The sequence below is a fragment of the Sinohyriopsis cumingii genome, chromosome 8 (assembly GCF_028554795.1).
Source record: "Sinohyriopsis cumingii isolate HCF-2022 chromosome 8, ASM2855479v2, whole genome shotgun sequence".
In the NCBI taxonomy this organism is placed as follows: domain Eukaryota; kingdom Metazoa; phylum Mollusca; class Bivalvia; order Unionida; family Unionidae; genus Sinohyriopsis; species Sinohyriopsis cumingii.
Window position 1 is genome coordinate 79226474 of NC_142968.1, and position 72089 is coordinate 79298562.

General features: G+C 38.9%; 1 protein-coding gene across 1 annotated transcript; it reads right to left on the bottom strand.

Annotated features, from left to right (window-relative positions):
* Positions 1–36836: 36836 nt before the first annotated feature.
* LOC149793945 (zinc finger protein 862-like) lies at positions 36837–38900 on the bottom strand. Its single transcript, XM_089967875.1, has 2 exons — positions 38290–38900; positions 36837–37984 (listed from the first exon to the last, which is right to left on the bottom strand). The coding sequence occupies exons 1-2, from the start codon at positions 38673–38675 to the stop codon at positions 36997–36999; spliced, it is 1374 nt and encodes a 457-aa protein (XP_089824001.1). The 5' UTR covers positions 38676–38900; the 3' UTR covers positions 36837–36996.
* Between the last annotated feature and the right edge of the window lie 33189 nt (positions 38901–72089).

Below are 72089 nucleotides of genomic sequence, written 5' to 3' on the forward strand. Positions count from 1 at the left end.
GTATTTTTGACACTTATAACACCGAAGGGGGTTGGGAATGTAAATCTCTACCTTTACTTGCAAAAAGCCAACTTTCACCACTTTGGGTACAGTTGGCCTGTTGAAGGTGAGTACAATGGTGTTGGTGTCCTGCAGATTGTTATTACGTTTAATACGTATTCGTCGGACTGCAGTGACACCTTCATCTTTCATTCCTTCGATGATGTCAGCGTCGGTGACTCCAGCCAAGTCACGGCAGCGAATCACGCCTTTGGACGTATTCAGTGTGGTGTGAGCGAATGAGGTTACTGGGATATCAAAGAACGTTTTCATTTTCCTGATATTGTCTGATTGACCTCGTCGCTCACACTCAATAAGAAGACAACCCGATTTCAACTTTTTAACACTTTTAGGTGTGCCAATCGATCCTGTGATAGTCTTTTCGATGACAAATGGAGATAGTGCGGCAAGCGGTTTCGTGGCATCTTTTGACTGTATGACCATGAAGCGTGGAAATGACTCCACACTACATGGTTCATCGTCAGACTCTGATAAGGGTTTCGATCTTTTATTTTGATTTTTTTTGGAATTATCCATGATGGCTAGATTAAAAATTCAGCACCCGTGCTCCCCACCCACCAAGGAGCCCAACAAGGGGACACTTTTCAAGTGTCAGGGATACACAGATGCCATACTCAGTTGATAAAATTACCTTTGAATGACCCTGAAGTCGCCAATTTCTAAGGTCGGTAAAATTACCCCCCGATTGACCCGTTAAGCCACCGCCTTCTAGGAAGCCTTCTAAGACTTGGAAAAGTGAAATATAAAGGAAAAGAATATAGGGGCAACGGTGGTATCAAGAGAGATACAAGGAGAGAGAGAAAGAAGGTGAGAAAGTTAATAAAGACCTCCTAGGGCTCGGCGTGACCAGCCGATTTGTCGGAACCGGGCCCATCCCGACCACCCGTCTAAGAGAAGTAGAGGCCAAAGTAGTGTATTGCAGGGAACTGCTCAACTACCAGAATCCTTTCCTCCCCCGACACGGGACGCAACCCACGGCAAACAGGTTGCCTCTACTTAGTCGCCTTTTACGACACGTAGCGAGGCACGTCGGGCCAATTCTACAACCCCGGACCCGCAGGGGGATATTTAGAATCAAAGTACATACTTATTGAATGTCCTTTAATTGATTGTATAATTTATAACACTGAATACTGTTGTTTCTAGGAAATTAATCACATACCAATTACAAATGACATGTATATATCAAATGCGTAGTAAAATACATCTTTCTCGACCTTAATTTGTTACAATAAAATTGGTGTGTGTGTGAGATCAAATCTTTAATTGTATTACATTTCCTCATTGGACAAGACTGTTCAAGGACATATATAATGCATTTTTGTCCTTGCAGCGAGATAACGTAAATTCTACTTTGTGGCGCTGCACTTCTAGAAGTCTCAACGTGAAGTGCAAAGTGACAGTACGCCAGCAAGGGAACTTGTTTGCTCAAAGCTATGCTCAACACACACACCCCGCTGTATCTGATCGTCAGCTAAAGGCACAGGTGTACGCCAAGGTCAATTTTTGTCGGTATAGCATGTTACATTGTCAGCTAATTGTACCTTTTTGAAAATAAACAACGCAAAATTAGAATTATAAGAACAAAAATTATATGTAACTATAATTATTTAAATATTCAATCCTAACACAGTGGTGATACTAAAGGCAATAATCGTGAAATGTTTTTTTAATATGCTTTTCATAATTTTAGTGGATTTCGTGGTAGAGGCAAGAAACTTTCATACATATTTAGTGTTTAATTATACGCTTGTGATTTCCTCCTTTGAAATAAGATATCCTCCTTATCAAAGGTGAGACGTGCTGCTAGAGAGCAACTATTCACATCAGCCTTGAAAATTGCAGAAGACGCTAATCTGGAGAGTTCTGGACCAGATACAGTCACTCTCCATAAAAAAGGCGCTTTTGAAAAGAGTTGCCGATAGAACCAGAGCGAAACTACGTCCAAAACAGCCAAGAACGTTGGACTTTGAAGTTTGTGGTTTATATAGAAATCAGACAAATCTACAGTTCGATATTAATTGACAATAACATTTAAACTAATTGATTTTTACTTTTTTATAATGTTTGCTCATTATTATTAATATCTGCTGTCTATTATATTTTGAAGATAAAATGTATTATATATAATTTGTAATTAAATTTTGATAGTTTAAAGTGTGAATATTTTATGACATGAATGATATTGACAACAATTATCTATTTGTTCTGATTTTTACAGCTGAATGAGGACTTCATCAACGCTCCTGACTTCTTGGTGGCAGACATTAGAATATCAGTTAGGACTTTTGCGAGAAGCGAAACGGTGGTATATGGATGGAACATTTAAGGTAAATCATTATGTTGTATTGATTATTTTATGCTGTACGAGTACCAGTTATTGCTGAGCTGCAGATATTGTCTGTTTTAAATTTATAATAGCACGCAATCATAGCCTTCATGTCCAATTGTTTAATAAATGTGATTATAACTTTCAGGTCCTTGGTGAGCCTTTCCGACAACAGGGCCAACTCATCTCCATCCATGCTTTCATCGAAAGAAATGGCGCACAGAAGCAGTTGCCGCTTGTGTTCTGTCTGATGAGCCGGAAGACGAAGTAAGACTATCTGGCTGTAGGCCATTATGTTAAAGCTTTCTTTCTCTCTACCTGTTACAAAATTCACTGACATTTCCATTATGTTTATTGGATAGATATAAGAAACAGTAACAAAATGAATACACCCTGTCAGGAGACTATGTCGTGATATCTCAAAAATGAAACATGTCTCTTGAATGTTCTACAGTATTTCCAGCATTTGTATTTCTTTCCAAGAATTAAATGGGGAGTCATTTTTGAATGTTAGGTAAATGACGTTACGTAATCGCTGCAGAATTGATTATGGTAACAGCACTACGAACACCGACCTCATTTCGATTATGTGGATTACAGGTGTTTCGTTCTCGCTTTGACCATAAAACCGGGGTAGTCTCTTGTCTGACCATCCATTGTCGACTCATCCTCCTACGAAGATGTGCCCAAGACTAGCTAAGCTAAACGAAGCCTACGTGAATTTGCATAGGGTCAGACAAAGTCTGATAGCGAAGCCTGAAGAGATAGAGAATGTTAGAATGTTGAAAGTCACTGAAGACCTGATAGAAGAGCTCTTCAGAGAAGAAATTAACGGGGAGAAAGAAGAATGGACGGAGAAGTACAGACTTCAGAAACAGCTGAGAGAACAGAGAGAGCAACAACAACAGCAGCCGCAGCAACCTGAACCTGACTGGATTTGTCGACTGTCGTATCGACACCAAACAGTTCTTCTCTTTTCGAAGAAGCAGACCTTATCCTGTGAGAAAGCCTGTCGTCAAAGGAGGTCGCAATCTTAGATCCTAAAAGATTGCCCGAGCTTCAAGTTCACACAAAAAACAGCCCTTTTCATGGCTACCCCATACTCTAGAAAAGTAATAACAATCCATTGCCTATGATAAGATAGAAAAAAATAGAAATGAGTGTATAAGCATATGAATTATTTATGTTGGTTAAAAAGTGAGTGTGTGTGTGTGTGTATGAATTTTCTTTAAGTGGTTTGTTAATATATTTTAGAATAGCGACGGGTAGTATAAAAAAAAGTGAGTGTTTCTTTTAGATCCGCGCGTTTTTGGGTCATGATCTAGGTAATACAAGTCTTGTGTAGAACTGCCGCTCCACCTTAGAAGACAAAAACTCACCCTCAGATATGCAGCCAGACTAACAACACACCCCGACACACACCCCACCCGGTTAGCTATAAATAAATGCAATATACCTTTTAGAACTAAATTAAAACAAAACATACCAGCAGGAAAATTAGTCAATCAATTAGTTGAACAACTTCCTATAGACAACCTCCAAGCAGAAATTGCAAATCACTATGACAAAGAACCATGGATAAATATCAACCCCTCAGTTAACACCCTCATTACGAAGTATGGCAATAAAAAACGAACAGGAACTCAAACTAAACACAATCTGTACATAAGAAATCAACTCAAAATATTGCATGTACAGAAGAAATCAACTCAAAATATTGCATGTACAGAAGAAATCAACTCAAAATATTGCAACTACATTAAGATTTACACTGATGGATCCAAAATAACAGAACCACCCAGAATAGCAGCAGCTTACGTAATCCCCGAACTTAACATTAAAGTAGGACGAAGACTACCTAACCTGCTCCATATACACAGCTGAATTCTGGGCCATACTTGAAGCACTCAAATGGATCAAAAAGAACAAAATATCCCAAGCGGTAATAATAAGTGACTCGCTAAGCGTCATAAACTCAATACTTAATAACAACACCAAATCAAGAGAAAACTATCTTAGGCAAACCAATTTATTGTTTAAAAAAACTGAACAATAATAACTTACAAGTAGAATTTATGTGGATACCATCCCATATTAACATACCAGGCAACGATATGGCAGATATAACAGCTAAACAAAAACTAAACGAAACCACTCACATCCACCTAGATTATAGCATATGCGAACTCAACAGCATATCTAAAACCCTCATTGACAATAAATGGCAGGAATTATGGAACACAAGCACTCAAGGCAGGAAACTAAAAACCATCATTAAAGAAGTCTGTAGAAATAGGAAACCGCCCAAAACAAATGGCAATGAACAAAGATTCATAAACAGAATACTCACGGGCAAAACCAAGCTGGCTTACAGCTTCGGACAGTAGATAGGACCACAACCACATAACCCTAACTGCTACCACTGCAGGGTCCCAGAAGACCTAGAGCGTATTTTTAACAACTGCCACACACTTGAAAAAGAAAGGGCTAAGTTTAAAGTTAAACAGCATACTATTGGATCCCCTGCAACATACCCAGAATTATTGATAAACACAAACCCCAATATTAATCTAACATTCGAAAATATCATAAGTTTTATACACGAATCCAATCTAATCAAAAAAATCTAAGAAAGTAAATCAAAGACCAGTCAAAAATATTACAAATAACTGTTTCGGAAGTATGACAGCCGGCTCGGTCTCGTGGGTTCACAGACTGACACAGCCGTTCATAGCCCGAATAATAAAAACCAGTTAAGGACGAATCTAATCAACAACAAAAAAAATTAAGGACGAATATTACAAAATCAATGTTTGGGAATTATGACGGCCTGCTAGGTCTCGTGGGTTCACAGACTAACACAGTCGTGCATAGCCCGAATAACAAAAACCAATTAAGGCCACAAAAAAATTAAATAGGAAAATAGATTAACGCCACAAAAAAATTAAATAGGAAAATAGAAATTAATTAAAACAGGACTACATAATAACATACAAACAACCATAAAACAAGTTTTCACTCCAAACCAATAAGATAAGGAATCAAAATAAATAAGGAATTCAAGACGTAAAAAATTTTTTAAAAAAATTAACAAACATTTGTAACAAAAATTTTAAAACATTTACACAAAAAAATTAATTATGTTTTAGATATTTTTCTATACTGCCTTCCTGCTCTACTCTTAACCGTCTCCTCGTCTCTTAAACAACATCTGGAATGAAAATTAACACCTCTACGAACTCACTCACACAAACCCATGGTGACAGCCATCAATAAATACCTAGAGTTACCTACAGGACCCAAAACCAGATTGTATAAGGTGGTCTTGAACCCAGACCATCAGGATCGTCCACACTAAAACAGATTAGGAGCAAAACGACCCCAAATTATCAATATACAAGGTGGTCTAAACTCCAAAGACTGTCAGATCCCGCAGCATAAGGCTGCAAAATAAAGAAGCTCTCTGCATAAGGAAGTATAACCCCAAATTAACACGTATAAGGTGGTTTAAAACTCAACGACTATTAGATCCAGCAGTACAAACCTGCAACGAAAACAGCACTAATTAGAATATCAAGACCCTAAGGTGGCAACATCAAAACCCATGGCTGTCAACCTGGCTATCTATCTTTAACCTACTCTAAAACAGCACAGTTATCCTCCAAACTATGTAGGACGACACTTTTAGAACTATACCCTGGCGCTTAGAAACGCCAAAACTGTGCCACGAACCGCCTCCCGATCCATAAGCTTGTTCCTCCTCTACCACGACCGGACATCAAATATCACGCGTGCAGTGCACGCCCCCATAGCCAAATACACGAGTGCGCGTTGGGTCCAATCCCACTCGTCTCAATCAGCAAAGCAACGCAACCTTAGCAATGAGTGCGTGCTGGGTCCAATCCCACTCACCTCGGCCATCCATCCAGATCGCTCTCCTTCCTTCCCCCAGGAGTAATTAAATAGCACGCTGTGCGTGCATTAAACAGTGATACATGCTCCATTGGAGCGAAAATCACTTTAATCCAACTAAGTTAAGTTTTGTGTCTTAAGGGAATGTTTTCCTTCACGTCCGCGCTTTTCGTATAAATTGAAAACCGCTCGGCAGTCTGACTACACTTGTTAATTGATCAGCACTACAAAATGAACAGCAGACTAGCTAAACTGTTAGAACTCCTGGAATACGCCAGACGCTTACTTAATGAACTGGCAGCGGAGGTCATCGTCGAATAAGGTAGGATAAAAGAGGAAGAGGAGCACAAAAGGAAAAAAGAGGAGGAGGAAAAGAAAATAGGAATCAGGTCTCACCCTATGATGAGACTTGTGTGTGGAGTGAAACCGTTGTCACCTGAAGAGCCAGTACTTCCAGTACCACAACGTAAGCAACAACAAGCACAAGCTGCAGTACCACAAAGATTACATCCACGGTTGTGGCACAGAAGACAAAGAACGGAGAGGGAACAAGAAGTGTTCACTATTCCACAAACGGAGGAGTGGGATACTGAAGCCACTCAACCCCCGTCTGCTCTTCCAATCATTCAAGTTAATTGGGCCTGGAACGTGCCACCATTAACCAGGTGTACTGGAGTTCTAAAAAAATCAGCCCTTTTCAGGGCTAACCAAAACTCTAGAAAAGAAAAAGTAATCAATTTGCCAATGTGTGAATGAGGAGTAGTGTGACTATAAACACTCACTCCTTTCCTGGTGTGATTGTACGTGTTTATGTGTGTGTGTGTGTGATTGCAAGCGCTCACGTACGTATGGGGGGATAGTAGATTATGGTTATGTTTTTGCTGCTTCAAGTGTGTGGATGGTAGATTATTGGATTTTGTAAGTGCTATCGTACGTTTGTGTAGATAGATTATGGTTATGTTTTTTGCTGCTTGTCGTGTGTGGATAGTATTTTTTGGTTTGATTTTGCTGCTTCAAGTGTGTGGATAGTATATAACGAGGTTAGATTATATGGCTCATTACCTTTGTGTGAATAGTATATAATATGGGATGACAAAAGTAGGATATGTTTTCCTTCACGTCCGCGCTTTTTATATTAGAATTTACAGCATTCATCGTTCGCACCATTCTACGGAATAAAGACAAGGAAGATGGTGGCTGCGACGGAGCTGTTAAATCATTTGATAGGTAACATCCACTATCCAATAATAGATGCCTATGTCATGGAAAAGACAGAGAAAGAATGGAAGATAAAAGAGTGCCTGGACTATGCTAATAGTCTAAAGGTAGCTAAAGAGATAGTACAAGGAATGATGGAAGAGGAAGAAAGCAGATTGAGAGGATTGATTGACCCACCTTATGTCAGAGTGGGAAGTCTGAAGGAAGCACTGGATCATGTCATCCAAGTCCGGTGCTTCCTAGAAAATATATTGTACTGGACGGAGTGGAGGAACGTAAAATGGGGGTTGGACAAGATGAAGAAAGTGGAAGATCTTATGAGAAAAGTGATGGAGAAAGAAGTCAAGAAGATCAAAACCAAGTGGAATAAAGAACGAAAGGATAAGGAAAACTTAAAAAAAGGAAGAGTTTGAGAGGTTAAATCAGAATTGGATGAAGATACATGCCAAGTTCAGAGCATTGGGCCATCCTGATTGGATGCCAAAGTAGGAGAAGAAAGGAATGATGGAAAAAGTGAGAACTTGGTGGAAGAAGTGGAGGAAATAGAAGAAGAAGAAGAAGGAACTCAAAGGCCCTTTTCAGGACCAATCCTATGTCTCGAAAAGAAATTCACTTTCATGCCTAAATTTTTTATTTTTTTTTAATGTCTGTTGTCTATTGTCTTTGTTCAATAACAGTATACAGTCCCACCATGTTAAATTTCCCTTGACCCTCAACAGTCCCATTCCCCCATGTTAAATTCCTTGACCCTACGGTACAAACTCTGTACTCCCATGTTAAATTTACATAGACCCTATAGTACAAAGACCCTATTTTAACACTATTGACCCATAGACCCACTATTATCCCCATTCACGACTCATCAAGCAGTGCAGATGCTGCAAATGAAGGCTGCAACCAATGCTACACGGACTCTTATCGGGTACCTCCGCAGGCAATAACCCAGTGTTTCCAGCTGAGGCCTGGTCTGTATACCGCCAGAAAGTACGAACAAACAACGACGTTGAAGGTAAGCACAGCAAAAATAAAGCATATCAGTATAAAGACATTAGTCTGTTAATATGCATGCCATAATTATCCGTAAAATATTAATATTTGTACTTATAGGTTACCGCATTTGTATGGGAAAATATGAGCGAGTTTTCGGATGGATACTGCACGAACTTGTGAGTGCAGTATATCCTTCCGACAAAACGAGTTCATATTTTCCCATACAAATGCAGTAACCTTTTTATTATATGCTCATTTTTTTATTCTAAGGTTTAATTATATAAACAAAATACACTACAAGAAACAACGTAAATGATTGAATGCCGTATTACAAACGAAATACACAAGCGCAGATCTGACATTACAAAATAACATCATTATTAATGCGCGCATAGCTCCGCCCAGATATATTTGAACTTAGTCGCGCGGTCGACATAACTTTCGAAAGAAAATGGCGTGTCTAGCTAAAATTGAAATTTGCAGTCATATTGTGAATGAATGCGCATTGCAACGACTTTTCCATTTGATCTGGAGTGAATATATTTTGGTATTTTGTTTCGATTCGATGAAAGTTTGTGATTTTGGACTGGAATACATCGGATTGAAGTGGCGCTGGATAAGTGTGTTTACGTCTGCAAATGTGTTTCTGTTTCTGTCACTGAATGTCTGAAATCATAACGTGGGAAAAATATAAAGTCTTTCAATTGCAATTTTCAAAAAGACGCTATGGAATTTAATGTGTATTTCATTTTGAGTGCAGTAAGGAGGATGCAGTTGCACTTGTCGAAATTACAGCACACTTTCGAAATGTGTAATCCAGATTGAAAACCTATGACATGGCTCATGTAATTCGGATTTGCAGAATTAAGAAAAAACATTTTGAGGAAATTCAGGATGTAAAAACTGTAAGTATATTTTATTTTGCCAGTCTTATCACCAGCTAAAGAAAACAGTTATATGCCTTGTTATTTGTAAGGACCTAATCCGTCATTTATATAAGGTAGCTAGCCTAAATCCGTAACACTGTATCAACGCAAAATGTCAAGACAGCTGGGTTTTTTGCAATCCACGAAACAAGTTTAGTTCATTCAGAAACAAATTTAAACAACCACAACGTAAATAGCCTCTTACGCGAGTGTACATAAGCTGTTTACAAATCAAAAGTGCAGGCGTCCGAGTCCATTGTTTATTTACAAAAGAAAGTAGTTCCTTTATTCACGTAAATGCTATATATGTATTGTCGCGCGCCTTCAGTATCGGGGAATAATGAACGATTCTGACAATGTAAAGTTAAAGGGGAAAAATATTAGCATATAATAAATGTTGATATAAATAAAAAAAGTATTACGTATACAGTTCAATTGTTCGTTATCTGTTATACATTTTCAGGCATGCACCATCATATAAATTCAAGGGCAGTACACATGGGACTTGGCTTCTACCAGTTAGTGCCACTGCTGCGGAGGGAGGCCGATCTCGTGCGCTTAGCTGTCCAGTGTAACGACCTAGGACGTGAGAGACGAAGCTACGGATTTTATTCTGCTGAAAAACATGACTAAACTACGTCGTTGATGAAATGTGACTTGTTACTCGCGATTTGCAATGCTAGTCGCATGAGTACAAAAATCTAACAACCCACACTTTCAAATGTTATTGAGAAAAAATTAAAAATAATATTAAATGCAAATGTCGTCATTTGAGATTTATGAAGTCATGTGACTATTAATACAAATGGCGAGTATTGGGTCATGTTTCATCTACGCAGTAGTTTCGTCTTGTCAGTCACCGGATTAACGACATAATGATTATAATACTTGCCATTTCTGAGGAAATAATTTTCCTATCGATTTCATGCTGATATGAGTCGATATAACAAAGTTTAAATTTCTAGGCCCGCTGGTAAGCGACTACCATACCATATATGTTCATGGTTAAACTCTTTTTGTTACAAGACAAGATTCATATTATTTGCGTTTGTTTCTTTTATACTGTAATAGGAAGTTAGAATTTTTATTTTGTACACTGAAATGACTTTATATGCCAATTAGGAATACAATCAAACTTGTTTCGTATGATACATTTTGTGGTTTTGTGCATGATCATCGTTTCTGACTTTGATGTTTTTGGAGAGACTAGCAAGAGAACATTTTTAGATTTAGAAAATGCATGTTTTATAATCTAAAATGTTCTTTAATTCTATTCAGTAATGGTCATATGTGAAAGTTGAAAAAGTACTTTCTTCCTGGAAAAACCCGGGAAATGACATGGAAATTTATCTTTAGAAGAGCTGAATCACCGTGAACAACATTACTATATCCCTCCGTTATTCTAGGACTGAATCCTATATCGTCATATTAACGTCGGCAGCCACTGTAGTGCAAATTTGTTAACTTTTTAAGTGTTTACTTATGCATGTTTTTATAGTTCGATGATTATTTGTTGCTGTTATTGTAGAATTAGTTAATATATGTTGCTGTTAAATTTATTTGACAGCCATTATGAGCAATATTGTAGTATTTGATATTAGATATTAATATTCATGTATTATCGATAATGACTGTTATTATTGACATATTAATAAATCTGAAATGGCATAGCGTTTGTCTTTTTTGTGCTTATACTAGTTAGACATGACATCCTTTCTTCTTTTTCTCTTTCTAACCTATCATACAAATTTATGTTGTTAATTTTTTTTTATATAAAAATAGCCTCTTAAATCTTTTCCAATTGTGACTCGACTTTCATTGCAACCACAACGCAATAACGGTGCCTACTAGGCACAGAATATAACAAATGTCTATTGAAAGTGTAAGTTATAATCAACGCAGATAAAATGCGCATACACGCATTAACGATATTGAATGTATATGAAACAAGAAGAGTCAATAGTCTTCGCAAATTAAAATATTCATCCATCGATCATAAATGAAATCGCCATTACTTAGTTAAGGCATTACCATGACAAAGTTGGCATGCACAAACCACACGTAGGTGACACTAAATCGTATTCATTCTTAATATGTTATAACAAAGATATTACTGATTCGCTTTACATAAAATGTTTTCTTACACAATTATTATTTGCCTTCTTTCTTCATATTACATAGAACATGTATTAGCGTGTCGCAATTATTCTCTTGATAACTTGACGTACGATTGTAACATACGGCACAATGATTCTCTACTGCACATTATTTATAGACATTTACCAGTAAAACAAGAATTTTATATTACATATTAGTTACTTGTATTAGACATGATACTAGTAATTGGTAATAAATACATAAATGGGCCTTTTTGGGTCGGGCCTTTTCGGACCGGGCCTTTTAAGCACTGGTCGTTTGGTCGTGGGCCTTTTTGGTACCGGTCCGTTTTGACCCGTAACCGAACCCCACATAAATACATCTCACTCCACCACCTTTCTAACCTACTTTCTGGCCTTTATACCTGCCACCTATAAAAATGGTCCAGAAAAGTTTCTCTAAAATATCATCCTAGATAAAATATCCCCACAGTTCAAGCCAACATTATCAGGTGGGAATTTTGCAAAATGTTTAAGACACAATTTCATTATAGTAATTTCCCATTTTTAAACACATACATATTATTACTGTTTAAATAAATAAACAACATAGCGAATAATCCAACTGAGACTTAAGACTTCGATAATTAGTACGGCGACTTGGAAAAATTACAAAGACATAAACATTATTTGCATAAGACTACCGAATATGTTTGTAAGAAATGATCACAGAAGTCTACTGTGTCAAAAAAGTGAATCCTCTCAAAAGGCAATAAAATAATTATATGTACTCAGAGGCAAAGACAATACACATCTTAACAAGCAAAATAAGATCCGATAACATTGTCACAGAGTGTAGCAGGTAACTGAAAGTTAGAAAGTATATCACGCGCGGAAATATTTAAAATTCGTGCTGTGAGCACTGTGCAACTCTATCTACATACAGCATAGAGACAGCAAACAATAAGCTACGTTTCTGGATTTACCATTTGGAAAATTAGATTTTTGCATTTGATATATCATTGCTTAGGCTCAAAATGAGCTATAGCTTCATATATTAAGAGAACACTCAAAATGTTTGGCAGGGTTCTCATTCAGCGTGAAAAGAAATGTGCATAATAATAATTTCCAAAGTCTATCAAAATATAATTTTAACTGACGCTACACAACATGAAAGTTTTGGAATGAAATTTTATTTAAAATGGAAAATGGAAAAAATAACAAGCCAAAAAATAATGCTGTCCATTCAACTTTTACACAAAAAAATAGTAAATTCGTTGAAGTGAAATTATATTTAAAGCAAAACAAAGATGGAAAAAGACAAGGACGCATTTAAAGCAAACGGGAAATTCCCCAAAACTAAAAATCAAGGTACATGAATGAGACTTAGTTGATTCATGATTTTACCCACTACACTGATTACCGCGTCGCGAGAAAAATCAGAATCAATTTAGCGTGCAAAGAAAATGAAAAGAAATTAAGTGTAGTGTATGCAAGCACCATACGTTGTGTGTAGAGCAAGAGAAACGACCAAATGGTTGTTCTTCTTGTAGTCTTTAACTCCATTTTCAGCACAAGATAGACTACTTCTGGCGGCCCGTATAAATGGAAGAGCTCGGGAAAACCCCGAAAAGAACTACCAATCCACGAGAAGCTACTGACAAGTTTTTTCACATACCCACTCGAGCCGAACCCGATATTATAATCCAGTGATCCTTAACGGTCAGCACTTTAGACCATTAGGGGCCCCCTACCATAGGTAGGCTATCCACTATTCAGTAGCCTTGCGTGCAAAGATTAGATAGCCTGTAAACTTGTTTCAAATGTTTGTCTTGTTTTAAATGTTTGATGGCACACACACACACACACACACACACACACATATATATATATATATATATATATATATATATATATATATATATATATATATATATATATATATATATATATATATATATATATATATATATATATATATATATATAATATTTTAGAATCTCATATCAACCAGATATCAAAACCAAATAGTTTAAATTAATAAAAAAGGATGGTAACGGTGAAGAAGGAAAAAGCTTCCCGGTCAACGGGGGATGTAAATGGTGCATGTTAATGAAGAATGGTGAAAATGTATTTAAAAAGGGACGGTATATATACTGCACAAAACTGCACAAGGTGATAGCATAAAAGTTCGAGTTTAGAGTAAACATTCACTGCTTTCAGGAACTCCATAATACAAGTGATGTTTATTGTATCAAAAAGTTCCCTCTTGTCATACACATTGGAATACTGATCGCGCCTAGGTTGCAGGTCAAAACACTGTATCATAAAGTGCTTAATAGTGAATGGTTCATTGCAAGAAACGCACTCTGGTGGGTTTTCACCTTTTAGTATGTGGGAGTGGGTAATATAAGTATGATAAATTCGGACTGTTGCAATGACTATCTCGTCCCTACGCATGGTTCTGTAGGAAGGTTGATTGATTGAGCGATTGATTTAGTTTCAACGCCGCACCAGCACCGCTAGGCCATCCAACGCCAAACAAAATGTTATATGTATAATCTTTAAAAAATTATAAAAAGTCTCATATCGATCAGCGATAGAAAAAACGAACAGCCGAAACCAAAACGATAAGATGGTAACGGTGAAAAGTAAAGCTTCCCGATCAACGGGGGATGTAAATGGTGCATGCCAACGAAGAATGTTGAAAAGGTATTAAAAAGGGGCGGTATATATATTGCATAAAACTGCACAAGATGATAGCATAAAAGTTTGAGTTTAGAGTAAGTATTCACTGCTTTCAGGAACTCTATAATACGAGTGATATCTATAGTATCAAAAAGTTCCTTCATATCATGCACATTGTAATACTGATCACACGTAGGTTGCTGGTCAAAACACTCTATCATAGAGTGCTTAACAGTGAATGGTTCATTGCAAGAAACGCACTCTGGTGGGTTTTCACCTTTTAGTATGTGGGAGTGGGTGATATAAGTATGACCGATTCCGATTCTTGCATCGACTATCTCCTCCCTACGCATGGTTCTGTAGGAAGGAGTCCATTCTCCTAGAGTTGGCTTGATTGCATGAAGTTTGTTATTCAATGCATTATTCCATGAAGCCTGCCACTTCGGACGTAAGGACTTTCTGACACTATGTTTAAAATCAGTATACCGTATTTTAAAAACAGATGGTTCGTGAGTAAGGGCCATTTTAGCAGCGCGATCTGCTTGGCAACTAACAGTATATTATATTGTGGGAGACACTCAGCTTGGTATTTTTAACGAGTATGCTCTTCAAAAATGGATTCTCCAGTTTTCTATTTTGTAGTGACTGAAGTACTGATAGTGAGTAGGAGAAGATGATGCTGTTTAAAATACGTTTGTTTTCTATATATTGCAGAGCAGGGTTTATTGCTCCGATTTCGGCTGAAAACAATTAATGTTCCATTTAATAAGCGAACTTTCGTTGTGTGATTTCCACAAACAAAGGCTGCAGCAGCCTTTTCCTCATCCTTTGATCCATTGGTGTAAATTCTTGTGTATTTCTTCAATTCGGTGAGGAGTACATAGTAAGAGTTGTGGAAGACAGAAGGGTTTGTTTCAGATTTTTTTCTTCATCCTGTAGCGTAAAAAGAACTTTCGGTTGTTTAAGTAGCCAGGGTGGTGTTTCAGAGATGGACGTTTTCTGAATTTTAGAACGATCTATTTTTGTATTGTCAATCCTGGATGATATTCTAATGCCAAAGGAAGGTATGGAGTTTGGTTTACTTTCGTATAAGGTTTTATATCTGGGTTGAAAAACAGCCGAAAAAGCAGAATCCAGATAGTTTGATTTTAATTTGAGAGCATACTGTGCAGAAAGCATTTCTCTATGATGCAATAACGGTGGTTCGTTTACTTCAGGTAGAAGGCTTTCACACGCGGATGTTTTAAATGCTCCCAGAGCCAGTCTTATTCCCTGATGATGAATTGGATCAAGCAATTTAAGATATGACTTTCTGGCTGAACCATACACAACGCAACCATAACCCAGTTTGGAGCGAGTAAACTTTCTATATAAATTCAGGATGACTTTTCTATCAGCATCCCAGTCAGTGTGCGCTACTACTTTAAGTAGGTTAAGTGCTTTTAAGCATTTAGCTTTCAAGTTCTTTAGGTGTGGAATAAAAGTCAGTTTTCTGCCAAAGATAATATCTAAAAAGTTTGTTTCCTCAACAACTGGAATAGGTGTTCCGTCCAGCGTGAGTTTAGGTTCATCGTATTGTCGTAACTGACAGACATGCATCCATACCGTTTTTGATTTCGAGAATTTGAAGCCGTTCGTACTTGCTTAACTTTGAATCTTGTTTATATTTTGATGTATTTGTCTTTCAAATGTATGCATGTGCGTTGATCTATAACATACGAGAAAATCAACATATATCGAGCAATCCCCACCAGGAGTCAAACCATTGGTGATGCTGATGATTTTGATATTGAAAGTGTCACAGGTAAAATACTGCCCTGGGACACACCCCTTTCTTGCTCGTTGTCACAGGATGAAGCCGGGTTGGGATTGGATTAGGGAAGACACCAAAAGCAACTGCGTTTACAAGATGTTTATTTATAAACGCCGTTTAAATATTAACAAAACTGACACCATTATAAACAAAAAGATAAGGAAAATTATAAAGTTCCTAACATGGAACTATCAACAACAATTAACTCAACGAGAAATAAACTCAAACCATGAATTTAACAAATGGAATTTCAAAACAAACGTGAATTCCTATCATCGATCAACAAAATGAAAGTGATCTATACCCAAGTATAAAGAAAGTCTTGAATGTATCGTTCAAATAACGATTTAGAAAAGAATGTAATTATGAACGTATCATTCATAAAACGATATTGAAAAGCAGTGTAAATTATGAACCTATCGATCGCTCATATAACGATATAGCAATAGGAATGTATGAAATTACGAATCTATCAATCGTACACATAACGATATAGCAATAGGAATGAATGAAATTACGAACCTATCGATCGTTCACATAACGATATAGCAATAGGAATGAATAAAATTATGAAATCAATAGTGGAAATAACATGGAACACTATATAACTATCGTGGCGCCCATTTGACGTCCAAGATGTTCCGGTTCCACGCGCTCTAGTCAATGGCCAGAGAAGTACCCACGCACGGTCCGCTCCTCTCAGTCTGTTGAAGGATCCCTCAAGAGCCTTCACATCACAGACCCGATGGTCGCGAACCCCTGGTCCCTCGCACCGAGAAAATCAGTATACTCTTCCGATCCAACGTCACCATAACACAGCGTATACGTCACACGAAACCACACAGTTCTGTGACTTCACATCAAACCATTATAAGGCACGGCAGCATGTATAAGGCATGGCGGTATGTATAAGGCAGGTATAAGGCAGTTCTACAGCTGGAGATTTGCTTCCGTAAAGGGGTAAGCTTCCTGACATAACTCGGCGTAATGTAATTTAGTTATAGAGAATTTGCTCTATATGTACACTAGCTTGACAGATATGCGCAGCTAGGTGCTTAGGTTTCCCGCTGCCGGCAATTTGCACGTGCAGGGGTCTGAGTTTCGCTCAGGATTTCGAAATAACTAGAGTCGAAAAAATATACCACCCTCGGGTGACGCTCTACGCGGCAACGAAACCCGAGTTCATTTTTGACAACATATACATATTGATATAACTCACACACAATTCCGTGACACTCGTGCAGATCTGAGAGAGGTGAGCCTACTCGTACCTTGAATTCTCTGTCTGAGAGAAAGTTGGATATGAAAGAGCAGATGGCATTTTAGACCTAGATCGTGCAGGTCATTTAGTATCCCGTACTTCCATGTCATGTTATAGGCCTTTTCTAAATCAAAGAAAACCGCTATTAAGTGTTCTTTCCTGATAAATGCTCCGGCGATATCGAAAGCCACTCTGGAAAGGAGATATTAAATTGTTAGTTTGCAAGTATCAGACAAGCCGAGAATCGATCATTCGTTCCATTGTTTTGCACACACAGCTTGAGTGGAATTGGTCGATAGCTGTTAGGATTTGCGCTATCTTTACCAGGTTTGGGAACTGGTATTACTGTTGCCTCTTTCCAAATTTTTGGTACATTACCAGTAATCCATAAATCATTGAAAATTTCCAGAAGGACTGTTAATGAAGGTTCTGGGAGGTGTTTCAAAAACTGGTAATGTATTTCGTCAGGCCCTGTGGATGTATCGTGGGCCTTATTCAGAGATTCCATCAGCTCAAACAGTGTAAACGGTTGATTAGAACTTTTATTCGATGTGAACTTCAACCGTGTCTTTTCTTTTTGAGTTTTTAATGTTCTGAAAGCTTCTGAATAATTAGAGGATGAGGAAGTTTTTGAGAAGCTATCAGCAAGTATATTAACTATGTCATGTTTGGAATTGATATTCTTGTTGTTTAGTTTGAGATGTCGAAAGGAATTGTATTTTCCCTTTCCATTTTGCGGATCGTGTCCCAATTTTTTTTTATAGAGGAACGAGAATTAACTAAATTTCCAGACCTATAATGTTTGGGACACGATCCGCAAAATAAATGGAAAGGGAAAATACAACTCCTTTCGAAATCTCAAACTAAACAACAAGAATTCCATTATTTAATGTGCATGACATGAAGAAACCTTTTGATACAATAAACATCACTTTTATAATAGAGTTCCTGAAAGCAGTGAATATTTACTCTAAACTCTAACTTTTATGATATCATCTTGTGCAGTTTTATGCAATATATATATATATATATATATATATATATATATATATATATATATATATATATATATATATATACCCTCCCTTTTTTAATATATTTTCATCATTCTTCATTAACATAGACCATTTTCATCTTCCGCTGATCAGGAAGCTTTATTTGTTACCGTTACCATCTTATTGTTTTAATTTCAACTATTTGGTTTGTATATCGCTGGTCGATATGAGACTTTTTATAATTTTAAAAAGATTATACATATAATATTTTGTTTGGCGCTCAATAGCCTGACAGTGCTGATGCGCCGTTAAAATACCACCAATCAATCAACAACAACACCTCGCGAGTGGTGCACACCATTTCGGTGCTATGATCATGTTTGCACCTATAATCGTTAGGTCACGAGGATATGGCGGTCTAAGGTCGTACGACATTAACGTCGTTCATTGCTGACTCAATGCCTTCGCCTCGAACGAAACTGGAATAGTTTCAAAGTATATCCCCTTCAAAAACGATAACAATGTTTACAGTAATCATCATGGTGACGCCATGCTTATTCAACGCTAGGGTAAGTATCGATTTTAAAGATTGATCCTTTAAATATGCATGTTTATTTAGTGTCGCTATTAATGCGGTACTTCTTTCTGGTGCTTACTGTTTATAACTCTGTTATTGTTTTCTACTGTTATTGCTAGAGACACACAGACAAATAGAATGAGTCTAACTTTTTCGTGACAATATTTAGAAGAACAATGAAAAATATGACCAAAGATTCGTGATTATGTTATATATTGTACGTATCCAGATTGAAAATAAATTATGTATGGGTGAATGTATAGGGTACACTCAACCATGTATAGGATAATGTCTCATGGTTTACAAAGAAAGATCATGCAAGCCCAAATATGTATTTTAAAAATATGGTTTATTTTAACGAGATCAGAAACATTTAATATGCAAGTCAGTTTCTTGCAAATACACGCAGAAAGATTTGATTTATTTTCTTTGTATTTTTACGATTACTTTTTCAGCCATCCAGATTTCAATAACTTGGTTTATTTTGCATAAATATAATATTTGAATCCAGGAGCAGCTCTAATTTGCTCTGCAATACTCAACTATAAACTACCAACTAAAAGCGTGATAATGAGAAACGCCTATGTTCTAGAATATTTTATCCAGGATATAATTTAGAAAGGTGTTTTTATTTTCACTATACGTGGCAGGAATATCAAATAGTCAAGTAATCAGAGAAAACGAATAGCTTGAGTATATTTCATGCTTAACATCAAACGGTATATGGGCAAACTTCTGACAAGTTTTCTTATACGAATGTGTTTACTGTGAAACGGGCATCTTTTTTTTTCAAGTAGACTATTTATTATATACGTAGCATATTTGGTTTTGACACACACACCCGTATGGACTCCCAATAAAAAGACGAGCACTTTGAACGATAAGAATAACTTAACTTGTGGCTTAGATATGTATGCTGTATAATAATATTCCATTTTACATCCCGCATATAATTGTCACTACAAGATACGAAGGTATGAAAGTAAGTAATCAAGGAAGGCGGTGACAAATGTTTGTTTTGTTGCTTTGAACGGCACTTAACACGTCGACTTTATCATATGGAAGAATTGGGAACAAGGTACCATGCTGAGGGACGGCAATGGCTTGGAGCCGTTTGTTATAAGCAGCTTGAAAACAGATATTATGGTAATGTCATCTTTAAGACGAATAATAACGTTTATTTCAAAAGGATATCTGTAAGATTGATTGTCATTTTTATACCGGTATCCTCAGACATTTTTAAGCACTCAAATTACAGAAAAGCGTCAAAACACTAAACGGCTCTGGTGGTCTATTGTTTAGAACGAACGCCTCGGATGCGGGAGGTCGTTGGTTCGATCCCCCGCCGAGTCATACCAAAAACTTACAGAAATGGTACAAACAGCTACGTCGCTTGGCGCTCAGCATTAAGAAGTTAGTGCTAGGACTGGTCGGTCTGGCGTCAGGATAATGGAACATCATGCTACATGTCTACGGCACATTGCAGACATCGTAGCAATATGACTGATTTTTTTTAAAGCTACGTAAAAATCTAAATAACATCACATCAGAAGGACACTATAAACCGTATTCATTGACGTCAGAATTTCGCTGCCATATTGGATTACAAGCGGACGTGGACACTTGTGATTGCTAATCATACGTAGAGTATATAACAATGTCGAAACCAGAGAAAATTATATATATATATATATATATATATATATATATATATCGACACGTTAGACAGTATATCGAAGCAAAGATATTTAAGTAAATGCCGGCTAATAGATGATTAAGATCCCTATCAAATACCAAAGTCAGGGTGGAGTACTACGTAGGTCTTATTCCCATGCATTCAGTACCCATGTATAATAAGGAATCTGATTTATGCTAACAGCAGCTATACCTTAGAGGATATGAAAGCCTTGACACATAAAATCTATTTACTTCTGGATGGGCTAGAGAAGTTGTGTGCGTGAAAAATGGATACAAAACTAAATTAGTTAAACATGTAGTCTAGATAACAGTTTTCATGATGAGCTGTCAGAAACACTGGTTTATTAGCAAGCATTTGCATGCATATTTGAAATACACTCCTGAATTTCAGATTATAGGATTTCTTTAATTAAAAAAAAACAAAAACGGTTTTCTCACTTGTGGCTTTGCCACGTGAGAGAACCCATTTTTCTCACCCATTGGATGAAATGTATTCTTTGTGTATTCCATGCAAGCAAATATCAGATCCACTTTAATTTTGAATTCATGTTGAATGGGGAAACAAAATCAACTTGTAATTTTGTCTTCATTTGTTTAGGCACTCCACTCACAAAAAAATGGGAGAAAAGCCCACCCAACCCTGATTATTGCAGAGAAGACTGGAACCATCTGCGCTGCACACTGTGACTATATGGCATGTTTGGGTGAAGTGTTCTCGTGTGGCATCACTTATGTTTGCAGTAGAAGCAACAGTGAAACTGCGCGACTCAAATACGGTAACACAGGAACCAGCCTACTGGTTACTGCCTGCACCGCTGAAACAAATACATCAGCGCAGATGAAGAAAAATTTGGATGGGGCAATAGCAAGGACGTACCAAGCATCAGTGAGACAAAGTTGATCAACTTTTTGCACAAGGTAAACGAGGGGCACGTGAAGCCGGCCATTATGAGTGTAGTTAAGTCCTTTAGTGACAACTTAATAATAAAAGAGACACAACACATGTATCTCAAACTGCTTACAGATCTGTTTGATGAGGAGGTACATCAGCTTCCTTTATGTGAAATTAGGAAACGGTGCAGTGCATTAAAATTGAGGTTACCATATCCCAGATAGAAGAATTGGGGCAAGCAACACGATGACAGTTTTTTGAGTAGACTGGCAGAATAAGTGCTTCCAAATGCAAGGCAGTTTGTCAAACAAACTCGACACAGCCAGCACCTCACCGGATCAAACACGTGTTATCCTGACCTGAGAAAATTCAAGTCAATTCAGACCAGATGGGGATTGAAATATAAGCCAAAAACCAAGCATCAATACATACAAGCTATGAAGAAATATCATACACATTTCATGGTTCGTTCGTCTGGTCTTGCAATTCATAGTATTCATCCAGACAGATTGGAGCATCACCTGATGGCATCACAACATGGGGGAGAGCAGAGGCGGGATATGTGGCTTCAGCACCCCAATCATCTGTCTCTGGGATTCTGAAATTTCCTCTCTCCTTTTCTTCCTCTTCTTTGTTTCTTCTCTCCTCCTCTTTCATCCTTCCCTCTTCTACGATGGCCACTGCAGCCAGCTCATTCACTATACGCCTGGCATATTCCAGGTGTACATGAAGTTAAAGCAGTTTAGCTAGTCTGGTGTTCATTCTGGATTTTTAATTTATACTGAAAGCGCGAACGTGATGGAAAACATCCCCCTAAAACAAAATTGATTGATTAGTTGAATTATAGTGGCGTTCGTTATGTGCACACGGTGCACTAATTGATTACTCCTGAGGGAGAGGAATGGTGCCACACCCCTCAGGCATTTATGTACTCAGAGTACTAATTGATTGGGCCGTTAGTTCGTAGACGGTAGTTGCGTGCCCAACCGAACTAATTGTAAGGCCTAAGATTTGAGTAGGAGTAGTACAAACCCACACTCATGTATTCAGTTTGCTATTGAGAGCCCCAGGTGTCAACCCAAGCAGTATGTAACGGCAGCTGCCATTGGCCAGCTTTTGCCGTCACATTAGGACACCTGGGCTTGTGGCAAGTGGAAATCGTTCCACATCTTGCCACTTTTGTACGAAATCCGAGCGTGGTAAAGGAGGAAAGGTGCTCAGCAAGCCAGCCCTGGATGTTGTACTTCCCGAAACGCCAGCCCGTACTTATTTCAAATTGAGTCCAGTTGTACTAATGGACAATGATAATACCAATAATGTGTGAGCCACCTCTGTAATTAGTCGAATTTTAAGAGTTGTCAATTTTGAATAACTTTTGATCGAACAAGTTGGAATTTTGTGTACATACTGTACTTACTTGAAGAATAAAATACCAATCGGTAAGTCTATTCGACTTAATGTATCAGTTTTTTCCACGCATAGGTAAAATTTTAGTTTTGAGTTTTGACGGCGGTACCAATGTAATCAATTTGTTTGTTGAGAGAGTTGACCAAAGAGGGACCCTAGTCAAAATGGGTCCCAATGTATTAATTATAGGCAATAATTTGAGCCCTTAGAAGGGCTTTTTTTACTCCCGGAATGTGCCACGCCGCTCTTCCCATCGTAAAATTTTTTTCAGCTGTTCTCTTTTCATATTTGGTGATATCTGGAAACATGTAACCGTGGTGGGTGACGATGTAAGCAGCGGCTTCAGTCAGTTCGCCGAGTGGGTATCCACAAAAGGCCCGTTTATAGTGCTGAGGGAGTACTCTAATTCCGAAGCCCCATTGGGATGGTCTGGGTTGAAAAGAATCCAGTGATCGATATGCTACATACTGGACTGCTCTGACAAATTGTTCGGCATTTTTTGTACTATGTGGCGGTAGATCAAGTCCCATTTGTGTATACTTTTCAACTAGGGGGTCGATATCGTCCTCATCTGCCCTTTCCTCGATCGGTGAGCCCTGCTCGTCCTCGGTCGATGTTGATACCTCTAGGTCGGCTGCGAGGTCGTCCGCCGTTGGAGTGGTATCTTCAGGAAGTATTGCCTGGGGGGTTGCCTGTTTTTTGCTGGGTCTGGTTTTTTCCTCGGCTGGTTTTTGTTGCTGTGGATTCTTTGACTGTACTGGTGTAGTCAGTAGAGCAGTTTTTCCCTCTATCCTGGCCTCTAGAATGGTAGTAGTGGTGGTAGTGGTAGAGGGTGTAGACTGCTGTTGAATGTTGGTCTGTGTAGCCGCTGGACAGGGATCACGTGGTTGCGAGGGCAACTCTCGCACCACGTTTTCACTCTGTCTCCAGTCAGTTCCGACTTGAGGCCGTCTTGTAGATTTCTTTATCTTTGTCGTTTTCCCAGATTAGTAGTAGAGTTGTTCGCTTAGACTGCGTTTAAATACTCCAGCCTGTGGCAACTGCAAGTCCTAAGCCCTGAAGTGCCCTCAGGACTTGTGCTGAGATTACATCCGTCGCTAGTTCCATTGTTCTTGATACGTGTTGCTGCTTCTACGTTCGCTGCAAACAAAATTGATCTTACCTAGATCATAACCAAACAACGCGCGGACCTAAAAGAAACACTTTTTATACTACCATCACTATTCTAAAAAATTATTAAATAATATACTATCCACATACGCAAAGCAATCCAATCAAACCCCAAATCTACTCTCCCCACACGTCAAACAGCAAAAAAAAAACCATAATCATAATCTACTATCCACACAAACGTACGTGAGCACTTAACAAACACATTATAAAAGAAAGAGTCAGTGTTTATATTCACACTACATACACACATTGGCAAATGGATTACTATTTCTTTTCTAGAGTATTGGGTAGCCCTGAAAAGGGCTGTTTTTTTGTTTGCTATGGCAATCTTTTAGTTTCTAAGAATGTGATGTCCTCTGACGATAGGTCTGCTTCTTCGGTAAGAGAAGATGACCTCTTTGGTGTCGATAAGACAATCGACAAAGCCTCTGTCAGGTTCAAGCTGTCGCTGCTGTTTCTGAAGTCTGTACTTCTCTGTCCATTCTTCTTTCTCCCTGTTCACTTCTTCTCTGAAGCACGAGCAAGAGATGGGTGTGCCCCAGGGCAGTATTTTATCTGTGACGCTATTTAACATCAAAATTAATAGCATCACCAAGTGTTTGACTCCTGGTGTGGATTGCTCGTTATACATTGATGATTTTCTAATATGTTATCGGTCAAAGCACATGCATACAATTGAAAGACAACTGCAGCAAAATATAAACAAAATTCAAAATTGGGCCAATGCAAACGGTTTCAAATTCTCGAAATCAAAAACGGTATGCATGCATTTCTGTCAGTTACGAAAACATCACGATGAACCGAACCTCACGCTGGATGGAACACCTATTCCAGTTGTTGAGGAAACAAAATTTTTAGGTATAATCTTTGACAGAAAACTGACCTTTATTCCACACCTAAAGAACTTAAAACCTAAATGCTTAAAAGCACTTAACCTACTTAAAGTAGTAGCGCACACTGACGGGGGTGCTGATAGAAAAGTCATCTTAAATTTATACAGAACGTTTATTCGCAACAAACTAAACTATGGTTGCGTTGTGTATGGTTCAGCCCGAAAGTCATAACTTAAAATGCTTGATCCAATTCATCATCAGGGAATAAGACTGGCTCTGGGAGCATTTAAAACATCCCCCTGTGAAAGCCTTCTAGCTGAGGCGAATGAACCACCGTTATCGCATCGCAGAGAAATGCTTTCTGCACACTATGCTCTCAAATTAAAATCAAACCCTCTGAATCCTGCTTTTTCGGCTGTTTTTCAACCCAAATACAAAACTTTATATGAAAATAAACCAAACGCCATACCTTCCTTTGGCGTTAGAATATTATCCAGCCTTGAGACTACAAATATAGATCTTTCTAAAATCCAGAAAACGTCCATCTCCGAAACACCACCCTGGCTAACTAAACAACCAAAAGTTCTTTTTACGCTACACGATGGAACAAAATCGGAAACAAACCCTTCTGTCTTCCACAACTCTTACCATGAACTTCTCACCGAATTTAAAAACTACACCAGAATTTATACTGATGGATCAAAGGATGAGGAAAAGGCTGCTGCAGCCTTTGTTTGTGGAAATTACACAACGCAAGTTCGCTTACCAAATGGAGCATCAATTTTTACAGCCGAGATCAGAGCAATAGACCTTGCTCTGCAACATATAGAAAAGAAACACATTTTAAACAGTATCATCTTCTCCGACTCTCTATCAGTACTCCAGTCACTACACAATAGAAAACTGGAGAACCCATTATTAAAAAACATACTCTTCAAAAATACCGAGCTGAGTGTCTCCCACAATATAATATACTGTTGGTTACCTAGCCACATTGGCATTAAAGGTAACGAAAAAGCAGATCGCGTTGCTAAAATGGCACTTACTCAAGAACCATCTGATTTTAAACCTTGTATCAGAAAGTTCTTACGTCAGAAGTGGCAGGCATCATGGAATGATGCTGTAAATAACAAACTTCACGCAATCAAACCAACTCTAGGAGAATGGACTCCTTCCTACAGAACCATTCGTAGGGAGGAGATTGCAAGAATCCGAATTGGTCATACTTATATCACCCACACCCACATACTAAAAGGTGAAGACCCACCAGAGTGCGTTTCTTGCAATGAACCATTCACTGTCAAGCACTTTATGATAGAGTGCTTTGACCTACAACCTACGCGCGATCGTTATTACATTGTGCATGATATGAAAGAACTTTCTGATACCATAAACATCACTCGTATTATAGAGTTCCTGAAAGCCGTAAATATTTACTCTAAACTCTGACTTTTATGCTATCACCTTGTGCAGTTTTATGCAATATATATACCGTCCCATTTTAATACCTATTCATCTTTTTTACATCTCCCGTTGATCGGGAAGCTTTATTTTGCACCGTTACCATCTTACCGTTTTTAATTTCAACCATTTGTTCTTTTATATCGCTAGTCGATGTAGGACCTTTTATAAGTTTCTAAGGATTATACAAATAACACTTTGTTTCGCGCTAAATATCCTAACAGTGCTGATGCGCCGTTAAAAATCAACCAATCAATCAATCAATCTTCTCTGAAGAGCTCTTCTATCAGGTCTTCAGTGACTTTTAACATTATCACATTCTCTATCTCTTCTGGCTTCGGTATCAGACTGTGTCTGACCCTGTGCAAATTCACGTAGGCTTCGTTTAGCTTAGCTAGTTTGGAGCACATCTTCGTAGGAGGATGAGTCGACAATGGATGGTTAGACTTTTTGTTGTTGTTGTCGAGTTGGATTATAGTGGTGTGCGCTCGCAATGAGCATGTACCACTACCACTGGTTTGTGGTGCCACAGGCACCTTTTTGATTACTCCTGGGGGAAGGAATGGTGCCACTTCCTCCAGGCATTTATGTGTTCACAGAACACTTATTGATTGGGCCGTCAGGTCGAAGTACTTTTGTGTACATATTGATCTGATTGTAAGGCCTATATTTTTGTTTGTATGAGTGGGATTGGACCCATCACGTACTCTGTCATTCATTTGCATTGATGAACGACCAGTGGGATTGGACCCGATCTAGTTCGCGTTTTAATTTATGATGCGTGCACTGCACGTATGGGTTTTGATGTCTGTCCGTGGTAAGGGGTGAAAGTGGTCGGGATCGGGCGGAGTTGTCTTGCCACAGGTTAGCAGGGTTTTTCCGATCCAGGATATTTGTTCTAAATTTCCGTCTTTCGAATTTGAATAAAAAACTCTGTGCTGTTTTTAAGAGAGATGGAGTTTATTGAGGTAGATGTTAGCTAATAGGTGACAGCGATTTGATTAGTTTGTTTTGCAGCATTGTGCTGCTGGCCCTGGATGGAATTGGTGTTTTTTCCATCTTATTGAGTAATTATTTAGGGTCCTATTTTTCTAGTTATAAGTTTTGGTTGCAGCCTTGTGCTGCTGGCCCTGATAGTCATTGGGGTTTTTTGACTACATTATGCTTGTAATGTTTTTGGGGTAGTGATCTATGTTATTGTTATATTTGCAGCATTGTGCCGCCGGCCCTGATAGTCGTTGGGATTTTCGACTACCTCATATGTGTAAATTTTGGGGTCTTAATATGGGTATCCCTGATGGTCTATTCTTGCGACCACCTTATGCGTTCTATTTTTGGGATTACATAGTTATATCTAGGTTTATCTTAGCTGTCCCCTATGTATAGAGAAAAGAGTTTTTGTAGCTGTTGGTTAGGGTGTTAGGAGAAGGATAGGTAAGGAGGAGTGGAGTAGGATTTTTATTTTTACCACCTACCTCCCTGTATATTCCTTACTGGTTTTTGTACTAGTTGTTTTTTTGTGGTTGGTGTTTTTTATTTTATTCTTGTTATTTGTAAAGTTTTATCAGCCAGTGGATTTGTTTTGCTTATAATTGTTTGGATTTATCCTTAGTTTGTTTTAGTTAATCAGGTCCCTGCACGGTCGTGTTGGTCCGTGAACCCACAGGACCTATCCGGCCGTCCCAGTTCCTAATTAATTGTGTTTAAATTTTTTGTATAAATTTCAGTTTTTTAAGGAAAGTAATTCCTTAAGTTTGTTTTAGTTAATCAGGTCCCTGAACGGCTGTGTTAGTCCGTGAACCCACAAGACCCATCCGGCCGTCCCAGTTCCTAATTAATTGTATTTAAATTTTTGTATAAATTTCAGTATTTTTAAGGAAAGTAATTCCTTAGTTTGTTTTAGTTAATCAGGTCCCTGAACGGTCGTGTTGGTCCGTGAACCCGCAAGACCTATCCGGCCGTCCCAGTTCCTAATTAATTGTATTTAAATTTTTGTATAAATTTCAGTTTTTTTTAAGGAAAGTAATGATATTGTTGTATGTGGTGTTTAAATTGGGGTTTGTGCTATTGAGGAATTCTGGATATGTACTCGTCGATCCTATTTTATTCTGTTCCGTTTTGAAAATTTCCCTTTCTTTCCGTAATTTGTAACATATGTTAAAGATATGGTGCAGGTCTTCAGGCTCCCGACAGGAGTAACAATTTGGGTTGTGAGGTTTTGGTCCTATGTGTTTTCCGTAGCTGTTAGCCAACTTGGTTTTTCCTGTATAAATTCTATTTATTATTTTTTGATCTTTCCCTTTAAGTAAAGGCGGTTTCCTATTTCTAATGGTTTCTTTGAGTGTGGTATGTAGTTTTTTGCCTGTCTTGCTATTGTCCCAATATTCCTGCCATTTCTGATTTATGATGACTGTGATTAGGCTGTAGATTTCACTAACACTGTAAGCCAGTGGTACGAGATTTAGCTCGCTTAGTTTTAGGTTAGCTAAGTCATCTGCTAGATTGTTTCCTATTATGTTTATGTGGGATAGGACCCATAGGAATTCTACTTGTTGTTTATTGCTTTTTAGTTTCTTTAGTATTAAATTGGGTTTATTTAGGAAATTTTCTCTGCTGTTGGTGCTGTTATTTAGAATGGTTGTAAGGACGCTTAGCGAGTCGCTTATTATTACTGTTTGGGGTGGGTTGTTTTTCTCCACCGATTCTAGTGCTTGTAGCATTGCCCAGAATTCTGCTGTGTAGATTGAACAGTGGTCCGGTAGTCGGTGACCAACTTGTATTTTAAGTTTGGGGATTACGTATGCGGCTGCTGTTTTGCGGGTTTAGTGGTTTTTGAACCATCTGTGTATATTTGTAGATGGTTTGCGTATTTAGTTGCTAAAATTTCTGATGTTATAGTGTGCAGCTGCAGTTCTTGATTTAATTTATTACCATGTTTGGTGATAGAGGTATTGATGTTTGGATCTTCGTTATACCAAGGTTCAGGATCGAAGTTATTGTATTTTTCTTTTTGGTTTATGTCTATGGGAAGTAGTTTTGCTAATTCGTGCACTATTTTTCCTGCTGGTACGTGGTGCTTTTGGGTGTTACTAAAGGAGATGTTGCATTTCTCTATTGCTAATAAGGTGGGGTGAGTGTTTGATTGTGTTCGTAATCGGGCTGCATATCTCAGTATTAATTCCTGTCTTCTGAGATAGAGCGGTAGCTCACCTGTTAGTACTTGGAGTTCTGCTAGTGAAGTTGATGGTAATGCTCCAGTTATTGTAATTAGGGCTTTTCGTTGTACTTGCTCTAATTTTTTTAGTTGTTTTGCTGGTGCTAGGTTGTAAACTTGGCACCCATAATCAAGTTTGGATCTTATTAGTGCCCGATATATTGCTAACAGTGTTTCCTGATTGGATCCCTTTTTTCTAGTTCATTACATCCCCCTGCGGGTCCGGGGTTGTAGAATTGGCCCGACGTGCCTCGCTACGTGTCGTAAAAGGCGACTAAGTAGAGGCAACCTGTTTGCCGTGGGTTGCGTCCCGTGTCGGGGGAGGAAAGGATCCTGGTAGTTGAGCAGTTCCCTGCAATACACTACTTTGGCCTCTACTTCTCTTAGACGGGTGGTCGGGATGGGCCCGGTTCCGACAAATCGGCTGGTCACGCCGAGCCCTAGGAGGTCTTTATTAACTTTCTCACCTTCTTTCTCTCTCTCCTTGTATCTCTCTTGATACCACCGTTGCCCCTATATTCTTTTCCTTTATATTTCCCTTTTCCAAGTCCTAGAAGGCGGTGGCTTAACGGGTCAATCGGGGGGTAATTTTACCGACCTTAGAAATTGGCGACTTCAGGGTCATTCAAAGGTAATTTTATCAACTGAGTATGGCATCTGTGTATCCCTGACACTTGAAAAGTGTCTCCTTGGTGGGTGGGGAGCACGGGTGCTGAATTTTTAATCTAGCCATCATGGATAATTCCAAAAAAAATCAAAATAAAAGATCGAAACCCTTATCAGAGTCTGACGATGAACCATGTAGTGTGGAGTCATTTCCACGCTTCATGGTCATACAGTCAAAAGATGCCACGAAACCGCTTGCCGCACTATCTCCATTTGTCATCGAAAAGACTATCACAGGATCGATTGGCACACCTAAAAGTGTTAAAAAGTTGAAATCGGGTTGTCTTCTTATTGAGTGTGAGCGACGAGGTCAATCAGACAATATCAGGAAAATGAAAACGTTCTTTGATATCCCAGTAACCTCATTCGCTCACACCACACTGAATACGTCCAAAGGCGTGATTCGCTGCCGTGACTTGGCTGGAGTCACCGACGCTGACATCATCGAAGGAATGAAAGATGAAGGTGTCACTGCAGTCCGACGAATACGTATTAAACGTAATGGCAATCTGCAGGACACCAACACCATTGTACTCACCTTCAACAGGCCAACTGTACCCAAAGTGGTGAAAGTTGGCTTTTTGCAAGTAAAGGTAGAGATTTACATTCCCAACCCCCTTCGGTGTTATAAGTGTCAAAAATACGGCCATCACGAAGACCGCTGCTCCAAGAGCCAAATATGTGGCCGATGCGGAGACAATGCTCATCAGGAATCTGATTGTAGAGCAACTCCGCATTGTGTCAACTGCGGCAAAGAGCACCACGCAAATTCCAAGGATTGCGATACCTGGAAACAGGAGAAGGAAATTCAGAGGGTAAAATACACAAATAATATTCCCTATCCAGAAGCCAGAAAAATTGTACAGGCAAAAACAGCCCATCCTGGCCCATCCTTCTCCACTGTAGTGAAGAGCAATCCTAAAACAACGAAGGACGCTCAAACACAAACAGAAGCACCCGATTCAACACCAAATTCAAACACCCCCCATTACCAAGCACAGAAAAACACGGCATCTACTCAGACTACATTTAATAATACCCAACAACCTAAATCACCAAAGAATAAAAAATCTCACGGAAACAGGCAACAAAAGGGGTCAGATGACCCCATCAAACTTTATAACAGGTTTGGAGACATCGAGAGCATGGATGCAGAAGAATCTGCTCCATGCGCCCAAGGGAACTCCAGACCTACAAACAAAAAATTCACCCCCGTACTTCCTCCAGAGAAATAACAAAACAAATTCCGTCTGCGAAAGGTCTAACCTAGCTCCACAATCTTTAATTTAAATTTATAATGAAAAACACTATCATACAATGGAATTGTCGAGGACTTAAAGCAAATTACAATGATATTCTCCTGCTTTTAAACGAACATGATCCTGCGGTACTATGCCTTCAAGAAACCTTCTTGAAAGATACAGACAATATCACATTTAAAAACTACTCCCTGTTTAACACCTGCTCTCCAAATGTTGACAGGGCATCAGGAGGAGTTTCTGTTATTTTGAACAACAGAGCTCCTCATAGTTTCATTACTTTAAACACCAATTTACAAGCCATTGCTGTAAGCGTCACTCTACATCGAGTGATTACATTTTGCTCTATTTATTTACCACCAAACACTAACCTAGTACCAAACGAACTCGATAATCTTGTTCAACAGCTTCCCGCACCCTTTGTTTTACTCGGGGATTTTAATGCCCATAACATTTTATGGGGATCGAATCATGTAAGTGACAGAGGTCACAAAGTTGAAGACTTTATTTCTAGACACGATCTGTGTCTATATAATACCAAAACACCTACATATTTACACCCAGGCACGGGTACATACACATGCATCGATTTGACAATTTGTTCTCCTTCTCTGCTTTTGGACTATGAATGGAAGGTCGCTGATGACCTTCACAGCAGCGATCACTTCCCAATCTCCCTTGTAAATCATAACTCTACAATTGATGAAGTAATTCCACAATGGAATTTAAAGAAGGCCGACTGGGCCAAATTCGAAACACTCTGTAAAACCAGGCTGAATGAGGATACAGTTTTCAATGTTAACGACCCCATTCAGCATTTTACATCTATTTTAACCGACATTGCAGAAGAATCTATCCCCAAGTCCTCAGCAAACTGTAAAAGAACCCTAAAACCTTGGCTCACTAAGGAATGTAAGGAAGCCATACGGCAACGCCGAGAAGCCTTGAAAAAATTTAACAATCATCCGACGCCCGAGAATTTAAGTAAATATCGTATTCTCCGGGCCAAAGCTCGCCGCACAATCAAAGAAAGTAAACGAGCATCATGGATGAAATATGTTTCCTCTTTAAACTCTCGTTCCTCAATTAAGAAAGTTTGGGACACGATCCGAAAAATAAACGGAAAGAGAAAACACAATTCTTTCCGACATCTAAAAGTGAACAATAACAATCTTAGCTCAAAACGTGACATAGCAAATGTTCTTGCTGATACATTCTCTAAAAATTCGTCATCATCTAATTATTCCGAAGCCTTCCAAAAATTGAAAACTCAAAAAGAAAAGTCACGTTTAAAATTCACATCCAACAACTCGGAAAGCTACAACCAGCTGTTTTCACTATCAGAACTTATGGAGGCTTTAGACAAGGCCCATGATACTTCCGCTGGGCCTGACAAAATACATTACCAGTTTTTAAAACATCTTCCAGAATCATCTTTAACATCTCTTTTAAAACTCTTCAATGATTTATGGATTACTGGTAACCTACCTAAAATATGGAAAGAAGCAACAGTAATACCATTTCCCAAACCCGGTAAAGATAGTGAAGATCCTACCAACTATCGACCTATTGCACTCACAAGCTGCATGTGCAAAACAATGGAACGAATGATCAATTCTCGGCTTGTATGGTACCTGGAAACTAACAATTTAATATCTCCTTTCCAAAGTGGCTTTCGTTATGGACGGAGCACCAACGATCATCTGGTTAGACTAGAAACATTCATTCGCGATGCATTTATCAAGAAAGAACATTTAGTAGCGGTTTTCTTTGATTTAGAAAAGGCCTATGACACAACATGGAAGTACGGGATACTAAAAGACCTGCACGATCTAGGTCTAAAAGGCCGTCTGCCCTCTTTCATATCCAACTTCCTCTCCGACAGAGAATTCAAGGTACGAGTGGGCTGTACTCTCTCAGATTTGCACGAGCAAGAGATGGGTGTGCCCCAGGGCAGTATTCTATCTGTGACACTTTTCAATATCAAAATTAATAACATCACCAAGTGTTTGACTCCTGGTGTGGATTGCTCACTATATGTTGATGATTTTCTCATATGTTATCGGTCAAAGCACATGCATACAATTGAAAGACAACTACAGCAAAATATCAACAAGATTCAAAATTGGGCTAGTACGAACGGTTTCAAATTCTCGAAATCAAAAACGGTATGTATGCATTTCTGTCAATTACGACGACACCACGATGAACCTAAACTCACGCTGGACGGAACACCTATTCCAGTTGTTGAGGAAACAAAATTTTTGGGTATTATCTTTGACAGAAAACTGACCTTTATTCCACACCTAAAAAACTTGAAAGCCAAATGCTTAAAAGCACTTGACCTACTTAAAGTAGTAGCACACACTGACTGGGGTGCTGATAGAAAAGTCATCCTGAATTTATATAGAACGTTTATTCGCTCCAAACTAGACTATGGTTGCGTTGTGTACGGTTCTGCCAGAAAATCGTATCTTAAAATGCTTGATCCAGTTCATCATCAGGGAATAAGACTGGCTCTGGGAGCATTTAAAACATCCCCGTGTGAAAGCCTTCTAGCTGAGGCGAATGAACCACCGTTATCGCATCGTAGAGAAATGCTTTCAGCACAGTATGCTCTCAAATTAAAATCAAACCCTCTGAATCCTGCTTTTTCGGCTGTTTTTCAACCCAAATACAAAACTTTATACGAAAATAAACCAAACGCCATACCTTCCTTTGGCATTAGAATATCATCCAGCCTTGACACTACAAATATAGATCTTTCGAAAATTCAGAAAACATCCATCTCCGAAACACCACCCTGGCTAATTAAACAACCAAAAGTACGTTTTACGCTACACGATGGAAAAAAATCCGAAACAAACCCTTCTATCTTCCACAACTCTTACCATGAACTCCTCACCGAATTTAAAAATTACACGAGAATTTACACTGATGGATCAAAGGATGAGGAAAAGGCTGCTGCAGCCTTTGTTTGTGGAAATCACACAACGCAAGTTCGCTTACCAAATGGAGCATCAATTTTTATAGCCGAAATCAGAGCAATAGACCTTGCTCTGCAACATATAGAAAAGAATCGTATTTCAAACTGTATCATCTTCTCCGACTCGCTATCAGTACTTCAGTCACTACACAATAGAAAACTGGAGAACCCATTATTGAAAAACATACTCGTCAAAAATACCGAGCTGAGTGTCTCCCACAATATAATATACTGTTGGCTACCTAGCCACATTGGTATTAAAGGTAACGAAAAAGCAGATCGCGCTGCTAAAATGGCCCTTTCTCAAGAACCATCTGATTTTAAAATACCATATACAGATTTTAAACCTTGTATCAGAAAGTTCTTACGTCAGAAGTGGCAGGCATCATGGAATGATGCTGTAAATAACAAACTTCATGCAATCAAACCAACTCTAGGAGAATGGACTCCTTCCTACAGAACCATTCGTAGGGAGGAGGTAGTCATTGCAAGAATCCGAATTGGTCATACTTATATCACCCACACCCACATACTAAAAGGTGAAGACCCACCAGAGTGCGTTTCTTGCAATGAACCATTCACTGTCAAGCACTTTATGATAGAGTGCTTTGACCTACAACCTACGCGCGATCGTTATTACGTTGTGCATGATATGAAAGAACTTTTTGATAATATAAACATCACTCGTATTATCGAGTTCTTGAAAGCCGTAAATATTTACTCTAAACTCTGACTTTTATGCTATCACCTTGTGCAGTTTTATGCAATATACATTCCGCCCCATTTTAATACCTATTCATCTTTTTTACATCTCCCGTTGATCGGGAAGCTTTATTTTGCACCGTTACCATCTTACCGTTTTTAATTTCAACCATTTGTTCTTTTATATAGCTGGTCGATGTAGAACCTTTTATAAGTTTTAAAAGATTATACAAGTAACACTTTGTTTGGCGCTAAATAGCCTAAGAGTGCTGATGCGCCGTTAAAAAAGAAACAATCAATCAATCAATGATTGGATCCCCAGTTCGATCCTTTAAGGCTTCTTATTAGATTGATGTCCTTATCGCATCTTTGTACTACTTCCTGTATGTGTTTTCCCCAATTTAGGTGTTCGTCGAAGTACATACCCAGGAACTTCTTAAATTTAACATTTAATTACTTGATTGTTTATTGTAAAAGTCGGTTGTGGTTTATTTAGTTTACGTGTGGGTGAAAATATTATGACTTCTGTTTTATCCTGTGACAGTTTGAACCCCCATTTGTCAGCCCATTTTCCTATGTTATTTAGACTATCTTGTATAGTTTGTATGGTTTTTTGACTGCTGGGGTTGCCAGCTTTCCATATTCCGCTGGTGTCCGCGAATTGCGAAATTTCAATTTGTTTGGTTGCCAGATTTTTATCTAGGTCGTTGATCATTAAGTTGAAAAGTGTGTGACTGAGTACACTTCCTTGTGGAGTTCCATTTTCAAGGGGCTGTATTTCAGAGTGTGTGTCTCCAACTCTAGTTATTATTTTGCGGTCTGTTAAAAAGTTTTCGATGAAGTTGAACATTTGACCAGTAATTCCATAGTGATTTAATTTGGCTAGTAAGCCTTTGGTCCATACTAGGTCAAATGCTTTTTCTAAGTCTAAGAATACCGCTATTAGATTCATATCTGCTTTCCTTTTTGAGTTAAAGGCTAATTTGATCGCTGTTTCCAGTCTTATGAGTTGATCCGTAGTGGATCTTTTATTTCTTAATTCGCATTGGTTTTCGGATATTAAATTATTTTGCTCTAGGTGGCATTTTAGGCGATTAGTTATTATTGTTTCCATGATCTTCATAATTTGTTTGTTAATGAGATGGGTCTGTATGAGCTGACGTGGTGGGGGTCCATATTTTGTTTCAGGATAGGAATAACTATAGCAGTTTTCCATTTATCAGGTAGTATTCCTGTTTTCCAGATTTTGTTTAAGAAATTAATTATTGATTTTTTGATGTTAATTGGAATATTTTTATACATGATATATCCGATTTTATCCTCTCCAGGGGAAGTTTCTTTTTTGGTGCTTAGTGCTTTATCCCACTCAGCAGTTGTAATATCTTTGTTTAAGTAGGAATTTTTATTGCCAAGGTCAGTAAATAGTTTACTATGGGTTCTTTCTACCTTGTTTCTGTGTTGTTGAAATGAGTTGGTGTGGTTTTTATTACTGCTCATTTCTGCAAAGTGCTTAGCTAGTGTCAGACCTGTTTACCCATATATTTTCTTGTCAGTATTTTAAGCAATGACAGTCAGTATTTTAAGATGGCAGTCAGTATTTTCATTCAGTGTCTCTAACATCACAACACAGCACACGTCACCTGTGAAACTGCTCACAAATAGTAGACACTATCAATACACTATAATTACCATTATTTACTATTGCACAACATGCAGACTATATAATATTCTATAAATAAGTCTTAGTTTGTAAAGACGCTGGTATTCAGGCAATTCTGTGTATCAAGGCAAAATCGTCAGAAATTAAACACCACTGACTTTAATGAAGGCTTTAGTTAGTCTATGGGTTTTTAATGGCTATATAATAGGCACTCTTTATCCTATCCAGCTGGTCATCTGTCAACTCTTTGGTAAAATTCTTTGCTTTTGATTTCAGGACCAATAAAGCCTCAATGGTCTGATTAGCTAGTGAGGATCTCTGATCAGTAACATTTTTCCTAACACAGCTGAAAATGCGTTCACAAGCAGCACTGCTATGAGGCACAGTGAGTAAGCTCAGCATGACATCACACAAAGACTGGAGATCAGGTTCCTTGGCAGAAACAGCAATCCAAAATTCATCAATTCTGTTTTTCAAACACATTGAGATGTCCATTGATTGGTACCGGCAAAACTGCTCTATGATGGTATCAGCAGTTACACTTGGTGGTAACAAGCATGGAAATCTTTTCAGAAAGTAATGTAAATTTATTGATTTTGCTGTTACTTGATTCCTAGGATCCACAACACAAATGTGTTGAAGCAGGGGGTCTTGTAGTGGCAGCTTCACCAAAAGATAGGCACAGATTGCTTCAAAGTAAGCCCTCACCGAGGAATAAAAGTCTGTTATTCTGCTCTTTCGCAGATGATTTTCTTCTGCTTTGCCCAGGAAATCTCTTGCTTCTCCTCCAATTAAAAGGTCTTCATCATCCTTTTGTTTCTGTCGATCTTTGAAACGGACCTCCTCCACAGTATGATTCAAAATAGCATCTGGCTTAATAAAACGGCTGTATAGATCAGTTAAGAGATTACACAGCAATGGCCGCACCTCATGGATCATGGGGTCCTCTGCTTGTAATTTCAAAAGGACTTTTTCAAATGCCTTGATGGTATAGCTGAGAAATAAACAATACAGCCTGTTTGTCGGAGAACGAACGAACTGGAAAATAACATCAACCTTCTGTGCAGAGTAGCCCCTCTCTTCAGATTTTCCTGGTTTTTTCTTCTTCTGTTCTTCATGGAAGAAATGCTTCAATGGATCCCAATTTTCAAGCAGTCTTGCAAGGCATCTGAAAAACAAGAAGGCAAAAAATTTGAGAAACTGCATAAATCAATATATTTATAAATTTATTCTGACCAGAAATTGACATTAAGGGCATTGACTATATAGTAGATTAACTATTTAAACAATGTACATGTAGCTGAAACATGGAAATGATTATTACAGTGTAAATGAATTGATGGCATATAACTAATGAAACTACAAAGATTCTGATCAGGAAGTCAACAAATCGGAACCTTTCATTACATTCAAAACCTCAACGACAGTTTGCTAACAAATATTATTGTGAATAGTAATCCATCAGTGTCATACCTTCCAATGCTCAGCCATCTGGTTCTTCCATGCTTGAGCATCTTTTTTTGTTCGACGTCATATAGTCCCTGAAGTTCTTTCAGATTTGACTGCCGGACAGTACTTTTTTTAAAGAAGTAAAAGATGTCTACCAGGACTTCATCAACTGGTGGCAGGCACTCTGCACCTCTTTTTGCTGCAAGATGAACTAGGTGAAGGGTGCAGGCAGACAAGAAGACTTCAGGCTGTTCCTTCTCCACAAAGGATAAAACTCCTTTCTTCTTCCCAGTCATTACATTGGCATTGTCAGATCCAAATGAGATGCAATTCTTCCATGGAATCCCACGGATGAAAAGCTCTTTGTGCACAAGATCAAAGATCTTTTCACCTGAAAAAGACATATACATAAACAATCAGAATGCAAATGGTGGAAAAGATAATAAAGAAAAATAACTTTAAAGAACTTTTGACACTTAATATTCTCAAAATCAATACAGAGAAGAATGATGAAATTGTTTTGAACAGAAATAACGAAATACCATATCAAGGGAACAAAATACTAATGTTGTAAAATGAAGCACATAAAGCCTATACCTTGTAACAAAATGTTCAGTCCGATCTTTAGTTTTATAGATAATGATTTAAAGAAACTAGCAAGACAACCTATCATTATCAATAATCCCGATCTGAGCAGGTGTCCTTTGAAAGGCATCACCATCTCCTCCCTGAAAAGTAGTTTTAAAAACATGTAACTAAAAAATTTCTCACCAGTAGCAGAACCTTCACATACAGGTAGTGCCAACAGCTCTGAGCTGACCTGTCCTAATTCTGACTGCTTGGTTCGAACCACAAGAGGAAACTGTGTCTTGTCACCTTCATTGCTTCCATCAGTGGCAATGCTGAATGGGAACTTTATCATGCGTGCAGTTAGGTCACTCATCTGAATTGTTGACATTTCCTTTATAACAGCAGTTGCTTTGTTGCGACAGCACCTCATTCCTAAAGAACGCCAGCAATAACATTACAAAATGGAAACCACTGGCAGAAAGTTTATATTATGAAGCCTATTATTTACCAAAAAAACCAAAGCATTTCAGATATTATTCTAATATCTGCAAACTAATTAACTAAGGACAGAGTATAGCTAAGATACATACAACTGTAATAACGTGCATAACCTGAATTTTTTAATATATTTAACATTTACACCGAGATCATTGCATTTAGTATCTACATCTATGAAATTCTATCCTATTTTGATAATTTTTTTATAGTCAATACTATTTATGGAAATATTTAATGTTTAAACAAGTTTAGCAGCTTTCATGCATCTAGCAAACACAGCAGTATGGGGGGGGGGGGGCGGCGATTCTTTGACCTTAAACTGTGATTGTTTAGTTTCCGTTTTAATTTTTATTTTAAAAAACTATTTTTAAAAAAACAAGTTTGGATCTGATATGAAAGGAAAAAGAACCCACATCGGTCTAAGGACAATGTGTCAATCTGAAGTTATAAGATTAAGAGTGTGCATCTGTGTTTGTGTGTGTGTGAGAGAGAGAGAGAGAGAGAGATTGTTTCTAAGTACCTTGTGCAATTCTGGAATCTGGGAACATATTTTTCATTGCTTCCGTTAACTTGTCGGCTGTGCTCAATGACAAATTCATATTTACGATAATCTCACATAAAATCGCCTCAGCACGGGTTATTTGCTTTTGAAATATGTGTTGATCACTGACTTCCTTTCCCTTCATCATCGACAGAATATTTCTATTTCCCTTCACTAATGATGCCAATTTCGCATGATTTTCGGATTCCACATGCCGTGAACAGTCATTCCTTCCACCATGTGCGCAGGAAAAATCAACGTTGCAAACAGTGCAAAGCACAAAATGTTCTCCTTTGGACGATGGTTTCAGGCATGGCCACAGAGTATGATAAACTGGAAGAAAATGCTGTTTTCTATGTTTCGACTTTGCATTTTCATCATCAGAATCCTGCTGAAACTTTCTTGTCGGCGGCATTTTCTTTGTTTAAATAACCGGATGTTGAGAATGTTAAAATCAGTGATGTGGCGCAAATTGCGGACACGGACACGGACCAAAGAGACGAGACAACGAAACGAACCGGAATTTAAAAAAACGTAAAAAATAATTTAAAAAAATAAAAAAAATAAATGCAACCTCAAATCGTATTTTCAGATCAATGACCGTAGGACCGTACGGATGGGCCTTATTCCGTACAAATACGGTAAAATACGGATGGGTAAACAGGTCTGTAGTGTTTCAGCCTTATCTTTGTTTGTAATTGCCCCTGGTAATTTTGGTGTGCTATTATATGTTTTTCCTCTGATGGCTCTAATTTTGTCCCAGACTTGTTTGGTACTGGTTTTGATATTTATACTTTTGCAGTATTTTTGCCAAGTAGTTTCTTTGGCTTGTTTATTGGTTTTTTTAAGTTCTTGTTCTTTGACTTTATAGTTGGTGAAATCCGGTGAGTTTCCTGTGCGTCTAAATTTATTGAGTGCCTTTTTCATTTTTATGTGTGTTTGTTGGCATAGTACACTCCACCACGGGACTGGTTGTTTGCCTGGGCGGCCCCTTGTTTTAGGTATGCTAGATGTTTCAGCTAGATTGATAGTATTAATTAGGTTGTCATAGTATGTGTTTAAATTGTCGTTTTCTAAGTCCTTGTGGTCTATTGTGCTGAGTAGGGTTTTATACATTTTCCAATCTGCTTTTTCGTATGTCCACTTGGGTTGTGTTTGTTGTGAGTTAAACTGAGTAGTCATTTGCAGGGTGGTTATCAATGGGAAGTGGTCACTCTCCATTCCGCCACCTGTGCTATTGTTGGGGAGCATATGGTTAGATCGATGGCGGTGAGGGTACCATTTTCGGGGTTTAGTCGAGGTCTGGTACCGTTGTTTAGTATGGTCAGGTTGGATTCTGCTATCCAAGTTTCAACCAACCTGCCTCGTTTGTCCGTTCGATCACTTCCCCATATCGTTATGCGCGTTGAAATCTCCGCATATGACTACTCGGTCTACCCTTTTATTGTCATTAATTTATTGGTATGAGTCTATGCTAGAATTTTTAGTACTGCCTCCTGGATCGTAGAAGTTAAAAATCTGGATATTCTCTATTCCTGTATGTATTATTAAGGATTGGATTTCCACTGACTGACTTTCGTCTATTTTGAGGGGTATGGGGACTGGTGTTACATTGGGCATGTTGTTTATAATGAAGGTAGCTAACCCCCCCCCCCTTGCCCTTTGAGTCTATTTTGGAAGTACCCTGGGGCGTAACCCTTAATTTTTGGTAGGGCCCTTATTTTGTTGGTGATTTTTGTCTCTTGAATGCAGATTATGTCAGATTTTATAGATAGGTTTTGTAGTTTTAGTCTTAGCTCATCTATATTGCCTGACAGTCCCCTCGCATTCCATTACCATATTGTTAAGTCCCTATTTGTTGTACTATACATGATGGTTATGTTCATTTATTGGTCTATGGTATTGTGGAGTTTTATATCCTACTTGTCCCAATATGAGTTTTAGTATAGTTTCTAGGTGTTTGATCCTACTTTCTAGTGCGTCTAGTTTGTTGTTTGTAATATTTGTTGGATCCTTGATTTGCGTGGTGTTAATGATACGTGACCTTTGTGGGGAGGGTGGGTGTGGGATGATAGGTCTACTAGAAGTTTTTGAAGTGACAGCTTTCAAGTTTGTTGTGCTGTTAGATACAGTTTGCTTCGGCTCGTTTAATAATATTTCCTGTGGGGCCCCGAGTGGCCGAGTGGTCTAAAGCGTTCGCCGTTACGGATCACTGCCATCTCACCTCTGTCTGCGCCGGTTCGAGTCTCAGATTCAGCCAATGTAGATATGTGAGAAAGCATGCCAGTAGCTTCTCGTGGGTCGGTGGTTCTTTCCGGGGTTTTCCCGGTTTCTTCCTCCACCATTAATACTGGCCGCCATATATGGCCTACCGTGTGCTGAAAAATGCGTTAAACCCCACAACAACAACAACAACAACAATATTTCCTGTTTAGCTAGTTGGTAGCACATGTTTTTAGAGTTCATTAGTTGTATAATCTGTTCTTCTCTAATAGCATGGGGGCAGTTTGGTGTGTCGGGGAGGTGGTTTCCCTTAAGTTTGTACATAGTGGGGTTTCCCTTTTGCATTGCCCTCTGTGGTTGCCCCCGCACTGTTTACATGTGTGTTGGTATTTGCATTTAGTGCCATAGTGGCCCCAGCGTTGACAATTGTTACATAGTCTGGGTTTATTGATATATGCTTCAAGTTTATATCTGATTTCTGTGGGGTTTAGTTTAATTATTGTAGATAGGGGTAGGTTAGATTATATTACTGCTGTGTTACTTTCGAATCCGTGGTGGTTCCTTAGTTTGAAGGCTCTATTGATTTGGGTTCCACCTTCCTTGATTTGAGCAGTGATTTGTTCATTGTTTAATTTTTGCAGATTTCTGGTTTCCTTCAGGATAGATTTGAAAATTGTTTTTGGTGGCTCTGCCTTTTCCTGTGTTGGATACCTAGGTTTATTTGGAATTCTGATATTTGAGTTGAGAGTGGCTCCTGTGGTTGTTTGATGATGTTTTTCTACTTGGACTGGTATAGTGTTGATGTCCCTTATTTCTAAATATTTGGCCATTTGCCTTTGAGTGCCGCAGTGCACTATTATGTATCCTGTGTTAAGTCAAATTATTTTGAGCTTCCCTGAGTGATTTCTTTGTAGGGCTCCTATGATACTGTTTGTAGTCATGTTGGTAAATCTGGGGTTTCTACTTTTGATGTATAGTGTTAGTTCTAAAGGGTGGTACTTATGTTTTGGTTTTTGATTTGCGTGTTTTGTACAGTTTGTTTGGGGGTAGGTGGTTTTCTCTAATTTGGTAATTTCTTCTATTTGTGGTATTTGGTTTGCTGGAGTCCGTTTGGTATTAGTCATGTTAGTTTGTTCCAATTTTTGTTTCAAGGGACCTTTTCCTTCTCCTAAATATCCCTTTTGTTTGATTGTTGTAAAAACGGGGGTGGGGGTGGATTCTAAATCGGTTGGACTATAGAGTAAGTCTTTTTCCGTTAATGGTTTGGATGGCCCCGGGGTTTGACTATTGTGGTATTTATTTGCACAGCTTTTGGTCGGACTTAAGGGTTTTGTTTGGGTTTTGCCCGTAGGCGTTATTGTTGAGTTTCCTTTGTTAGTATGCTTAATCCCCTGCTGTGCTATCTCGCTATAACTTACTGCCCCTGCTGTTTTTGTCTCAATTTGTATAGTTATAGGTAGCTTTCTAGGGGATGATGCCAATGTTTGGAAAGTGGGGGTTGGTGTTCTAAAAGAATGGTCTATCGTGTTGTTTTCCATGGCCAAGGTACATTCCAAAACCTCCCCCCCCCCCGGCAAGGTATCGTAAGTATTGAATATGATGGGAGAACTAGGGCTGAGTTTTACTGCCTGTGCTTTTATCAATTCAAAGTCCGGGGTTGAGGAAGTGAAGGATAATTCCGTGGCTTGAATTTGGAGTTTGGTGTAGTTTTAAAAGTTCCTATGTGTGTAGGAGTAGAACCTGTAGTATGTTTTTTAGCATTTATTCTGTCCATTTTCCTTTTTTGCCTAACTTCCCTGTAATTTCTGGTGTTCCTATTGTGGATTGCCTGCTTTGTTAAATTTAGAGATGCCATAGTATTAGTTGGAGGTAGTTTAGTTAGGTAGTACAGTAAAGAAAAAATGAGAGGGCTGTTTTTTAATCCTTGTGACAGAAAGTCTCACAATATTACCGGTGCTTGTAGTAATGTAAGGATTCTGTCCAGGCGTATACTAGTATGGTTCCTAGTGCCTGTTTTTTGGATTGGTGCTTAACAGCTAGAGGAGATTAGGTTTGTTATATAGAAGGAGAGAGATTAATTTGCCGTTATTATTTTCTTTTGATTGAAAATCGCACTTCGTTATTGGAGGCCCCCTGCGGGTCCGGGGTTGTAGAATTGGCCCGACGTGCCTCGCTACGTGTCGTAAAAGGCGACTAAGTAGAGGCAACCTGTTTGCCGTGGGTTGCGTCCCGTGTCGGGGGAGGAAAGGATCCTGGTAGTTGAGCAGTGGCTTTCCCTGCAATACACTACTTTGGCCTCTACTTCTCTTAGACGGGTGGTCGGGATGGGCCCGGTTCCGACAAATCGGCTGGTCACGCCGAGCCCTAGGAGGTCTTTATTAACTTTCTCACCTTCTTTCTCTCTCTCTCCTTGTATCTCTCTTCATACCACCGTTGCCCCTATATTCTTTTCCTTTATATTTCCCTTTTCCAAGTCTTAGAAGGCTTCCTAGAAGGCGGTGGCTTAACGGGTCAATCGGGGGGTAATTTTACCGACCTTAGAAATTGGCGACTTCAGGGTCATTCAAAGGTAATTTTATCAACTGAGTATGGCATCTGTGTATCCCTGACACTTGAAAAGTGTCCCCTTGTTGGGCTCCTTGGTGGGTGGGGAGCACGGGTGCTGAATTTCTAATCTAGCCATCATGGATAATTCCAAAAAAAATCAAAATAAAAGATCGAAACCCTTATCAGAGTCTGACGATGAACCATTTAGTGTGGAGTCATTTCCACGCTTCATGGTCATACAGTCAAAAGATGCCACGAAACCGCTTGCCGCACTATCTCCATTTGTCATCGAAAAGACTATCACAGGATCGATTGGCACACCTAAAAGTGTTAAAAAGTTGAAATCGGGTTGTCTTCTTATTGAGTGTGAGCGACGAGGTCAATCAGACAATATCAGGAAAATGAAAACGTTCTTTGATATCCCAGTAACCTCATTCGCTCACACCACACTGAATACGTCCAAAGGCGTGATTCGCTGCCGTGACTTGGCTGGAGTCACCGACGCTGACATCATCGAAGGAATGAAAGATGAAGGTGTCACTGCAGTCCGACGAATACGTATTAAACGTAATAACAATCTGCAGGACACCAACACCATTGTACTCACCTTCAACAGGCCAACTGTACCCAAAGTGGTGAAAGTTGGCTTTTTGTAAGTAAAGGTAGAGATTTACATTCCCAACCCCCTTCGGTGTTATAAGTGTCAAAAATACGGCCATCACGAAGACCGCTGCTCCAAGAGCCAAATATGTGGCCGATGCGGAGACAATGCTCATCAGGAATCTGATTGTAGAGCAACTCCGCATTGTGTCAACTGCGGCAAAGAGCACCACGCAAATTCCAAGGATTGCGATACCTGGAAACAGGAGAAGGAAATTCAGAGGGTAAAATACACAAATAATATTCCCTATCCAGAAGCCAGAAAAATTGTACAGGCAAAAACAGCCCATCCTGGCCCATCCTTCTCCACTGTAGTGAAGAGCAATCCTAAAACAACGAAGGACGCTCAAACACAAACAGAAGCACCCGATTCAACACCAAATTCAAACACCCCCCATTACCAAGCACAGAAAAACACGGCATCTACTCAGACTACATTTAATAATACCCAACAACCTAAATCACCAAAGAATAAAAAATCTCACGGAAACAGGCAACAAAAGGGGTCAGATGACCCCATCAAACTTTATAACAGGTTTGGAGACATCGAGAGCATGGATGCAGAAGAATCTGCTCCATGCGCACAAGGGAACTCCAGACCTACAAACAAAAAATTCACCCCCGTACTTCCTCCAGAGAAATAACAAAACAAATTCCGTCTGCGAAAGGTCTAACCTAGCTCCACAATCTTTAATTTAAATTTATAATGAAAAACACTATCATACAATGGAATTGTCGAGGACTTAAAGCAAATTACAATGATATTCTCCTGCTTTTAAACGAACATGATCCTGCGGTACTATGCCTTCAAGAAACATTCTTGAAAGATACAGACAATATCACATTTAAAAACTACTCCCTGTTTAACACCTGCTCTCCAAATGTTGATAGGGCATCAGGAGGAGTTTCTGTTATTGTAAACAACAGTGCTCCTCATAGCTTCATTCATTTAAACACCAATTTACAAGCCATTGCTGTAAGCGTCACTCTACATCGAGTGATTACATTTTGCTCTATTTATTTACCACCAAACACTAACCTAGTACCAAACGAACTGGACAATCTTGTTCAACAGCTTCCCGCACCCTTTGTTTTACTCGGGGATTTTAATGCCCATAACATTTTATGGGGATCAAATCATATAAGTGACAGAGGTCACAAAGTTGAAGACTTTATTTCTAGACACGATCTGTGTCTATATAATACCAAAACACCTACATATTTACACCCAGGCACGGGTACATACACAAGCATCGATTTGACAATTTGTTCTCCTTCTCTGCTTTTGAACTATGAATGGAAGGTCGCTGATGACCTTCACAGCAGCGATCACTTCCCAATCTTTCTTATAAATCTTAACTCTACAGGCGATGAAGTAATTCCACATTGGAATTTAAAGAAGGCCGACTGGGCCAAGTTTGAAACACTCTGTAAAACTAGGCTGAATGAGGATACAGTTTTCACTGTTGACGACACCATTCAGCATTTTACATCTATTTTAATAGAGATTGCAGAAGAATCCGTTCCCAAGTCCTCGCCATATTGTAAAAGAACCCAAAAACCTTGGGTCACTAAGGAATGTAAGGAAGCCATTAAACTACGCCGAGAAGCATTAAGGAAATTTAATAATCAACCGACGCCCGAAAACTTAAATATATATCGCATTACCCGGGCCAAAGCTCGCCGCATAATCAAAGAAAGGAAAAGAGCATCATGGAAGAAGTATGTTTCTTCTTTAAACTCTCGTTCCTCTGTTAAAAAAGTTTGGGACACTATACGCAAAATAAACGGAAAGAGAAAGCAAAACCCTCTCCGACATCTGACACTGAACAATAACAACTTTAGTTCAAAACGTGACATTGCAAATATTCTTGCTGACAGTTTCTCGAAAAATTCCTCATCATCTAATTATTCAGAAGCCTTCCAAAAACTTAAAACTCAAAAAGAAAAGTCACGTTTAAAATTCACATCCAACAACTCGGAAAGTTATAATCAATTGTTCTCACTATCGGAGCTTAGGGAGGCTTTAGATAAGGCCCATGATACATCCGCTGGGCCTGACGAGATACATTACCAGTTTCTGAAACACCTTCCAGAATCATCATTAACATCTCTTTTGAAACTCTTCAATGATTTATGGATTACTGGTAATGTACCAAAAATCTGGAAAGAAGCAACTGTAATACCAGTCCCCAAACCCGGTAAAGATAGCGAAGACCCCAACAGCTATCGACCAATTGCACTCACAAGCTGTGTGTGCAAAACAATGGAACGAATGATCAATTCTCGGCTTGTCTGGTATTTGGAAACTAACAATTTAATATCTCCTTTCCAAAGTGGCTTTCGATATGGCCGGAGCACCAATGATCATCTGGTTAGACTAGAAACATTCATTCGTGATGCATTTATTAAGAAAGAACATTTAGTAGCGGTTTTCTTTGATTTAGAAAAGACCTATGACACGACATGGAAGTACGGGATACTAAATGACCTGAACGATCTAGGTCTAAAAGGCCGTCTGCCCTCTTTCATATCCAACTTTCTCTCCAACAGAGAATTCAAAGTACAAGTGGGCTCTATCCTCTCAGATCTGCACGAGCAAGAGATGGGTGTGCCCCAGGGCAGTATTTTATCTGTGACGCTCTTTAACATCAAAATTAATAGCATCACCAAGTGTTTGACTCCTGGTGTGGATTGTTCCTTATACGTTGATGATTTTCTAATATGTTATCGGTCAAAGCACATGCATACAAATGAAAGACAACTGCAGCAAAATATAAACAAAATTCAAAATTGGGCCAATGCAAACGGTTTCAAATTCTCGAAATCAAAAGCGGTATGCATGCATTTCTGTCAGTTACGAAAACATCACGATGAACCGAACCTCACACTGGATGGAACACCTATTCCAGTTGTTGAGGAAACCAAATTTTTAGGTATAATCTTTGACAGAAAACTGACCTTTATTCCACAACTAAAGAACTTAAAAGCTAAATGCTTAAAAGCACTTAACATACTTAAAGTAGTAGCACACACTGACTGGGGTGCTGATAGAAAAGTCATCCTAAATTTATATAGAACGTTTATTCGCTCCAAACTAGACTATGGTTGCGTTGTGTATGGTTCTGCCAGAAAATCGTATCTTAAAATGCTTGATCCAATTCATCATCAGGGAATAAGACTGGTTCTGGGAGCATTTAAAACATCCCCGTGTGAAAGCCTTCTAACTGAGGCGAATGAACCACCGTTATCGCATCGTAGAGAAATGCTTTCCGCACAGTATGCTCTGAAATTAAAATCAAACCCTCTGAATCCTGCTTTTTCGGCTGTTTTTCAACCCAAATACAAAACTTTATACGAAAATAAACCAAACGCCATACCTTCCTTTGGCATTAGAATATCATCCAGCCTTGACACTGCAAATATAGATCTTTCAAAAATTCAGAAAACATCCATCTCCGAAACACCACCCTGGCTAATTAAACAACCAAAAGTACGTTTTACGCTACACGATGGGAAAAAGTCCGAAACAAACCCTTCTATCTTCCACAACTCTTACCATGAACTCCTCACCGAATTTAAAAACTACACCAGAATTTACACTGATGGATCAAAGGATGAGGAAAAGGCTGCTGCAGCCTTTGTTTGTGGAAATCACACAACGCAAGTTCGCTTACCAAATGGAGCATCAATTTTTACAGCCGAAATCAGAGCAATAGACCTTGCTCTGCAACATATAGAAAAGAACTGTATTTTAAACAGTATTATTTTCTCCGACTCGCTATCAGTACTCCAGTCACTACACAATAGAAAACTGGAGAACCCATTATTGAAAAGCATACTTGTAAAAAATACCGAGCTGAGTGTCTCCCACAATATAATATACTGTTGGTTACCTAGCCACATTGGTATTAAAGGTAACGAAAAAGCAGATCGCGCTGCTAAAATGGCCCTTTCTCAAGAACCATCTGATTTTAAAATACCATATACTGATTTTAAACCTTGTATCAGAAAGTTCTTACGTCAGAAGTGGCAGGCATCATGGAATGATGCTGTAAATAACAAACTTCATGCAATCAAACCAACTCTAGGATAATGGACTCCTTCCTACAGAAGCATTCGTAGGGAGGAGGTAGTCATTGCAAGAATCCGAATTGGTCATACTTGTATCACCCACACCCACATACTAAAAGGTGAAGACCCACCAGAGTGCGTTTCTTGCAATGAACCATTCACTGTCAAGCACTTTATGATAGAGTGCTTTGACCTACAACCTACGCGCGATCGTTATTACATTGTGCATCACATGAAAGAACTTTTTGATAATATAAACATCACTCGTATTATAGAGTTCTTGAAAGCCGTAAATATTTACTCTAAACTCTGACTTTTATGCTATCACCTTGTGCAGTTTTATGCAATATATATACCGTCCCATTTTAATACCTATTCATCTTTTTTACATCTCCCGTTGATCGGGAAGCTTTATTTTGCACCGTTACCATCTTACCGTTTTTAATTTCAACCATTTGTTCTTTTATATCGCTGGTCGATATAGAACCTTTTATAAGTTTTAAAAGATTATACAAGTAACACTCTATTTGGCGCTAAATAGCCTAAAAGTGCTGATGCGCCGTTAAAAAACAAACAATCAATCATTTTTTTACATCTCCCGTTGATCGGGAAGCTTTATTTTGCACCGTTACCATCTTACCGTTTTTAATTTCAACCATTTGTTCTTTTATATCGCTGGCCGATATAGGACCTTTTATAAGTTTTAAAAGATTATACAAATAACAGTTTGTTTGGCGCTAAATAGCCTAAAAGTGCTGATGCGCCGTTAAAAAACAAACAATCAATCAATCAATCAATCAACCTTGTGTAGTCTCCACTGCTGGTGCACCCCAATGGATCGTTTTCTGAGTTTCCGTCATGTTGAATCACTGTCGCATGGATTGACAGCGCACAGGAGCTAGCGAATCTATATAGACCACGTGACGTCACAGACTGTTCTCTTCGGATTGGATGGGAGCTGACTGAATTTTGTAACGCGTGTTTGAATTGGTCAATGAACTCAATCCGTTTCAGTCCTTCTCTACCTATAAATAAGCGCAGTTCACTGCATTGAATTACCTGTTCTCGTCGCCTCAGCATGTGGACTGACGTTGAATCTTCCACCCTTGTGTCAACAATGATGTTCAGGACGGACATACCCATGTATGTCCGATCCAACTGGACAGTTGTCCATAGGACCGCCAGCAACCTATGGATACGTAGGATTTATGTGGAGAGGCAAGGATGCCTCAAAAGAGTCCTGATTTACGGTCCTACAGTGAGACGAAGCCTAAGGACAAGAAGTCACAGATGCCCTTTATGTTAAGGGCATATATAAACCCAAAGGCCCTATTCAGGGCCACTCCAGTTTCTCGAAAAGAGGTCGACTTTTAATTGCAAACCCCTTTTTTATTCTATTTTTTTATTTTTAAAAAAAAATAAAATTCCATGTTAAATTTCCCTTGACGCTATACAGTCCCACCCTGTTTAAATTCCCTTGACGCTATACAGTCCCACCCTGTTTAAATTCCCTTGACGCTATACAGTCCCATATTCCCATGTTCAATTCCCCTTGACACTCAACAGTCCCAAACTATATTTCCCATGTTAATTTCCCTTGACGCTAAACAGTCCCACGATTTTTCTCCATGTTAAATTTCCCTTGACGCTAAACAGTCCCCGGGGGGGGGGGGGGTCTGTAATGCTAATTCCCATTGACGCTGAATCGTCCCACTTAACAACTGACATTTCTATACCATTATATTCATGAAATATTCCTGAAAATTCATCAAACGTCTTCACCAGATTTGTTTCATAAATTAAAGGTAACAAATTAAACTGTAGAGATTTTTATTCTGATACTCTGAGGTAGTTTTAGATTATAAGATATGGCAAATATCTTGTGTTGAGTATTAACAATATATACTTGGTATAAAAGCTTTCATTGACTTTGTTCTACCATCTGCAGATACAGACATACAAAACTGCAATCCTTTATTTGAAAACACTATGTCCATATATATTAGACATTCTAACAATGAACTGTTGCACATAATTAATTTTCACATCGATCAGGAAAAAAAAATCATAAATGTCTCCACTGACACGAGTTCATTTGTAGAGCTACAAGATGTTTTCCAGCAGGAAAAAAATGTCCAATATTAGAATTATAGTGCAGTGGCACAGCAACTGCCAATACCTTTCTGGTCTCTTCAAGCATAACACAATATTTGACCATAACGGCTTTACCTTCATCGGCTAGCATAGCATTACATAATCTTTTTGTCATCCTAGCGTAGCTTGCAGAATAAAATCGTCTTTCATTGAACATTGATAGTTCTAGTGACCTATTTTTCACATGATACATCATTTGTGAAAAGTCTAATTTAATTATGAAGATTTTTTTTGAGTTTATTCTAATAGACGAGATTTTTATTTCAGATCAGACAGAAAAGTTAAAGACTTAGAGGAAGAAGTTGGCAGGTTAAAAAGAAACTGCGAGAAATGGAAGATCGCATGGTCAGGATGAAACAGGCATTGAGTGACAGCGACAAGAAAGATTCAAGTGGACCAGACAAACAACCCTGTACACGGATGGAAAAACTGAAGTCGGAGATTGATAAGTTCCATAGTTACAATGAACACAATATTATGAAAATGTTGGCCTTAAAAGTATTTACTAAAGGGGTGTTAGCTGACAGGTCACTGCCTGGAGAAAAAGTCAGTCAAGTCGGGTGAAACTGCAAAGACAACCCCTTGACCAAGCAAAATTGAACAGTACCTCTATGAACACTTTTGTTGAAAAAACTTCAGAAAGTGCTGCGAAGGGAGTCAAACAATGAATATAAACTGTCGGTTTAGATGTTCTTTGCGGTTTTAGAAATATATCTGAAATGAATGAAGGCTTTTCAAACTAACACATGTATTATTGGCTATTTTACAATCCCACCCCCAATGTTATGTTATGATTCAGGAGGAAATGTTATTAATTTTGATTTACCTTTAGTCAGCAATATTTCAAGCACATGTTCATGAACAATGATGACCACATTTGTGAACTTTTATTAACTGTTCATGAATTTGGTTCATGATAATTAATGAACTGTTCAAGAACAGTTGGTGACAAATTTAAGTTCATGAACTTGTAATTTCACGAATTGACCATTTTCAGTTCATGCACATTCATGAATACTTCATGAACCTTTTGGTGTACTTTCATGAACGGTTCAAGAACAGGTCATGCCAGTTCATGAATTATTCATGATCGTTTCGTATGGGGCTACAGCTGGCAATTATGTATGGATTTTTCACAAGCGATAACGTCAGTTTTTGAAGTCTGTTGCATGTTTCATGTACATTTTCAAAAAAAACTGCTTGATCCTGATGATGGTAAAAGACTATTTGACCAATTAAAAATATTAAATATATTTCCTCGAAAATTCACAAACATGATTTTCTCATTTTGAGACTGGCAAAATATTCTAAATGCACTAAAGCAACCACTTTTCTCATCCACGCCACGCGCAAAGCATTTTCCACAGAAACGTAGAAAAGAGATTGCTTTAGGACCAGAGCTAAAGAGTTCACCAGATGATGCCTTTTCATAGTCTAAAGTGTCTGATTCTGATATAGATGGATCTTGCTCTAGTTTCTCAAGCAGGGAAAGAATGGGCGAAAGGCATTCAGCAATATTTACAATTAAATATAGTCCACATAATGTTTTTTAACTGTGACTGTTCGCCCTCTGTCATACCATTCTAATTATTTGAAAACGTAAGCATGACATCTCTCCTATATTGTTCTAACATTTCTGTAAAAGCTAAATTTGTTTGGGTTCTGTCAGACATAAAATCAATTGTGTTGCATAGAATACTATTCCCAAGGGTTGTATTATTGTTTCTGTAAGATTCACACATATCAGAAATGTCATCTAAAATGTTCCTAAAAATGTCCAGTGTCGTTCTGGCTATTTTGTCAGACATATCTCTCAGACACAGAAAATACACGTTTTTGTTTTCATCACTGAACAATAATGTTTGGTTCGTCTGCCCAAATTTGCTTGTTTCATCACCGTACAAGCATGTATTTTGTGCTGTACCAACAGTAGCCGCAAGTTTTCAGCTATTTTATTATCCACAGTTCTCGATGGAACTTCATTAGAAGTTGTTAGCAAGCTTTAAAACTTCTGTTATTACTGGACCTACGTTAGCTGATGCAACATTATAACTGGTAATGTTCATAATGCATTGTCTTGTATCAGGTGTATAGCATTTCGTTACAGGATCGTACAGCATTATCTTGTAGAAGAGCTTGCAAATAATCTCTGTCCTCTGTTATATTTTGCACGTCTTTCTTCAGTTGACTGTTACCTTTACGTTAGATATCACTTGTATTTTCCGATGCTGTTAACTTTTCATTTAACATTTTCACCTTCTCTTGCTCTCGTTGTAACTGAACAGTTAATCTAATGTTGCTGAGCCTTACATTTTCATTATCAAGTTTTAAATATTGAAAGCTTTTGCTTCTGACGAATTACGGTCATTTGCAATGCTCTGTTGTTTGTTTAGCTCTCTTAATATCATGTCGCGTTAGGGTTCTCCTCAGTAGAGTGTATTCATAACGAGCATTTTTTTTTCTTTTAGCAACGAAATGGAATTTCTGAAGCATTTTGTCTTTTTCATTTGAGAGGATAGTTGTTGGATCTTTGAGTTGAATTTCTTCGAGTTTTTAATTCTTGAGAATGAGACCTTTTAAGGCTAAAAATCTCATGCTGACGTTTTTCTATAGTTTCTCTAATTTTTGTTGTGTCTTCAGTGACTCGATTTATTGTTCTGACTGTTGTTTTGAACTGTGACAATTCAGTTGCTAAACTTGTACATGCTTGCAAGATGAAAGTTCCTCTTCATAGTTTTCCACTTGGAATTTTATGTGCTGTCAGTAGTAGTGAATGGGGATACTAGAGCGACAATGGGAATTAGCATTACAGGACCCCTTGGGAACATATAGCGACAATGGAAATTTAACATAGAGAAAAATCGTGGGAACATATAGCGACAAGGGAAATTAACATGGAGAAAAATCTTGGGACTGTTGAGCGTCAAGGGGATTTCAACATGGAGAAAAATCGTGGGAACATATAGCGACAAAAGAAATTAACATGGGATTTTTTTAAAAAAAATAAAAAATAAAATAAAAATGGGGTAGGCAATGGAAAGGTTATCTCTTTTCGAGAAATATGGCTGGCCCTGAAAAGGGCCTTTGGGTTTTTTCTTCTTCTTTTAACTTCTTAACTTCTTCCACCATCCTCTTATTTTGTCCATCATTCCTTTCTTCTTTTTCTTTTCTGTTTCCGGCAACCAGTCCGGGTGGCCCATGGCCCGGAACTTCTCTTGAATTTTCATCCAGTTTGTGTTCAGTTTTTCGAATTCATCCCTTTTTTCTATTTTCTTCTTCTTTTCTTTCCTTTGACCACTTTTCTTTGATCTTCTTGACCTCTTCGGTCAGCACATTCCTCATTAGTTCTTCAGCTTTCTTAAGTTTTTCTAACCCCCACTTCGCGAAACACCAATCTGTCCATTCTACAATGTCTTCTAGAAAGCACCTTGCACTCGTCACATGATCTATCGCTTCTTTTAACTTACCCACTTTGACATACGGTGGGTTAATTAAACCTCTGATTCTCTTCTCCTCATCCTCTATCATTTCTTTTACAATATTTACGGATAAGTGGAGGCTGGTTACTTGTCTTGAGACGAAGTCTTTTGTCACTGCATACCTCCATTCCTGTTCAACCCTTTCTACTACACTCAATCCATCTACCATCCAATACCAACTTCCCATAAGATCGTTGTATAAAGCTGAAGCTGCTGGCATCTTCTTGTTTGCTTATTCCGTAGAATGGGTTCCAATGGCCAACACTGTTAGTTTTATACTGAAAGCGCGTACGTGAAGGAAAACATCCCCTAAAAACATAAAATTGATCTTACCTAGATCATGACCGAACAACGCGCGGACGTGAAGGAAAACATCCCCCTACTTTTTCATTTCATATAATATAACCCCAACTATACTCTCCACATACGCTAAGAAACAATTAATAAACCCATAATCTACTATTCACACAAACATACCTGAGCTCTTATAAACACTAACACACCAACACATACCCTCACACATTAAAAAAGAGTTAGTGTTTATATTCACACTACTCTACCTACACACATTGGCAAATCGATCGTTATTTCTTTTCTAGAGTATTGGGTAGCCCTGAAAAGGGCTGTTTTGTTTGGAACTTCATGGACACCTGGTTAATGGTGGCACCTTCCAGGCCTGGCGCCACATACACATCTTATCCCCCAGTTACTTTTTACCTTTTGGGGGGAGAGAGCAGAGGCAGGATATGTCGCTTCAGAATCCCAATTTTCGCTCTCTGGGATTCTGAAATTTTTTCTTCTCTCCTTTTCCTCCTCCTCTTCTTTGTATCTTCTCTCCTCCTCTTTGTATCTTCTTTCCTCTTCTTCTTTATATCTTCTCTCCTCCTCTTCTTTGTTTCTTCTTTCCTCCTCTCTTATCCTTCCCTCCTCGACAATGGCTTCCGCGGCCAGTTCATTTAATATGCGCCTGGCATATTCCAGATGCACATGAAGTTCCAACAGTTTCTCCAGTCTCGTGTTCATTTTTGGTGTTGATCAATCAACAAGGGTAGATGGACTGCCGAACTAGTTTCAATTTATACTGAAAGCGCGGACGTGAAGGAAAACATCCCCTAAAACATAAAATTCATCTTACCTAGATCATGACCAAAAAACAACAACAACAACGCGCGGACCTAAAAGAAACACTAACTCACTTTTTATGCTACCCATCACTATTTTAAAATTTTTTCATTAATCACTTCAATAGACTATCCACATACGCAAAGCAATCCAATCTAACCCCAAATATACACCTCAAACAGCCCCCCCCAAAAAAAAAAAAAAAACATTTTAATCTACTATCCACACCAACCTACTTTATCACTTTCCCCTGCGGGTCCGGGGTTGTAGAATTGGCCCGACGTGCCTCGCTACGTGTCGTAAAAGGCGACTAAGTAGAGGCAACCTGTTTGCCGTGGGTTGCGTCCCGTGTCGGGGGAGGAAAGGATCCTGGTAGTTGAGCAGTTCCCTGCAACACACTACTTTGGCCTCTACTTCTCTTAGACGGGTGGTCGGGATGGGCCCGGTTCCGACAAATCGGCTGGTCACGCCGAGCCCTAGGAGGTCTTTATTAACTTTCTCACCTTCTTTCTCTCTCTCCTTGTATCTCTCTTGATACCACCGTTGCCCCTATATTCTTTTCCTTTATATTTCACTTTTCCAAGTCTTAGAAGGCTTCCTAGAAGGCGGTGGCTTAACGGGTCAATCGGGGGGTAATTTTACCGACCTTAGAAATTGGCGACTTCAGGGTCATTCAAAGGTAATTTTATCAACTGAGTATGGCATCTGTGTATCCCTGACACTTGAAAAGTGTCCCCTTGTTGGGCTCCTTGGTGGGTGGGGAGCACGGGTGCTGAATTTTTAATCTAGCCATCATGGATAATTCCAAAAAAAATCAAAATAAAAGATCGAAACCCTTATCAGAGTCTGACGATGAACCATGTAGTGTGGAGTCATTTCCACGCTTCATGGTCATACAGTCAAAAGATGCCACGAAACCGCTTGCCGCACTATCTCCATTTGTCATCGAAAAGACTATCACAGGATCGATTGGCACACCTAAAAGTGTTAAAAAGTTGAAATCGGGTTGTCTTCTTATTGAGTGTCCCCCTGCGGGTCCGGGGTTGTAGAATTGGCCCGACGTGCCTCGCTACGTGTCGTAAAAGGCGACTAAGTAGAGGCAACCTGTTTGCCGTGGGTTGCGTCCCGTGTCGGGGGAGGAAAGGATCCTGGTAGTTGAGCAGTTCCCTGCAACACACTACTATGGCCTCTACTTCTCTTAGACGGGTGGTCGGGATGGGCCCGGTTCCGACAAATCGGCTGGTCACGCCGAGCCCTAGGAGGTCTTTATTAACTTTCTCACCTTCTTTCTCTCTCTCCTTGTATCTCTCTTGATACCACCGTTGCCCCTATATTCTTTTCCTTTATATTTCCCTTTTCCAAGTCTTAGAAGGCTTCCTAGAAGGCGGTGGCTTAACGGGTCAATCGGGGGGTAATTTTACCGACCTTAGAAATTGGCGACTTCAGGGTCATTCAAAGGTAATTTTATCAACTGAGTATGGCATCTGTGTATCCCTGACACTTGGAAAGTGTCCCCTTGTTGGGCTCCTTGGCGGGTGGGGAGCACGGGTGCTGAATTTTTAATCTAGCCAAAATGGATATTTCCAAAAAAAATCAAAATAAACGTACCAAAACTTTATCTGACTCGGACGACGAACCATGTAGTGTGGACACATTTCCACGCTTCATGGTAATACAATCTAAAGATGCCGCAAAATCCCTTGCTTCACTCTCTCCGTTTGTGATTGAGAAAACAATTACAGGTTTGATTGGTACGCCAAAGAGCGTCAAAAAAATGAAATCGGGTTGCCTTCTCGTGGAATGTGAGCGACGAGGTCAGTCAGACAATATCGGGAAAATAAAAACTTTCTTCGATATTCCAGTGACCTCATTCGCTCACACCACACTGAATACGTCCAAAGGCGTGATTCGCTGTCGTGACTTGGCTGGAGTCACCGACGCAGATATCATCGAAGGAATGAAAAGTGAAGGTGTCACTGCAGTCCGTCGAATACGTATCAAACGTAATAATAACCTGCAGGACACCAACACCATTGTACTCACCTTCAATAAGCCAACTGTACCCAAAGTGGTCAATGGACTCCTTCCTACAGAACCATTCGTAGGGAGGAGGTAGTCATTGCAAAAATCCGAATTGGTCATACTTATATCACCCACACCCACATACTAAAAGGTGAAGACCCACCAGAGTGCGTTTCTTGCAATGAACCATTCACTGTCAAGCACTTTATGATAGAGTGTTTTGACCTACAACCTACGCGCGATCGTTATTACGTTGTGCATGATATGAAAGAACTTTTTGATAATATAAACATCACTCGTATTATCGAGTTCTTGAAAGCCGTAAATATTTACTCTAAACTCTGACTTTTATGCTATCACCTTGTGCAGTTTTATGCAATATACATTCCGTCCCATTTTAATACCTATTCATCTTTTTTACATCTCCCGTTGATCGGGAAGCTTTATTTTGCACCGTTACCATCTTACCGTTTTTAATTTCAACCATTTGTTCTTTTATATCGCTGGTCGATGTAGAACCTTTTATAAGTTTTAAAAGATTATACAAGTAACACTTTGTTTGGCGCTAAATAGCCTAAGAGTGCTGATGCGCCGTTAAAAAAAAACAATCAATCAATCAATCAATCAATCAAACCCAAAGTGGTCAAAGTTGGCTTCTTGCAAGTGAAGGTTGACATCTACATTCCAAACCCCCTTCGATGTTACAAATGTCAAAAATACGGCCATCACGAAGACCGCTGCTCTAAAACCCAAATATGTGGCCGATGCGGAGAAAATTCTCATCAGGAAGCTGACTGTAGAGCAACTCCGCATTGTGTCAACTGTGGAAAAGAGCACCACGCAAATTCCAAGGATTGCGATACCTGGAAACAGGAGAAGGAAATTCAGAGGGTAAAATACACAAATAATATTCCCTATCCAGAAGCCAGAAAACTTGTACAGGCGAAAACAGCCCATCCTGGCCCATCCTTCTCCACTGTAGTGAAGAGCAATCCTAAAACAACGAAGGACGCTCAAACACAAACAGAAGCACCCGATTCAACACCAAGCTCAAACACCCCTCATTACCAATCACAGAGAAACACGGCATCTACACAAACTACATTCAGCAATACCCAACAAACTAAATCACCAAAAAACAAAAATAAATCTCATGGAAACAGGCAACAGAAGGGGTCAGATGACCCCATCAAACTTTATAACAGGTTTGGAGACATCGAGAGCATGGATGCAGAAGAATCTGCTCCATGCGCTCAAGGGAACTCCAGACCTACAAACAAAAAATTCACCCCCGTACTTCCTCCAGAGAAATAACAAAACAAATTCCGTCTGCGAAAGGTCTAACCTAGCTCCACAATCTTTAATTTAAATTTATAATGAAAAACACTATCATACAATGGAATTGTCGAGGACTTAAAGCAAATTACAATGATCTTCTCCTGCTTTTAAACGAACATGATCCTGCGGTACTATGCCTTCAAGAAACCTTCTTGAAAGATACGGACAACATCACATTTAAAAACTACTCCCTGTTTAACACCTGCTCTCCAAATGTTGATAGGGCATCAGGAGGAGTTTCTGTTATTGTGAACAACAGAGCTCCTCATAGTTTCATTCCTTTAAACACCAATTTACAAGCCATTGCTGTAAGCGTCACTCTACATCGAGTGATTACATTTTGCTCTATTTATTTACCACCAAACACTAACCTAGAACCAAACGACCTCGATAATCTTGTTCAACAGCTTCCCGCACCCTTTGTTTTACTCGGGGATTTTAATGCCCATAACATTTTATGGGGATCGAATCATGTAAGTGAGAGAGGTCACAAAGTTGAAGACTTTATTTCTAGACACGATCTGTGTCTATATAATACCAAAACACCTACATATTTACACCCAGGCACGGGTACATACACATGCATCGATTTGACAATTTGTTCTCCTTCGCTGCTTTTGGACTATGAATGGAAGGTCGCTGATGACCTTCACAGTAGCGATCACTTCCCAATATTTCTTGTAAATCATAACTCTACAATTGATGAAGTAATTCCACAATGGAATTTAAAGAAGGCCGACTGGGCCAAATTCGAAACACTCTGTAAAACCAGGCTGAATGAGGATACAGTTTTCAATGTTAACGACCCCATTCAGCATTTTACATCTATTTTAACCGACATTGCAGAAGAATCTATCCCCAAGTCCTCAGCAAACTGTAAAAGAACCCTAAAACCTTGGCTCACTAAGGAATGTAAGGAAGCCATACGGCAACGCCGAGAAGCCTTGAAAAAATTTAACAATCATCCGACGCCCGAGAATTTAAGTAAATATCGTATTCTCCGGGCCAAAGCTCGCCGCACAATCAAAGAAAGTAAACGAGCATCATGGATGAAATATGTTTCCTCTTTAAACTCACGTTACTCAATTAAGAAAGTTTGGGACACGATCCGAAAAATAAACGGAAAGAGAAAACACAATTCTTTCCGACATCTAAAAGTGAACAATAACAATCTTAGCTCAACACGTGACATAGCAAATGTTCTTGCTGATACATTCTCTAAAAATTCGTCATCATCTAATTATTCCGAAGCCTTCCAAAAATTGAAAACTCCAAAAGAAAAGTCACGTTTAAAATTCACATCCAACAACTCGGAAAGCTACAACCAGCTGTTTTCACTATCAGAACTTATGGAGGCTTTAGACAAGGCCCATGATACTTCCGCTGGGCCTGACAAAATACATTACCAGTTTTTAAAACATCTTCCAGAATCATCTTTAACATCTCTTTTAAAACTCTTCAATGATTTATGGATTACTGGTAACCTACCTAAAATATGGAAAGAAGCAACAGTAATACCAGTTCCCAAACCCGGTAAAGATAGTGAAGATCCTACCAACTATCGACCTATTGCACTCACAAGCTGCATGTGCAAAACAATGGAACGAATGATCAATTCTCGGCTTGTATGGTACCTGGAAACTAACAATTTAATATCTCCTTTCCAAAGTGGCTTTCGTTATGGACGGAGCACCAACGATCATCTGGTTAGACTAGAAACATTCATTCGCGATGCATTTATCAAGAAAGAACATTTAGTAGCGGTTTTCTTTGATTTAGAAAAGGCCTATGACACAACATGGAAGTACGGGATACTAAAAGACCTGCACGATCTAGGTCTAAAAGGCCGTCTGCCCTCTTTCATATCCAACTTCCTCTCCGACAGAGAATTCAAGGTACGAGTGGGCTGTACTCTCTCAGATTTGCACGAGCAAGAGATGGGTGTGCCCCAGGGCAGTATTTTATCTGTGACACTTTTCAATATCAAAATTAATAACATCACCAAGTGTTTGACTCCTGGTGTGGATTGCTCACTATATGTTGATGATTTTCTCATATGTTATCGGTCAAAGCACATGCATACAATTGAAAGACAACTACAGCAAAATATCAACAAGATTCAAAATTGGTCTAGTACGAACGGTTTCAAATTCTCGAAATCAAAAACTGTATGTATGCATTTCTGTCAATTACGACGACACCACGATGAACCTAAACTCACGCTGGACGGAACACCTATTCCAGTTGTTGAGGAAACAAAATTTTTGGGTATTATCTTTGACAGAAAACTGACCTTTATTCCACACCTAAAAAACTTGAAAGCCAAATGCTTAAAAGCACTTGACCTACTTAAAGTAGTAGCACACACTGACTGGGGTGCTGATAGAAAAGTCATCCTGAATTTATATAGAACGTTTATTCGCTCCAAACTAGACTATGGTTGCGTTGTGTATGGTTCTGCCAGAAAATCGTATCTTAAAATGCTTGATCCAATTCATCATCAGGGAATAAGACTGGCTCTGGGAGCATTTAAAACATCCCCGTGTGAAAGCCTTCTAGCTGAGGCGAATGAACCACCGTTATCGCATCGTAGAGAAATGCTTTCAGCACAGTATGCTCTGAAATTAAAATCAAACCCTCTGAATCCTGCTTTTTCGGCTGTTTTTCAACCCAAATACAAAACTTTATACGAAAATAAACCAAACGCCATACCTTCCTTTGGCATTAGAATATCATCCAGCCTTGACACTACAAATATAGATCTTTCAAAAATTCAGAAAACATCCATCTCCGAAACACCACCCTGGCTAATTAAACAACCAAAAGTACGTTTTACGCTACACGATGGAAAAAAATCCGAAACAAACCCTTCTATCTTCCACAACTCTTACCATGAACTCCTCACCGAATTTAAAAACTACACGAGAATTTACACTGATGGATCAAAGGATGAGGAAAAGGCTGCTGCAGCCTTTGTTTGTGGAAATCACACAACGCAAGTTCGCTTACCAAATGGAGCATCAATTTTTACAGCCGAAATCAGAGCAATAGACCTTGCTCTGCAACATATAGAAAAGAATCGTATTTCAAACTGTATCATCTTCTCCGACTCGCTATCAGTACTTCAGTCACTACACAATAGAAAACTGGAGAACCCATTATTGAAAAACATACTCGTCAAAAATACCGAGCTGAGTGTCTCCCACAATATAATATACTGTTGGTTACCTAGCCACATTGGTATTAAAGGTAACGAAAAAGCAGATCGCGCTGCTAAAATGGCCCTTTCTCAAGAACCATCTGATTTTAAAATACCATATACAGATTTTAAACCTTGTATCAGAAAGTTCTTACGTCAGAAGTGGCAGGCATCATGGAATGATGCTGTAAATAACAAACTTCATGCAATCAAACCAACTCTAGGAGAATGGACTCCTTCCTACAGAACCATTCGTAGGGAGGAGGTAGTCATTGCAAGAATCCGAATTGGTCATACTTATATCACCCACACCCACATACTAAAAGGTGAAGACCCACCAGAGTGCGTTTCTTGCAATGAACCATTCACTGTCAAGCACTTTATGATAGAGTGCTTTGACCTACAACCTACGCGCGATCGTTATTACGTTGTGCATGATATGAAAGAACTTTTTGATAATATAAACATCACTCGTATTATCGAGTTCTTGAAAGCCGTAAATATTTACTCTAAACTCTGACTTTTATGCTATCACCTTGTGCAGTTTTATGCAATATACATTCCGTCCCATTTTAATACCTATTCATCTTTTTTACATCTCCCGTTGATCGGGAAGCTTTATTTTGCACCGTTACCATCTTACCGTTTTTAATTTCAACCATTTGTTCTTTTATATCGCTGGTCGATGTAGAACCTTTTATAAGTTTTAAAAGATTATACAAGTAACACTTTGTTTGGCGCTAAATAGCCTAAGAGTGCTGATGCGCCGTTAAAAAAAAAACAATCAATCAATCAATCTTATTGAGTGTGAGCGACGAGGTCAATCAGACAATATCAGGAAAATGAAAACGTTCTTTGATATCCCAGTAACCTCATTCGCTCACACCACACTGAATACGTCCAAAGGCGTGATTCGCTGCCGTGACTTGGCTGGAGTCACCGACGCTGACATCATCGAAGGAATGAAAGATGAAGGTGTCACTGCAGTCCGACGAATACGTATTAAACGTAATAACAATCTGCAGGACACCAACACCATTGTACTCACCTTCAACAGGCCAACTGTACCCAAAGTGGTGAAAGTTGGCTTTTTGCAAGTAAAGGTAGAGATTTACATTCCCAACCCCCTTCGGTGTTATAAGTGTCAAAAATACGGCCATCACGAAGACCGCTGCTCCAAGAGCCAAATATGTGGCCGATGCGGAGACAATGCTCATCAGGAATCTGATTGTAGAGCAACTCCGCATTGTGTCAACTGCGGAAAAGAGCACCACGCAAATTCCAAGGATTGCGATACCTGGAAACAGGAGAAGGAAATTCAGAGGGTAAAATACACAAATAATATTCCCTATCCAGAAGCCAGAAAAATTGTACAGGCAAAAACAGCCCATCCTGGCCCATCCTTCTCCACTGTAGTGAAGAACAATCCTAAAACAACGAAGGACGCTCAAACACAAACAGAAGCACCCGATTCAACACCAAATTCAAACACCCCCCATTACCAAGCACAGAAAAACACGGCATCTACTCAGACTACATTTAATAATACCCAACAACCTAAATCACCAAAGAATAAAAAATCTCACGGAAACAGGCAACAAAAGGGGTCAGATGACCCCATCAAACTTTATAACAGGTTTGGAGACATCGAGAGCATGGATGCAGAAGAATCTGCTCCATGCGCCCAAGGGAACTCCAGACCTACAAACAAAAAATTCACCCCCGTACTTCCTCCAGAGAAATAACAAAACAAATTCCGTCTGCGAAAGGTCTAACCTAGCTCCACAATCTTTAATTTAAATTTATAATGAAAAACACTATCATACAATGGAATTGTCGAGGACTTAAAGCAAATTACAATGATATTCTCCTGCTTTTAAACGAACATGATCCTGCGGTACTATGCCTTCAAGAAACCTTCTTGAAAGATACAGACAATATCACATTTAAAAACTACTCCCTGTTTAACACCTGCTCTCCAAATGTTGACAGGGCATCAGGAGGAGTTTCTGTTATTGTGAACAACAGAGCTCCTCATAGTTTCATTCCTTTAAACACCAATTTACAAGCCATTGCTGTAAGCGTCACTCTACATCGAGTGATTACATTTTGCTCTATTTATTTACCACCAAACACTAACCTAGTACCAAACGAACTCGATAATCTTGTTCAACAGCTTCCCGCACCCTTTGTTTTACTCGGGGATTTTAATGCCCATAACATTTTATGGGGATCGAATCATGTAAGTGACAGAGGTCACAAAGTTGAAGACTTTATTTCTAGACACGATCTGTGTCTATATAATACCAAAACACCTACATATTTACACCCAGGCACGGGTACATACACATGCATCGATTTGACAATTTGTTCTCCTTCTCTGCTTTTGGACTATGAATGGAAGGTCGCTGATGACCTTCACAGCAGCGATCACTTCCCAATCTCCCTTGTAAATCATAACTCTACAATTGATGAAGTAATTCCACAATGGAATTTAAAGAAGGCCGACTGGGCCAAATTCGAAACACTCTGTAAAACCAGGCTGAATGAGGATACAGTTTTCAATGTTAACGACCCCATTCAGCATTTTACATCTATTTTAACCGACATTGCAGAAGAATCTATCCCCAAGTCCTCAGCAAACTGTAAAAGAACCCTAAAACCTTGGCTCACTAAGGAATGTAAGGAAGCCATACGGCAACGCCGAGAAGCCTTGAAAAAATTTAACAATCATCCGACGCCCGAGAATTTAAGTAAATATCGTATTCTCCGGGCCAAAGCTCGCCGCACAATCAAAGAAAGTAAACGAGCATCATGGATGAAATATGTTTCCTCTTTAAACTCTCGTTCCTCAATTAAGAAAGTTTGGGACACGATCCGAAAAATAAACGGAAAGAGAAAACACAATTCTTTCCGACATCTAAAAGTGAACAATAACAATCTTAGCTCAAAACGTGACATAGCAAATGTTCTTGCTGATACATTCTCTAAAAATTCGTCATCATCTAATTATTCCGAAGCCTTCCAAAAATTGAAAACTCAAAAAGAAAAGTCACGTTTAAAATTCACATCCAACAACTCGGAAAGCTACAACCAGCTGTTTTCACTATCAGAACTTATGGAGGCTTTAGACAAGGCCCATGATACTTCCGCTGGGCCTGACAAAATACATTACCAGTTTTTAAAACATCTTCCAGAATCATCTTTAACATCTCTTTTAAAACTCTTCAATGATTTATGGATTACTGGTAACCTACCTAAAATATGGAAAGAAGCAACAGTAATACCAGTTCCCAAACCCGGTAAAGATAGTGAAGATCCTACCAACTATCGACCTATTGCACTCACAAGCTGCATGTGCAAAACAATGGAACGAATGATCAATTCTCGGCTTGTATGGTACCTGGAAACTAACAATTTAATATCTCCTTTCCAAAGTGGCTTTCGTTATGGACGGAGCACCAACGATCATCTGGTTAGACTAGAAACATTCATTCGCGATGCATTTATCAAGAAAGAACATTTAGTAGCGGTTTTCTTTGATTTAGAAAAGGCCTATGACACAACATGGAAGTACGGGATACTAAAAGACCTGCACGATCTAGGTCTAAAAGGCCGTCTGCCCTCTTTCATATCCAACTTCCTCTCCGACAGAGAATTCAAGGTACGAGTGGGCTGTACTCTCTCAGATTTGCACGAGCAAGAGATGGGTGTGCCCCAGGGCAGTATTTTATCTGTGACACTTTTCAATATCAAAATTAATAACATCACCAAGTGTTTGACTCCTGGTGTGGATTGCTCACTATATGTTGATGATTTTCTCATATGTTATCGGTCAAAGCACATGCATACAATTGAAAGACAACTACAGCAAAATATCAACAAGATTCAAAATTGGTCTAGCACGAACGGTTTCAAATTCTCGAAATCAAAAACTGTATCTTTGCATTTCTGTCAATTACGACGACACCACGATGAACCTAAACTCACGCTGGACGGAACACCTATTCCAGTTGTTGAGGAAACAAAATTTTTGGGTATTATCTTTGACAGAAAACTGACCTTTATTCCACACCTAAAAAACTTGAAAGCCAAATGCTTAAAAGCACTTGACCTACTTAAAGTAGTAGCACACACTGACTGGGGTGCTGATAGAAAAGTCATCCTGAATTTATATAGAACGTTTATTCGCTCCAAACTAGACTATGGTTGCGTTGTGTATGGTTCTGCCAGAAAATCGTATCTTAAAATGCTTGATCCAATTCATCATCAGGGAATAAGACTGGCTCTGGGAGCATTTAAAACATCCCCGTGTGAAAGCCTTCTAGCTGAGGCGAATGAACCACCGTTATCGCATCGTAGAGAAATGCTTTCAGCACAGTATGCTCTCAAATTAAAATCAAACCCTCTGAATCCTGCTTTTTCGGCTGTTTTTCAACCCAAATACAAAACTTTATACGAAAATAAACCAAACGCCATACCTTCCTTTGGCATTAGAATATCATCCAGCCTTGAGACTACAAATATAGATCTTTCAAAAATTCAGAAAACATCCATCTCCGAAACACCACCCTGGCTAATTAAACAACCAAAAGTACGTTTTACGCTACACGATGGAAAAAAATCCGAAACAAACCCTTCTATCTTCCACAACTCTTACCATGAACTCCTCACCGAATTTAAAAACTACACGAGAATTTACACTGATGGATCAAAGGATGAGGAAAAGGCTGCTGCAGCCTTTGTTTGTGGAAATCACACAACGCAAGTTCGCTTACCAAATGGAGCATCAATTTTTACAGCCGAAATCAGAGCAATAGACCTTGCTCTGCAACATATAGAAAAGAATCGTATTTCAAACTGTATCATCTTCTCCGACTCGCTATCAGTACTTCAGTCACTACACAATAGAAAACTGGAGAACCCATTATTGAAAAACATACTCGTCAAAAATACCGAGCTGAGTGTCTCCCACAATATAATATACTGTTGGTTACCTAGCCACATTGGTATTAAAGGTAACGAAAAAGCAGATCGCGCTGCTAAAATGGCCCTTTCTCAAGAACCATCTGATTTTAAAATACCATATACAGATTTTAAACCTTGTATCAGAAAGTTCTTACGTCAGAAGTGGCAGGCATCATGGAATGATGCTGTAAATAACAAACTTCATGCAATCAAACCAACTCTAGGAGAATGGACTCCTTCCTACAGAACCATTCGTAGGGAGGAGGTAGTCATTGCAAGAATCCGAATTGGTCATACTTATATCACCCACACCCACATACTAAAAGGTGAAGACCCACCAGAGTGCGTTTCTTGCAATGAACCATTCACTGTCAAGCACTTTATGATAGAGTGCTTTGACCTACAACCTACGCGCGATCGTTATTACGTTGTGCATGATATGAAAGAACTTTTTGATAATATAAACATCACTCGTATTATCGAGTTCTTGAAAGCCGTAAATATTTACTCTAAACTCTAACTTTTATGCTATCACCTTGTGCAGTTTTATGCAAGATACATTCCGTCCCATTTTAATACCTATTCATCTTTTTTACATCTCCCGTTGATCGGGAAGCTTTATTTTGCACCGTTACCATCTTACCGTTTTTAATTTCAACCATTTGTTCTTTTATATCGCTGGTCGATGTAGAACCTTTTATAAGTTTTAAAAGATTATACAAGTAACACTTTGTTTGGCGCTAAATAGCCTAAGAGTGCTGATGCGCCGTTAAAAAAAAAACAATCAATCAATCAATCTTTCTCTCTCTCCTTGTATCTCTCTTGATACCACCGTTGCCCCTATATTCTTTTCCTTTATATTTCACTTTTCCAAGTCTTAGAAGGCTTCCTAGAAGGCGGTGGCTTAACGGGTCAATCGGGGGGTAATTTTACCGACCTTAGAAATTGGCGACTTCAGGGTCATTCAAAGGTAATTTTATCAACTGAGTATGGCATCTGTGTATCCCTGACACTTGAAAAGTGTCCCCTTGTTGGGCTCCTTGGTGGGTGGGGAGCACGGGTGCTGAATTTTTAATCTAGCCATCATGGATAATTCCAAAAAAAATCAAAATAAAAGATCGAAACCCTTATCAGAGTCTGACGATGAACCATGTAGTGTGGAGTCATTTCCACGCTTCATGGTCATACAGTCAAAAGATGCCACGAAACCGCTTGCCGCACTATCTCCATTTGTCATCGAAAAGACTATCACAGGATCGATTGGCACACCTAAAAGTGTTAAAAAGTTGAAATCGGGTTGTCTTCTTATTGAGTGTGAGCGACGAGGTCAATCAGACAATATCAGGAAAATGAAAACGTTCTTTGATATCCCAGTAACCTCATTCGCTCACACCACACTGAATACGTCCAAAGGCGTGATTCGCTGCCGTGACTTGGCTGGAGTCACCGACGCTGACATCATCGAAGGAATGAAAGATGAAGGTGTCACTGCAGTCCGACGAATACGTATTAAACGTAATAACAATCTGCAGGACACCAACACCATTGTACTCACCTTCAACAGGCCAACTGTACCCAAAGTGGTGAAAGTTGGCTTTTTGCAAGTAAAGGTAGAGATTTACATTCCCAACCCCCTTCGGTGTTATAAGTGTCAAAAATACGGCCATCACGAAGACCGCTGCTCCAAGAGCCAAATATGTGGCCGATGCGGAGACAATGCTCATCAGGAATCTGATTGTAGAGCAACTCCGCATTGTGTCAACTGCGGAAAAGAGCACCACGCAAATTCCAAGGATTGCGATACCTGGAAACAGGAGAAGGAAATTCAGAGGGTAAAATACACAAATAATATTCCCTATCCAGAAGCCAGAAAAATTGTACAGGCAAAAACAGCCCATCCTGGCCCATCCTTCTCCACTGTAGTGAAGAGCAATCCTAAAACAACGAAGGACGCTCAAACACAAACAGAAGCACCCGATTCAACACCAAATTCAAACACCCCCCATTACCAAGCACAGAAAAACACGGCATCTACTCAGACTACATTTAATAATACCCAACAACCTAAATCACCAAAGAATAAAAAATCTCACGGAAACAGGCAACAAAAGGGGTCAGATGACCCCATCAAACTTTATAACAGGTTTGGAGACATCGAGAGCATGGATGCAGAAGAATCTGCTCCATGCGCCCAAGGGAACTCCAGACCTACAAACAAAAAATTCACCCCCGTACTTCCTCCAGAGAAATAACAAAACAAATTCCGTCTGCGAAAGGTCTAACCTAGCTCCACAATCTTTAATTTAAATTTATAATGAAAAACACTATCATACAATGGAATTGTCGAGGACTTAAAGCAAATTACAATGATGTTCTCCTGCTTTTAAACGAACATGATCCTGCGGTACTATGCCTTCAAGAAACCTTCTTGAAAGATACAGACAATATCACATTTAAAAACTACTCCCTGTTTAACACCTGCTCTCCAAATGTTGACAGGGCATCAGGAGGAGTTTCTGTTATTGTGAACAACAGAGCTCCTCATAGTTTCATTCCTTTAAACACCAATTTACAAGCCATTGCTGTAAGCGTCACTCTACATCGAGTGATTACATTTTGCTCTATTTATTTACCACCAAACACTAACCTAGTACCAAACGAACTCGATAATCTTGTTCAACAGCTTCCCGCACCCTTTGTTTTACTCGGGGATTTTAATGCCCATAACATTTTATGGGGATCGAATCATGTAAGTGACAGAGGTCACAAAGTTTAAGACTTTATTTCTAGACACGATCTGTGTCTATATAATACCAAAACACCTACATATTTACACCCAGGCACGGGTACATACACATGCATCGATTTGACAATTTGTTCTCCTTCGCTGCTTTTGGACTATGAATGGAAGGTCGCTGATGACCTTCACAGCAGCGATCACTTCCCAATCTCCCTTGTAAATCATAACTCTACAATTGATGAAGTAATTCCACAATGGAATTTAAAGAAGGCCGACTGGGCCAAATTCGAAACACTCTGTAAAACCAGGCTGAATGAGGATACAGTTTTCAATGTTAACGACCCCATTCAGCATTTTACATCTATTTTAACCGACATTGCAGAAGAATCTATCCCCAAGTCCTCAGCAAACTGTAAAAGAACCCTAAAACCTTGGCTCACTAAGGAATGTAAGGAAGCCATACGGCAACGCCGAGAAGCCTTGAAAAAATTTAACAATCATCCGACGCCCGAGAATTTAAGTAAATATCGTATTCTCCGGGCCAAAGCTCGCCGCACAATCAAAGAAAGTAAACGAGCATCATGGATGAAATATGTTTCCTCTTTAAACTCACGTTACTCAATTAAGAAAGTTTGGGACACGATCCGAAAAATAAACGGAAAGAGAAAACACAATTCTTTCCGACATCTAAAAGTGAACAATAACAATCTTAGCTCAAAACGTGACATAGCAAATGTTCTTGCTGATACATTCTCTAAAATTTCGTCATCATCTAATTATTCCGAAGCCTTCCAAAAATTGAAAACTCAAAAAGAAAAGTCACGTTTAAAATTCACATCCAACAACTCGGAAAGCTACAACCAGCTGTTTTCACTATCAGAACTTATGGAGGCTTTAGACAAGGCCCATGATACTTCCGCTGGGCCTGACAAAATACATTACCAGTTTTTAAAACATCTTCCAGAATCATCTTTAACATCTCTTTTAAAACTCTTCAATGATTTATGGATTACTGGTAACCTACCTAAAATATGGAAAGAAGCAACAGTAATACCAGTTCCCAAACCCGGTAAAGATAGTGAAGATCCTACCAACTATCGACCTATTGCACTCACAAGCTGCATGTGCAAAACAATGGAACGAATGATCAATTCTCGGCTTGTATGGTACCTGGAAACTAACAATTTAATATCTCCTTTCCAAAGTGGCTTTCGTTATGGACGGAGCACCAACGATCATCTGGTTAGACTAGAAACATTCATTCGCGATGCATTTATCAAGAAAGAACATTTAGTAGCGGTTTTCTTTGATTTAGAAAAGGCCTATGACACAACATGGAAGTACGGGATACTAAAAGACCTGCACGATCTAGGTCTAAAAGGCCGTCTGCCCTCTTTCATATCCAACTTCCTCTCCGACAGAGAATTCAAGGTACGAGTGGGCTCTACTCTCTCAGATTTGCACGAGCAAGAGATGGGTGTGCCCCAGGGCAGTATTTTATCTGTGACACTTTTCAATATCAAAATTAATAACATCACCAAGTGTTTGACTCCTGGTGTGGATTGCTCACTATATGTTGATGATTTTCTCATATGTTATCGGTCAAAGCACATGCATACAATTGAAAGACAACTACAGCAAAATATCAACAAGATTCAAAATTGGTCTAGTACGAACGGTTTCAAATTC

Bases quoted from the DNA above. Each gene is read 5' to 3' on its own strand.
- LOC149793945 (XM_089967875.1), bottom strand. From the start codon at position 38,675: ATGTATATGTCTTTTTCAGGTGAAAAGATCTTTGATCTTGTGCACAAA. The intron at 37,985-38,289 runs GTATGACACTGA...CTTGTTTTTCAG, and splicing joins AGATGGCTGAGCATTGGAAG to ATGCCTTGCAAGACTGCTTG.